Source organism: Mus pahari, chromosome 10 (assembly GCF_900095145.1).
Source record: "Mus pahari chromosome 10, PAHARI_EIJ_v1.1, whole genome shotgun sequence".
Classification (NCBI taxonomy): Eukaryota; Metazoa; Chordata; class Mammalia; order Rodentia; family Muridae; genus Mus; species Mus pahari.
The window spans coordinates 85,980,616-86,052,704 of record NC_034599.1 but is presented as its reverse complement, the minus strand read 5'-3'; the positions used below and the strand labels follow the sequence as shown (position 1 = coordinate 86,052,704).

The window sequence follows — 72,089 nt, the reverse complement described above, 5'->3', positions numbered from 1 at the left end:
TCTTCCTCGGTAGTTTAAATAGCCCATTCAGGGATGATAAAACTTAGTCTTCAGGAAGGAGGCTTTCTGGTCAGATCCAGCATGAATCCTCCAAGTCCTGTGTCCATAGTACATGATGTCTTTAGCAAAAAGAATTTACTGTTCATCTCTTGGAGGCCACCAAAGATCAAAAGCCTTCATTGATTGAAGAGTCTCTTGAATTCTTCTGACTAATAACACAAAAGGGAGTTTCTCATTTTATTTGATTTTTTTTAAAAAACAGATTTACATGTATGCATGTGTGTATGTATATACAAACAAAAATATAAGCTTTAAAGAAATGTCATCATGATTTTCTGAATTTTATTGGTATCTGTTATAATGTCTCTTTTTAATTCTCTAAAATATTATTTGGCTCTTTTGCCTGTTTAATATGAATAAAGGTATATTTCAGTCTTAATTATCTTAACATACTTTTAGATGCATCCTCTTTTATATGTATGAGTTCTTTGACACATATATGTATGTGCAACACATGCATACCTAGTACCTGAGATCAGAAGAGAGTGTCAGACACCCTGGACAACAGTTAAGGGTGGCTTTGAGCTACTGTTTGGGTGCTGAGAACCAAACCTCTGCAAACCAAAGAAGTGCTTATAAATTCTCAGAGAACTCTACAACCCCTTTTTACTTGTTCTAGAAAGTACTTATTAAAAGACTCTTCTTGTTGACTACTTTTCTTGCTTTTTTGTTTTGATTTCACTGATTTCTGCCCTAATTTTTTTCCTGTCTTCTACAGTTATAGTTTGTTTGATGTTGTCTCTTACAGTACATTAAGAAGCATCAACAGATTGTTCATTTGATATCTCTCTGAGAATGTAATGCTGGGATTTAGTGCTTGCCTTAGTTACTTTTTTATTGACGTTAAAATAACATCACCATACCTGAAAAAACTTAGAGAGAAAGAGCTTTATTGGGGACTTATACTTTAGAGGGTAAGTTTATGACCGTTATGCTGTAGGAACATGATGCTAGAACAGTAGTTGAAGACTTAGATCTGATCTATATACTAGAAAGAGAGCCTTAACAAGTAATGCCGTGGGCATTTTAAACCTCAAAAGCCACCCCCAGTGACACACCTCCTCCAACAAGGCTACATCTCCTAATCCTTCCCAAAGAGTTCCACTAATTTGGGACCAAACATTCAAACTTTTCTATCAGGATTTCCTTCCTTGCATCCCATAGATAGATTGTATTTTTTTATATTTAATTCCAGAACATTTTTTTTCAATTTCTTCAAAGACCTATTCTTTACTTAAGGAATATCAATAATCACAAAATTATTTCAATTGAAATATTCAAATAAAAGTATGAATTTCACGTTATCTCTCAGAGATAAAGTTTTTTTAATTTTAGAGAAATTTTGACTTTATTCTGCGAGATTATTAATAAACATCTAGGAAGCTGATGAGACTAAAAATAATCACTTCTTACTTAGCCCATAGTGTAGACAGAAGCAGGACAAAACCTTTGCACTCCTAATTTCATTTCTATCTTTACTTTGGGGTAAGCTTTTTGTTTCTGTACAAAAATATGCCAATAATTTATAGATATCTTCTACACTTGTGGAATCTAACACGTTTCTTTCTCCTTTAAAATTTATAGCATAAAAATAATAGTAGCTCTAGTGCTCTGCTTTTGGCTTTGGTATTACCTAGCTCTGGATTGTAGCGATGTCCCATAGAAGCAAACAGTCATTGTCCTAAACCTAGGATGAGGAATGCCTAGACACAATAGGAGCAATAATCTTCTATATCTAGCTTGTCTTATTAAAATACTTCATTAGGGGCATTTTACAGAAGCAAAACTGAGATAATCATCACCAGACCACAGGTTGATCAAGACTGCTTAACCATGTACACTTGTCACTGCCTGCCCAATTTGTTTTCCCTTTAATCATAAAGTTTGTAACTATCCCAAAGATGTGCACAGATATTTAACTTTCTCCCTTTCCAAAGTGTATGTTTTGCATAAAGTTCACTCTTGAGTCTTCATCATTATTTTCTATTTACTTTCTTTAGGACCAAAGCCTAGGCTTTTTATGTTGGAACTCCTGAATTGGGCCTCTGGCTTAGATTCTGGTTATATGATCACATACTTTTGAAGTATCTTATCTCTGAAAACATTCACTGTTGATTTAAAGTGAGAACGTCCAAATCATTTCCAGGTCAAGCATCACCCTAGTTTTGCAGATTAAAACAAGAGCCTTAGAAATATCTTTTCACTGAGACTGATAAATGAGACATCTATGAAATGAATCCACATGTTCCAAGAAAGAAGAAGGGGAGAACAGGAACACATGACTTAAATTTTGACATGAATATGAACAGTTTGGAAAGAGGGTCGGAAAACATAAGGCCTCTTGAGGGTCATGTCAGTTTCACATATATTTGTATGTCAGAAGCAAAATGAGTTTGGAGGCATTTCTTATAATCCAGCTAGAACATTTGACTCTTTTAATTCTATACAGAAGCATAAAAACCTGAATCCTAATAAAGACACTAAATCACAAAGCAGGAGCTCAAGAACTCAGAATATTAGTCAATATCTCCAAAAATGTCAAGATTTTCACCAATATCACACCAACACCGATGAAGCATCAACTCAAATTTGAAGTCTTTTGTCTCAAGAATAGTTTCTTTAGCTTAATGGCCTGCATATTTGTCTGCCAAATAGTAAGAAATGAAACTCATAAAGTGATTGATTTATGAAGAAAAAATATTAAGAAGTCAGACTATGAGGGAGCCAGGTTTCATCAGACGTCAAATCTCAGCCTCTAGACTGTGAAAAGTAGTTTTCTACTCTTATAGTCCACCAAGATATGGTCTTGTCATAATGGCCCAGATCACCCAATACACCTGATATGAGTTAGACAGGCAGATATAAATGGGATCCTAGGCAAAAATGTAGCTGTAGTCAGTTATGATCATCAAAATTCCAAAGGACAACAGTCTCTGAAAGATACTTATAAAATGGCTACCTTAGAGGTCATGGAGAGAGACTGGGCCTTCATCTGTCTTATACTCCAATAGTTCCACATTACTATTAGGGAAGGTCCAGAATGTGGAGATGTAAGCAGCTACAACAATTAACATTCCATTCAGAACCTAGAAGCTCACTAGTTCTATAGATACTTGGAGTATTTATAGAACTGTACATAGAGATGTACAGTTATTTTTTTCCATGATCTTAGAATCATTTACTTTCAAATAATTGCACAACTTTTTGTCATATCTTCCTGAGGTTTGTTATTGCTATAGGCATTACTGGTGGTAGTGGTGGTGGTGTGTGACAATCATCACCAAAATGAGATATTTATAACCCATGACGTGATTTGAGCAGACTGAGTAGGCAGAGTCAGGCTGACTCTGTGACAGGCAGCAAACTAGCAGTTTGGGAGATTAGGCCTGAAGGGTATGCCTTTGTTGTCTTCCATTTTAGTAATCACATATGAGGGGATATTATTGAAAATTATCCTTCTCAATCACATATGACAAAGACAGAGCTGAGTGTAAACAGAATAGGACATTATGGAAAGCAGAGAGTGGATTATGGAAGTGAATGCAAAACTTTCACATATTTTTTAAAAATGGAAAAATGATCAAATGTAGGAAAGTTGGAATAACATTGAAACATAGGGATTGGAGCATCCCTGGGAACAGTGTTGAGATAATGGAGTTAGGTATTTTCCTTATAGAGAATTTTCCTCTGCCAACCTCACCTACAGATAATGTGATACTCATGGGTTGTCATCTACTCTGGACAAGGAAAAATGGTCAGAATACCTCTGTAGTGAAGAGAGCATGAAGGGTAGCACCCATATTGCCCATAAGGACAGTGCTGTGCCCTTGGGGCATTCCATGTGGTTGGAGCAGAGGCTCAGCATCCCAGAGCATACAGAATCCGGTGAAAACAAATTAGTGGGCAGTAATAAAAAGAAGAGAGGCCAAAGCAAGCTCTCACTGTGAACAATGAGTGCAAGCTGTCCTAAAGGATTCATGTCCCTCAGGTACCTGACTTCTCCTTAGAGAAGAGAGGGCTGGCTACACATGTCGTATGCAATTAGCAGTCTTATAAAACTCCAGATCAACATATTGAACTCTTTTCCTGTGAGCATGAATGTAACAAATTAATACTGTAGAGTTGTGCCCTCTTGGTTCCCAATAACAGGGACTGCATGTTGCAAATAACTGACATAAATAAATAACTAAAATGAATATGGATGCATTGTGTCACTCCAAAGTGTAGCATATCTAGATATTTGCCTCTTCGCTTAGAACTTCCCTTAATTTCCTTTCATGAGAGTAAGTGAAAATAGGACACATTCTGCACTTTTACAGAAATATGAAGTTACACAAAAATAAAAAACCCTAGAATTATTTAGAAGAAATAGCATACAATGAGGTTTGACCTCCTTTTAGTAACAGTGAACATTCATTTTATTATCTATGTCTAAAGTTCAAGGATATATAGTAGTACATTTTTCTCAGCTTAAGAATTTTGGATTCTGAGCCGGGTGTGGTGGCACATGCCTTTAATCCCAGTACTCGGGAGGCAGAGGCAGGCATATTTCTGAGTTCGAGGCCAGCCTGGTCTACAAAGTGAGTTCCAGGACAGCCAGGGCTATACAGAGAAACCCTGTCTCGAAAAACCGAAAAGAAAAAAAGAATTTTGGATTCTGAATGAAGTATTTATGTTTAAATAAATAAATAAACAAACATAAATATCAAGCTGAATTAAAAAGTATTAGTTCACAATTTAAGACAAAATTTTACAACAAAAAATAGAAAAACTAAAGTTAGAGAACAAATCAGAAATATATGTTGTAAAGTAAATAAAATTATATGAAATATTAATTATTCTTACATTTTACACAACACACCAAAAACTAAAATGAGAAATTTCTACCTATAGTAGTGAGAGTGCTGTAAATCCATAAGAGAGAAGAGCATTGTATAGTCATAAGAAAGGAAAATACTTACTTCTTTAACAAAGAACACACTAGACTAGATGTATCCATTCAAGACTGAATAGATCATTATTTTTCTAAAGAAATAATCTCTGAAGAAACATACTACCTGTGTAAACAGAGAAATGTTTTTGAGATAATATTATCTTTTATTATTATCATTATTATTAGATCTTTGAGAGTTTCATACAGTGTTTAGGTCATATTTATCCCTCCTCCTGAAAGTATGTACAGATTCAATCCCTTTTTCTTATCCACCCAATTTTGTGGTTTGTTTGTTTGTAGTTATTTATTTACTCATTAATTTATCCTATAACAGCATGTCTTGTTACCCAAATATTCTTGGATGTATTGATTTTCACTAGAGCATGGTCGAATTACCAGGGGCTACACTCTCTGAAACAATTACCTTTTTCTCCCCAGAAGATAATAATTGCCAATATCTCCATGGCTATAAGCTATAATTGATCTTTTCTATTTTTCTACTCTTTTCTCCATGGTGGCATTTGGTCTGGTTTGTGCTTACAAAGGCCTTGTGTGTGTGGTCACAACTGCTGTGAGTTCATATGTGCAGCCGCCCTGCTGCATCTTGAAGACATTGTTCCCTTGTAGTCAGACATGCCTCTGGTCTTCACTCTTTCCACACATATTGTACTTGGGATTTAAAGGACTATGTTCCTCTTTCAATAATACTAAGATTCAAATTTCTAGCTTAATATACTTTAAATTCTCCTTTAAAAAAGGCTACTCTTTGAAAGGACTCCCAAATAATCTTTCCAAATACACAAAACAAACATCTGTAAGGGTGGAACATTTGCTTATTTTTTGATTTAAAGTTTTTATTTTACCAGAACATTACCCAAGGGAGAGGTGGTGAAGGTTGGCATCCTTGTGCTACCCAGGAAGAAGTTCTTTTATTATTATTATTATTATTATTATTATTATTATTATTATTATTATTATATTTTTTCTTTATTTATATTTCAAATATTATCCCCTTTCATGGTTTCTCCTCCGAAAACCCCTTATCTACTCCCCCCTGCTCACCAAGCCACCCATTCCTGCTTAGGAAGAAGTTCTTAAGAAATGAACTGTGGCTATATAAAGATTAGTAGAAGAATGGATCAACAAGTAGTTTGAACAAATTAAAAATCCCACATATACAAAATAAATCTTAGAAATTTACATTGAATGTGACATAAATGCTAAACATCCTAAGTAAGTTTATTATAGTAGGTGACAACAGCCCTGTGCAGGAAACAAAAAGTCCTCAAGGGTCAGTTTATAATTAGATACTCTGACAGTGGTATGGACATCTGACACCAGGCAACAGGGTTACTACTGGACATTCAGGGGACAATGCATCAGCTGAGTGCTAACAAGACTTACAACTTCAAAAGAGTAGTTTGTGGCAGCAGATTGAAGAAACAGCTGAGAGCCTGCATCTTGATCTACAAGTAGGAAGCAAAGGGGAGGGGAGAGAGAGAGAGAGAGAGAGAGAGAGAGAGAGAGAGAGAGAGAGAGAGAGAGAATAACATAGTTCTTTTGAAACCTCAAGGCTACCCCACCACCACCATCACCTTAGTGACACATGCCTTCTGCAGCAAGTTCATACCTCCCAATCTCTCTTTAATAGTTCTCACCTCCTGGAAGCAAGTATCCACATATATGAGGCTACATGACCTATTCTCACTTGAATTATCACAGCAGCTAACTTGGATATCTGGATATCTAACAGTAAAGGGTGATATAATATGTTAAATGACAATTCTTGGGAAAAAAATACTACATTGGGTGAATATAGCTTTAAGGTCAGAGGTGTGTGATTGGGGCTTCTGCCAGCCAGTGGCTGAAGGTCTATGTGTCCCTACCTGTTGTGTGCTGGCCTGCATATGTAGGTGTGTCGACTGGTGTGTGTCCATGTGCTGCCATCGTTTACTTGACTAGTGAATTGTGTGCTGGTGAATGAAGCATGTCTTATCTGCTAAGACTTCTTCCACTCCCTTCAACCTCTCTGACTCCCAAGACCCTATTCTGTACTTGGCATTGGAGAGTACTTCATACCTCGGCAGGTAGGTAGTGTTGATAACCTGTTAGTTAGGCAGTTAGCAGAGGAGAGGCTTGCCTTAGTCTGAGACACACCAGCATAAGCTGTCTGTGGCTCCTGCCTTCCTGACCTGGAGAACGGTGCTCTTGCACACTGGACATTTAACCCAACTGGCTGCCCGAATGGTAGCTGAGTCATGAGCCCTAATTAACTGGTTCAGAACACCAGCCAAAATGAGCTCCAGGAAAAGATGTTAAAGCATGAATAGCACAGGTAATCATTTTGCTGTATTGTTCTATGGGCTTTGTGCTTGCTTTGATTGGTTCTATCTGCAGGAGGACATTTTCTGTGGAAATTTCATCGGCTTTCCAAAGAAGTCCACATGTACAGTGGCGTGAGTAAATGTGATGAAGAAGGAAATAGCACTTGGCACAACTTGCTTTGAGAGACCGGACCAACTCCGTCTTGGGTTCAAGCTCCATCTTAGAGAAATAACCTCACCTAAGGTTGAACTTGTTCAACACCCAGCCTGGACCTACTAGCATTGGTCTCCAGGTCACTCCCTAACAACCACCAATCAGGAAGAAAGCATAAGTTACAGTTGTACCTCAAGTTATTTACTTATGTAAGTTTATGGTTTGGCTCCCAGCACCAGCTAATCATTTTAAAAGCCAACAAATTCCATGAATAGCTGCCCCCCAATCCAATGTGTGCCAGGCTGGAAATGCCCTTGCTCCCTTGCTTGCCTCTATAGATGCTTGCTTGAAACTGGACTTGGGGGGGGGGAAGCAGGCGGGGAGAGGGCTACCACCTCCTGTTCTGCTGCATCAGTGACAATGGTGTGGCCCAAACTCGAGTTTGAATAAAGACCCTAGTTGTGATTGCCTCAGAATCGGCTCCTTGGTGGTCTTTTGGGGCTCTCAACATGGGCAAAACAGCTTTTGAATTCAGGTCCTGAGGCATAAACTGTCAATCCGAGTCACGAGTCACGGCTGGAGCATGAGCCAGAGAACTCAGCTCATGCGGTCTCCCTGGGAAAATGGTTTGCTATTATTTGTATTTCTAAATGCTCTGTTTGTCTGTTACTTGTCCACCCAAAGCATAATTAGCCTGAGAATAGGCACAATGTTAAGAATAAAGTATATTTGAGGTCTGGTCATTGCGAGCCCGTTTACAGATGTCATGAGGAAATAGGCTTCATCATTCTCAGTTTTGTTTAAGGGGTGGAACTGTAACAGAATACTGGAGATTGTGAGGCCCGTAGTCACAAACACCAGTGAACTGTAACAGGAATTGAAACTTAAGCTGTTGAGTCAGCAATCTGGGAAGACAGGTTAACAGTCCTCAAGTTCCGCCTTCCTTCTTTTATCCCCTGGTAACACACTTTAGGGTGAATTGGAACACAGAGCCAATCATTACATTTATTCGCATCCTGAGTCAGATTAGCCTTGTTGCCGAGATCCATGGAGCTGCCCATCTTCTGCTGCACTCTCTCCCTCAGGGTGGTTTCTCTGAAGTGGGGTTCACACAGTCTGCCAATGCTACTGAGCCTCATATCACTATCAAGATCATGGAGAGTAAAGGTTCACTCAGAACAAACATGACATTATCATAGGGTGACTGTACTGAGATGTTTACAGTGCATATGTGCTTAATATAATATGAAGTCCAAATGTAGAATGTATAAGTTTCTCTACCCCTGGGAATAGTGTGTGTTTAATGTATATTAATCTTAAATTACTATGTAATATATACATTTAATTAACATCAATGAGCTGCATTAATTAAACCTTACTCTAATTTACCTGTGTATAAAACGGATAACCTACATTAATACTACAAGCATTGGTCTCATATCAATGCCATCTGTAACACATAACACTTTAGATTCCATTTACATTAAATAAGGGCTGTAAAATAAAATTTCCTTACAAATCATACAGAGCAGGCCTTCTTCAAGTCTACAAATCATGTACACATCACTCTCCCAATTTCATTTACACATCACTTTTCTCTTCACTTTATATTTCAAGTAAGATTTTAAAAGGTAGCGTAGGTAATTTATCTTAATAATAAAACAGATGACTCTAAGGATTGATGCTTTCTGTAGTTATTTCTTACTCTATTGTAATTTGCTTGTTTGTAGAACAAAAAAAAGCAAAAAAAAAATAAATGTTAGTATATAAATAGGCAATTTGGTACAGCCCTAAAAACAAGTCCTTCCTAGCAGGATATTTAATGACCTCTTCTGTTTTTCCCTTTTGTCTGTTATATCATCCATAGGTGATGGGGAGACTGACATTAAATAAAATCTCATGTAAAAAACTCAGCACTTATTTACAGATCTATTAGTCAAAACAAACAAAATAACGGGAGATGAAACCAACAAATTACCAATCTCCACACCACCCTGAGCATCTCCATACCTATGAGCATCCAGATATTGGCAGGAGCAGCATTACAGATCAATGACAAAGATGAACTTATGTTAAGATTGAGAAAACTCACCATTGTATAAAATGGAATCAATGTCTACTCACATCATATGAGAAGCAAATTCATGACCTACATAGGAAAAACAAACTTTTGAAGCAAAAGCAGGCAAATAAACTGTAAAACACTCAATAATAATTAGTAATTATAACTGTATTTCTGTACTAAAGGGCCATCACAAGTCTGTTAAAATAATAGACATAGCTAAGAAAATAATTGTAGTGTGTATTACTAATGAACAGTCTGCTAATCAGAAAAATATTCTACAAATTAGCAAGAATAAAGCAGACCAGTGGAAAAAATTACTGAATATGTGAAATGATTATTCTACTGGGACATTTAAGTTCATAACCTCAAACATCCAAATAAGAAGTGAAAGCATGCGATGTGTCGCTGGAAATGTCAAAAGTGGAATTAAAAGTCAAAGTGAAACTCCCATTATCATGTCAGGTGGCATAAAACAGGAATCTATCACGAGAATGGAAAGCCATAGGCTATTAAAGGACAGAGAGTAAATGTGTAAAATGCCCCCCTGCACTTCCTCTTCACATGGAAAACTTCCTTAGTTTAAGTTACCACCAATAAAAAAAAAAAAATCCTAATCAACTTCTTCCATGACTGTATATCTGTTAATATTGCCTAGGAAACAACCTTTCTTAGTCCCACAAATAGTGTTAAGTGTTGCAAACACTGGCCAGATGGTCAAACTTTTTATGGGACCATTTATCAGTGATTTCACCTCAGAAGTCAACTGACTTTTATTTTTTTATCTGTTATTTGAGTTATAATGAAGGGATAGGACAAATGTATTCATATAAATTAAGTGAATCTATTTTCTTTACAAATAATAAAAATGATCACCAAAGCAAATGAGACTGGGAAAATATCAGAAATTACTTAAGATAGAAATAGAATAAATATGCTTTGTAGGGTTTTTGTGTGTGTGTTTGTTTTTGTTTTGGAGGGGTATTTGTGTCCCACGAGACAAATATTTTTAATCTAGGACACAATTTGCCATTTTTAAGAGAGGCTATTTTGTGTGTTGTGGAACCGAGTCCTAATGGATACATCTACAAAATATCCCCACAGTGAAGCCTCAAGGGTTATGGCAGAAGTGGAGGTAGAAAGATTGTAAGAACCAGTGGGTCATAGACTTTTCGGTTTCTGTGTCTTCTAGTAATGTGTGAAACTACACCCATAATTCTCACTGACATGACTGCCTGAATGCCAGCTGAACAAAGATGGCACCAATGGATATGTCAAAGTGGGCTAGGAAAAGCCCATGGAGGCCTCAACATTATGTTAGAACTACAGGCAACTGAGCAAAGCGAGAGGTTGTCTTCCCCGGGGAAGAGCACACGAATAGGTTGTCTAGTGACACATTGTCACTATATATACAAATACATATATACAAGCAAGAATAATTAAAGAAGGAAGTCATGGATTTGAAGAAGAGCAGGGAACAGTATATGGGGAGGTTTGGAGGGAGGAAAGGAACGAGTGAAATGATAAAGTTATAATCTCAAAAATAGGAAAAGAAGAGAGAGAGGGGGAGGGGAGAGACAGAGAAAGGGGGGAAAAGAGAGAGACAGAGACAGAGACAGAGAACAATTAGGAAGTAATTAAGTCTTAGAGATTCTGCCTTTAAGAATGGGAGTTAGTGATACCCTATTCTATCATGTGAGATACAATATTTATCTGATATTAGTTCTTCTATCATATGAATACATATCACATAGACTTTTCTAGGTAGCCAAAGGTATAGGGGTGTCTCTCACAAAAGGAACTTTCATTTCCAAGTCTGCACAGATTTTGTTTTTCTGTATATAAATGACTTAATCTGTTGTATGTGTCTGCAGTGTCTCTAGTGGAACAGAAACAAACATTGGAGTCTTAGTAATTTAGGAGAGAAATAGGTTTTTCTGTTGGTTTGGTTTTGGGTTTTTGTTTGTTTTTTTCAGCTCACGGTTTCATGATATAGTCAATCCTTATGGGAAAGTTTCAGTGGCAGGAATTTGAAGCCTTGGTCACATTCGCAATCAAGAATAGAAAAAGAAAGAAAGAAAGAAAGAAAGAAAGAAAGAAAGAAAGAAAGAAAGAAAGAAAGAAAGAAAGAAAGAAAGAAAGAGAAAGAAATACATGCAAGCTCACTTGGTTGTTTGCTTGTGCTCAACTCAAACTTCTTACTCATAGAATTCACAATCCCTTACCTAGGGAATGGTACCACCCATGGTGGGCAAAAAAAACCCCTATTCTTTTGTGTGTGAGGGGTTGGGGTGGGGGAGGTTCCTCTGAGAGAGAAAGAACATAAAGTTGGGTGTGAACAATGGTGAGAAACATCTGGGAGGAATTGAATAAGGGGAAAGAATATAACCAAAATATGTTGTAAGGAATAAAAACATGGTATTAATAAGAATAAAAGCCCATCCCCTTCACAGACATACCCACAAACTAATGTAAGGTAGACAACTCTTTATTGAGAATCTTTTACCAGGTGGTTCTAGGCTCAATTGAGTTGACAATAATATCTGCCCTTCACAATTGCACTGGAGACAGTAGTACTGCTGTAAGCAAGGCTTAAAAGCCATAGGGTCACTGTGCAACTGTAGGTAAACGTTTGTCTGCATGGTTATCTGATAATGATTAAGAGAAGAGGGGAGCTGTAGTGGACTTTTCTTAATGGATAGAGTCACTATGTTGTTAGAAAATTGAACAGTGAAGGAAAAGTATGGTGAAAGACAAAAATATCTTAACAAAAATGATGAACTAGCTATTGGCACTGAGAGAAAAGTCCAACTTCTCACAAAGTAACAAACATTGACTTAAATGTGTTTGTGTTTGATAAAAGGCAGACCCTTCAAATAAAACCCTATTTAGTAGAAGAAAAACATTGAAGCAAAGCACTGGCTTTTGCGGGAGGATTATAGCAAAAGCATGTAAATAGAGAAACACATTAAAGGTAGGTGGTATAATCAAAAGGCACATGTAATGTGAAGGGCTGGACATTTAGAAGCTTGTAAAACAAACAAACAAACAAAACAAAAACAAAACCTAACACATGGCTGGAGAAAACACAACAGAGAGTGTGACACAGAGACTGTAGTATAATAAGTGCTGATAAAGCCACATGCTATTTATCAAGACAGGAGGAAAGTCTCAGTTTATGTACAGTTTATGGACTTCTAATGCTGCCACTTCCATCAGAGACTCAAGTGACATTGTCAAGAGAGGGGCCTGAGGGGCCTGAGGAGCCTATGGAAACTTGAGGTTTCACATCCAGTGCTGCTGCAGGTCTTGGCTTCTGCATTCTGGTGTATTTCTCTTTGAATGTCCCACATGTAGCTCAAATGGGGCTGCATGTCCTGGGATGGCACTCCTAATGGCATAGAAATAACTATGAGGGATGTTCATGCGGTGCTGATTCTGCTGTTGTGTCTTCTGCACAACTATGGAGTTATGGCTACCTTCCTCTGGACTCCAGGTGAAGCATGGGCAGACTAGGACGATGCCCTAGAGAGCCATGGAGTAGAAGCCCCTGTAATGGACTCTCACTTGAAGCTATAATATAGAAATGAGGTCCCAAGAGCTAGTATGCTCCCAGAACCCCAGAAGTATAGAGCCTGCAACTCTAACTGGAACGAACAATAAGTAGAAGATGCAACTGACAATCATATAAAAACTGCAGCCTGAGATGTTTCCAATAAATCCATGGGGCATGCTTTCCTGAAGCCTTGAGAACCTAGACCCTTCCAAGGGCATGCAGAAGGCAGAACAGATAAAAAATGTTTATTATCAAGTCTTAAACTTCAATGATCGGACTTACTGAGAACCATGTTAGCTCTTATTTTTCTTTTATTTGGGAGTATAGAACTTGTTTGACCTCTTGGGTTCACATAAGGGAATTTGCCCCCTAGAAGAATTACATCTAAAGTATTATCCTTGTTTGCTACAGACGACACTTACGTGACAGATGCAAACAGACTTTAGAGTTGATGTTGGTGAATGGTCTGAGAATTTAATAATTGTAAAGATGCAATGTATATATACATTATATATGAATTTTTGGATGGAATGGCAACCTGATGTAGATTCCATATGTCCCACGTAAGTTTCTTATGTTGAAGCCTGAAGGATGGAGAGGAGGACTATTTCGGGCGTGATTAAATAATGAAGGCATCACTCTTGTGAGTGTGATTAGGTGTCTCTATAAAAGTATTGCAGGGACTAATCAGGCCACTTTTGCTCCTCTATGCAGTTCAGCTTTGAATGATATAGCAATAAGGTGATGACAGAATCATTGAGGTGGGACTCTCAGGACATTGACTCAGCTGTGTCCTTCACACTATACTTCAGTCTTCAAAATTGTAAGAAATAAATTCTTGCAATTCATAAGTGACACAGTCTAGTATATTCTCTTATGAGTAGGGACTATAAAGGATATGAAATCAACTGACATCCAACTTGCCTGTAAGTTCAGGTAAGAAGGAATTTCACTGCATTATTCCTGCATGACTTGTTTCACTGGCAATGTGTAACTAACACTGAAATGTTTCCTAGAACTAATTCTCAAACATGTACATGCACCAGAACACAATAAAATTGTGCCTCAAAATATCCCACTGTGTGGTTCTCTAGCCCTGCCAGGTAGCAAACCTTTAAACTTCAGTCTCTTAGTGATATAAACTCAGCATCCACAGTTATAATCACATTTTCATTAGAAGAGAAACAGAATTAAGTGTTAGTTTTTCAGATCTTGGCTTTTAACTTGGGTAAATTTTTAAACTACATCTTGGCACAAATGGGGCCATTTAAAATCGTGTAAATATGGAAAGTAGGCTGAAAATGAACTTGGATATGTGACAAGAAGCAGAGTGGTGAATGAGTCCTAATGCTTCCCCCACCTCCCCCATTTTACATAATCAAGGATCTATGCAGAAGTCATAAGGCATGGTCCTTCCCTTAGTGCAGATTCTTTGGACATCAATTAACATAGTCAAGGAAATCTCCTGTAACCATGATAAAGGTCCACCTCACAAGAGATTCTAAATTCTGTGATATTGACAATTAACAGTAACCATAGAAACTCTTCCCCTATTCAACTTGACATTCAAACAAATATCATTTAACCCATTACCTACAGCTTCTTCCTCTATGAATTTATAACCATGTTATAATACCTTATGCATTCACTCTTTCATTGAAAGTCCCTGTAGTCATTAATAGTTCCGATACTTCAAAAGTCTAGACCATCTTAATTTCGAGCTACCATAAAATCAAAACCAAAGTTACAGATTTCTAGCATACAATGTTCAAGAGTATACATTTCTGCTCCAAATTGAAAGGACCAGGTCCTAGCTTAGGAAGAGTCACAACAAACAAAAACAAAATTCAGCAGAACAAAGTACCTACCCCAAAATGTTTAGGTCTGGCACCTGGAGCTTATGGTACAGTAAACAGGACTCCAAGGATGTTGGATGGTGTGCTTGCCTGGCTCTGCTGCCCACCACACATCTAGCGTGGAATGGGTTTATTTTATGCCTGCAGCTCTCATACACATCTCATTTTCCTGGAACCTTCACTATCCTGGGTTTTCCACTCGTAACTTAAGCTTGACATTTTCAGCTTCATGAAACAGCCCATCAAGCCCTCCTTCTGAGATACTCTGGCCCTGTCCCACATTGTTAGTCTGAGCTGTTTTCCATTATGCTTTCGATTTTTTTTTTCAATCTTCCATGCCTTCAACAATATTAGCACATGGATGACACTGCCAAGTTCTGCCGCAGGTTGACCATATAACCTTCCCTCCCCTTTCCTGGAGCCCATAATTCTATTAGCTTCTCTGTGTTGGCATTAGAAAAAAAAATTATTTTAGGCCGTGGCTTTAGAGAAGTAGAGACCCCCATCCCCCAAGCTACAGTCTCAGTTCAGGCTCTCTCCTTTTCTATGGTTTCATTTTTAGGAGTTGGAACCTTTGGTGGGTGGGATCTGCCTCTTGGGTCACCTTTGCCATTGCCCCAGTGCAGAGCAGGCCATTTATCTTTAAGAACTGTAGAGACTTTGTTCACTGCTGGTCCTGGCTCTATGCCTATTATACACCTTTCCGAGCCAAGCTTCATACTTCTTATGCCTTCTGACGTAACTTGCTGCTTTCTCACTGAAGATCTGAATGTTGGTGGTGATAACTCATATTTCACACTCATCCTGCTTTGAAATTTCTTCCTCCATACAAATTAGGTCATTACTTTTGAATTAGATGAACTCAAGTTCTCTGGATGTGGTCAACATAAAGTCCGACTTTTTGTCAGGATAGTCTTAGCCTTAGCCCTGTTTTTTGTTTGCTTGTTTGTTTTGTTTTGGTTTGTTTTTTTGTTTGTTTGTTTGTTTGGTTGGTTGGTTGGGATTTTTTTTCTTTTCTTTTATTAGCTATTTTATTTATTTACATTTCAAATGTTATTCTCTTTCCTGGTTTCCCCCCAACAAACACCTTATCCCATGCCCCCTCCCTCTGCTTCTGAGCGTGTGCCCCCACCCACCCACTCCCACCTCCCCCACCCTGGCATTCCCCTACATTGGGGCCTCAAGCCTTCATAGGACCAAGGGCCTCTCCTCCTATTGATGCCCGATAAAGCCATCCTTTGCTACATATGCAGCTGGAGTCATGTGTCCCTCCATGTTTTTGGTTTGTGGTTTAGTCCCTGGGAGCTCTGGGGGGATCTGGTTGGTTGATTAAGTGTCCATGTTCCCTTATGAACCCAGGCTTCAACAATCCAAATTTCACTGCCTTTTAGTTTTTCAAGATCCCACAGGTTAAGATCCAGCAAAGCATTTCAGAGATTTCCTAACCTGAAGTTCCTAACTTTTTCACATTTTCCCCACAATCCAGTTCCAAAGACGAAGGAAACACATGACAAAGTTATTATACTAACAGCCCAAAATCTTGTTATAAGTTTTGTATTTTTTTGTTTTGTTTTGTTTTCTGCTGCTGTGGGAATAAAAGCATCCTGATGTCATAGGTAGGCTTTATTGCAAAATTGACAGAAATCTAGAATCACCCAAGGACCTCAGTTGGAAAAATAGCAGAGATCAAATTGTTCTCTGGCCATATCCACGATAGGATCTTGATTAATAATTGAAAGTAAATAATGTCAAACATTATACCAATTGTAAAGATGGTAAGTCCTAAAAGTCACTGTTTCTTGGCAACAAAGCATGTCTTCATTCACCGAAAAACATTTCAAATTGGTAAGCTACGAACTTTTCAGTATAAAAATTTATAACAGTAGAAATTTTAATAAGATCATTTAATGTTATTTTTCTAAAGATGGAAGAAAACACACGCTATCTTTTCTTATTAGCATTTTATTGAATAGAATATCCCAGGCAATAGTATCTTTTAAAAAGCTTTCAAAATATATAATTTCAAAGTAATAGGAGGTTTTCTGTAAGAAATAAACTAAGTAGGTTTGATAGTCAAGTATAATTTTATAATAAGTCAGCAATAACAAGGTTTAAATTGAACAAAAGATGGAACATAAATCAGAAATTATGATTCAACTTACTTTTCCATAAAATGTTTTATTTTAAAAACATACACTTTTCTTCTTTTCTTAACTTGAATCTGATGAATACTTTTAGAAGTGTATAAAGATAATTATCTATGTCTATTTCAAATGTGTAAAAGATAAACTAGCATTTGAAAAGCAAAATAGTACATACTATGCTCCGTGTATAACAGCTTGATTCTGAGAAATTTCAATGAAGAAATTAAAAAGCCCCAGGTCTCCCAATTACATGATCTCCTTGTGTAGACGTCAAATCTTCTCCGTCCTCTTTCACTGGTCCCTACTGCAAGTCGATTTCTGTTCCTACTCACAGCCTTCAAAAAACATGTAATCCTAGACAGAAAGAAAGATATAGAAATAATTTTTCAGAGACAAAGAATGAGCTAGTCTCAGATACAGAAATCTAACGGCACCTAACACCCAAACTCTATGGATTATGGTCTTTTTCTAAACATGGGATCTTTCACCTGCCATGGGTTTGATTCAAATGTGTCCCCAAAATTACATCTAAATTCACTTTTTAAATGTAAAACCAAAACAAAACAAAAAAATAAACAAAAATGTACTTAACACTCCTCCCATTTCTCTCCATAAATTATTGGTTTTATTTAACCCTGTTACAAAAATCAATCAAGCATAATTCAAATAAAAATTGGTAGTGAAAAAAGTCTCAGAACCTGCTCATTTGGCTTCAAAAATGACTAATATGAGTAACCTGGGTCTACCAGTTAATTTACCATGTAGCCTTATTGTCCTACCTACATGGTTTAAAAGCAAAGATCTTTTATCAAACCAGTTTATAATGAAGGGACACAGATATGAACAATTGTTTTTAACTAAACACCCTAATAAATCTTCTATACTATAAAACAGCCAGTCATTGTTGTTATTTAATTGAACATCTTATAAATTACTTTTAATATAGTTTTCCTTGAATTGATGTCTAAACATGACCATAGTCAGTATTATATGACATCTTTTAAAGACTCCAATTTTCTTTTATCTTTATTTTACTTTGTACTTGTTTGCTGAAAGAACATATATTTTGGGGCTGCCTAAGCTCTTATAATTTTTCACTTGTATCTCCAAATCAATGTTTAAGATACCTCATGTTTCAAATTTTCAGCGGATCTAGCTGGGAACTATACACAGACTAAAATCTTGGACAAAACTTTAAAGAGTTTAACTTAGTAATTTAGGTGCAGTCTGGCCAGGGAGGGTTTGTATGTCCTAGATATTTCTGTTGTATAGTTGAGGCTGAAGACACTGTTTTCTTCCAGAACATTGCCTGCATATTAGAAACTTCTAGGGTACTATGAACATATCAATTATGGATTTCTTATTTATTTGAGAAATCAGAAATACTGCTAAGATACCTAGGCATATAAATGTTTATATTAATTTCTCTCTTTAATCCCTAAATACACTAGAGGTTGGAAAATAGAGGTAGGACTGGATGTATAACTTTATTGCAACTTATAGTTATACATTAGATGATAATTTAATGACTGAACAACATTTGCATTTTGACCACATTTTTTTCATATAAATATGGATTCAACACTTTCCCAAAATTTCTAATTTTATGTTTTATTTTAAAAAGAAAAAACCTTAAAGGCAAAAATAAATCTGAAAAGTAAAATCTGTGTTTTGACCCATAAAAGGATATTGGCTCATCAGAGTAAGGAGTCAGTGGTATCTGAATTTTAGGACTAAATGTAATTAAAGAGCTATGATAAAGTGGAATCTTGCATAAAACTCATGAGTGTCATCGGGTCATGTTGGGATGCATATTTGCCTAGTCATTATCAACTCTTGTTGCTCAAGAACACACTCACTATAAGGAAGCAAGCACCAAGCATAATGGCTTTCATCTTCACATCCAGGTCTAGTGGGAACTGGATCCCGAAGTTATCTGAATCCGTGAAGGTCTCTTTCACACAACCAGACCACTGCTTGGTGATCTTGCCAATTCTAGTCACTTCATCAAGAGATTTGATCTATGTATGAAAATAAAATCATACAGATTGGTAGAATACACGTGGAAAAACCTACTTTCATAGTTGAAGTAAAAATCAGATGAATATTTTATTACAATTATCTTCAAAGTATTTCTTTTATTAAATTTTTAGAAGCTATTGGGAAGACAATAGATGGGACTCCTATTAGGTTATCTGCTATGAGAATCTTAGCTTTCACGTAGGCTGACAGTTTAAACATGGCAGAGGCTCATTGTCATCCACAGAGTGGAGTGGTAGGGGAGCAGGGAATGAAATGCAACAGCCCAGAAAGACCTGACAACCATGTGGTGAGTGGAAGAATCTAACAAGTTTCCCCATGAGAGACAGCCAGGGCAGATAGATGTGAGTTAGGTATGGAGAACTAGTAGGGTGTAAATAATGCAAGAAGAAAGGTCTGTAAAGTCACTACTTCCAATATGAAAAGATTCTGATTTGGGGGTCCTGTAGGAGGAAAGACCAGGTCCCTAAAATATAGCAGAACAGATTGAGCCCAAACTAAATCTACTCCATTGAGGGCACATGGATGCTCACAAAGGAATGAACACAAAGGCTTGTGCCAAATGAGGAGGAAGAGGTATCCTGTCCAAACCTGCAAAGGTCACCAAAGATGGGAACAGACCCCTTTAAAGCTCTTGCCCCAGAAAGGATCCACCAAGTAAACGAGGGACAACAGAGGTAGTCACAGCTGATGTGGCTGGAGGAGGGTGGCACCTCGATGTGTTGAAGTCTATCTCTACAATGCATGAAAAGTCACAGGTTACTGCTCAGAGAGTAGCCCTTGCATTCCACTCCCAGGTTAGGCATAGCACACTTTCTGCTCCTTTAGAATTGGGTTTGCCTGGGTGTCTAATTTGATGACAGGGTGTGACAGAGGACTTGAGTGTTCACCATGGCCAACTGGCTTGGTCTGCATGTGCATCCAGAGAGTAGTATCCCATGACAAGATGCTGTGGTCTCAGTCCTAGGACACACTTTTCTTGAGCAGATGGGAGGTCACTGCATGGTCCAAGTTAGAGCCATGTACATGAGTTTCAGCCATGCCCAGAAATGGCCATAGTTTGAACAAAGTACTGTCTGTTTGAAGTCATGAACCATTACAGTTGTATCAGATTTGACATTGTGATAAGCTGCTCTATCACATTGTATATTGTGTGCAATAGCTGTCATTTAAACATTTATGATCAGTCATAAATCATCATATATATTTTTGAAGTATAAGTTATATGATGGAAGCAAAGTGGCAATTTGCCAGCATCATAAACCCAATACTCCACCGATAAACAGAAGCATATTTACCATATTTTACAAAGCAAAAATTTAAAACTAACTGAATTTTATTTCTAGTGTACATGTAATCTTATTGATAAGGATCAGAAATGTGAATTGTAAAGACACTGCAAAATAAGCAGAACATAAGTATTTGTACCTACATTTGAGAATGTGTGTGTGTGTGTGTGTGTGTGTGTGTGCGTGTGCGCGCGCGCGCGTGCGCGTGTGTTTCTAAACTTGTACACCTTGGTGTAGGTGCAGAAGTCTGAGAACAACTTCTTCATCCTCCATGTTTATCCTGTGGATAGAACGCAGATCCTCAGGCTTCATAGCCAGCACCTTTGGCTGTTAAGCCTCCTATTCAGACCCCAGACAGAATTTTAAACAGGACATCTGAACAAGGAAATTTCATCTCCAAATGAATGGCCTGGCATAACTCTGAGTTCTGTTGTTAGTGGCTCATACTACTATTTCCCATTTTCAAAAGACGAACATTACCATCACAGCTTCTATAGAAATGGAACAAATGGGAGTTTCTAAGGTCTGTCAAAGACAAGACCTAGATGTAGGTTGTATCCCATTTAAGGCATTGGGTATTTGAAGACATCCATGTACACAGATGGCACAATTAAACTTAAAATCCCCAAGCATATCACAAAACTCTAGAACTTTTATTAAATTAAGCACATGCCAACAAAATTTCACTGAATGTTGTTTCTTGATCTAAATGAAAAATCTATCATATCTTGAAACTAACTACAACTACCTTCTGGTTCTCAAAGAAGCATAATGTGCTGTATGAAGAATTATCATTACAAATATTCATAAGTATTTTTATTTGTACGTGTACATTATTGTCTATTATTATAATATACATTTCTCTGTCACTTGTATTTTCTTAAAACTTCTCAGCTCCTCCCTTAAGACCATGAATTTTGTAAGAAGAGAAAAGCCATCTTCACACACCCAGATTCTCACAGAGGAATGAGTCAGTATGAAAGGAGAAGGAGGAAGAGGCAGTAAAAGCAAAGTATATCTGGAAGACAGAAAGTTTGGTGAGGCCCGGGGACGAGGCTCCCACAAAGGGATAGCTCTGTCCATCCTTAGGGAGTATTTCTTCTGAGTGGAAGTTGAGTTGAGTTTCTCATTATTATGATTTTCCAAGAAAGTAAGACACGAATTATAAATTTGAAACAGTCTTCATCTTTAAATACTTTCCAGTAAAAACACAGCAATGAGGAGGGCTAGGCCATTTGTTATAGACATCTCATAATGTCAGACATATTCACATTCCAATTACTAAATTACCGCCAGGGCTTATCACAGCTCAGAGAAGCAGAACTGTGAATGTATATGCAGAGAAGTGTGTCTTATGCAAGGGTCACATAGGCCAAGACCCTGGTAGAGATTTACAAATGCAGACATTACTGAGATCTATGTATGTGAAATCATGTCCTACTAATGTCTTTCTGTTATAGTTTATTTTATAAATCTGGGGAACTGAACTGTTTAGAAAAAACTTATTAGTAAAAGAGAAAGGTATGATCACACTTTATGATGAAAGTTACAAGAATGGGTGTCTCTCTCAAAAGAGCTTAGCCTCTATTTCTCTTCCCTTTGGTGAAGTGAGTTGAACAGTGCTAGGCAGTGAGATGACCTGAGATAAAGGCTGCCCAGATCATGTGACTGCTTTAGGCTAAGGCTTGATCACCGAAGTGAGAGAACACAAGGTCACATGGACACTGAACACAAGGAACATGGACACTTTGGAGGATGTGCATGGAGATGACTCACACCCAGGCAGGTGGAACAGGACAGCCTGAGGTTTTAGCTCCCATTACTGGGACTAGGGTGTAATTTATAACTTAAGCCCTGTTTATTTCAGGGATCTTTTATTCCAGATATTAGAACCACAGTTCACTCTGGGTGATGGAAAATTTGGAAAATGGAACACCAGAGAAGAGAGAAGATGTGTCTTTGAAACTTCTCACATTGAAACTATCATTATACCAGTGGGCTTTTGATAGGAATTCCAAATAACAGAAGGTGTGCGCTTGCCCAAGAGCTTTTGAGGTTTATAATGCAGAATAAGTGCACAAAGAGTAAGGACTTGGGAATGAGGGTCTAAAAGTCTTGGTTACTCTCAGGTATAAAATGATTAATACTGTGTTAACAGAGCTTGCTCTCCCTCCCTCTCTCTCTTCCACCCTCTCTCCCCACCATGCGTGTGTGTGTGTGTGTGTGTGTGTGTGTGTGTGTGTGTGTGTGTGTGTGTGTGCATATGTGGGTAAGGAGGCCAAAGGACAAATTTAGGTATCTTCTATCACTTTCTAATGTATTATTTGAGACCAGGTCCCTCCTGCCTGAGGCTGACTAGTTCCTATTGAACTAGACTGGTTGGCCAACAAGCCTTAGGTAGCCTTATTTCCCCATGCCCCCAAATTGGGATTAGCGGTACAAACCTACACACTTTGGGTTTTCCTAGGGATGCTGGGATCCAGATTCAGGTTCTTATATTGTACAGCAAAGGGTAGAGCCACTCAGCCAAATCACAAGCAGAACCTATAAAATTTTAAATGCTGGACATTTTTTTCTTTTTCTTCTTATACATTTATTTGTTTGAATTGGCCTCTTTTTGCATGTCACTGAGGATACTCTGCACTAATCTTTAGTCAAAGTAATGACCTTGGCTCTGGATAATTAAATGAACATTTGCGAGATGGGTACACATCAAGTCACACTATTTAGGCAATGCATTAGTAATATCCTATAGGAATATATTCTTTTAATGTCAGGAAAGCACATCCTATGGACATTATATTTCTTACCTCAAAGTCAATGTCTGAACAGCAGGTGCATGCAACACATGGACCAACAACTTTTAGAACATTCTCCTTCTTGTCATTCTGAAGAGTGAGCTTTGGCAGGCATGGATGCCAGGTTTGAGTCACATAACCTATTGGCACCCCAGGAGGAGCTTGGATTTCTATCTACAAAAGCAAGAGTGCACATTTCATAGCCGTACCATCACACCATCTAGGTTTAGTCCATACTTCAAAACCCTTGCGGCTACGGTTACTTCACACTGACCTCCTGGAGGCAGCAGGGGAAGCAGCAGCTACTGCATCTCAGAGGTCTCTCCAGAGTCATGACTTCTTGGCCCAGATGATCCAGGATCCTCAAGGTGAAAGGTCTAGATGCTTCACAGCAGTTTCGGGTACAGCAGTCAGTATCTTCCACGGCAACATAAACCATCTGCCCGAGGCTGTTCTTGATTTCAAATTTGTTATTTGTTTCAAAGCCTGTTAAGACTGACAGCATACAGGAAAAATCACATTCACCACTTTGTGAGGAATAGTGACTCACTTGTGAGGTAACAGGGGGATGGTGTACCCGATCTTACATGGGACAGCAGAAAAGGAGGGACAGGCAGTGCGGAGAGGATCTGGACTCAGGAAACCGCAGTGGGAAAGGAGGAAGAACATTACGGTAAGAAGGAATGAAGTTCATTTGGGAGACCTCAAAAAACAGCAAGCTGCATCTTCAACTCCATGCACTCTGTCACAAGGGGGCTTTCCTGTCTATGGCCTTCCAGTGCTGAGGGGAAAGGAAAGGCTAGGTATGAGGATAAATGTCCAATAAACTCATTTAGGAAAGCATTCCTTTGGTGCTTACAGAGTGATTGTTCTATTTAAAGTCTGTGAAAGTTTTAATCAATAGTTGAAGAATATATATATATATATATATATATATATATATATATATATTTGACAAATATATACATACATACAAATATAAATATAAACATATAAACACACATATATACACACAAATACACACATATACACACATATACATTCTCTATGAGAGCTGAACCACTGCTCAAGGTTCTGGCAAGTCTCAAGCTGGTCACACACTGACAGAGAGTTGCTAAGAGGTAGAAGTCAAGGGAAAGACTAGGTTTGTTTAGTACACACAGCGTAAGAGAGAGCAAAAGTTGGCTGTTTCCTTTCTAACACATATCTCATGGGTACACATGGCCAGCCTAGGAAGTTTTGACTCCTACTTCTCAGAAGTTATAACATCTATAATTTCTTTTCATGTGAAGAGAGACATCTGTGATCTCCTAACTGAATCTTCCACCAAAGACTGCTGTAGAAGAGGCAGCTGTATGAACTGTTTCTATCTCTACAAACACCATTATCACAAAGGATACACACCTTCCAGAAGTTCAACTTGCTGATGAATCAGAACCTGATCTATCTGTTAAAGAAAAAGGAAAAGGCACATGGAATTGGTTATCAATCCTTAATATTATCAATATTTCACAATTTACATTACTTTTTGGGCAGCATTAACTTTTATATTCCAATGGCCAACATTTATTTTAAAATACATTTATTTTTTATGTATATGAATGTGTTGCCTACATGTATGTAAGTTTGCCACTTGTATGCAGTACTTACGGAGGCAGGAAGTGGGACCCAGGTTCACCAGATCTGGAGATAAAGATGGTTGGAAGTAGCCATGTGTGTGTTGGCAACCAAACCTGGGTCCTCTGCAAGCCTGGGAACTGCTCTTAATTCCTGAGCCATTTCTCCAGACCTGGCACCAGTGTGCTTAAATTGTTCATTTCAAAACGAGAATTTTTAGGTCATATAAAACTAATTTATAATGTAATTCCCATAAAATTACAAAACAATGGTTTTTCCAGAAGACAAGATTGATTGATCATGGATGTATATATTTAGATAATTTTTATAGGACGCTATCACTTATTGTAAGTGATAACGTTCCTTAATATTTCATTTGCCCATATTAAATTATACATATTCCAGGGTATTTTTTTTAAGATCAAAATCTTCTCATTTTTTCCTCTGTTTAAATATTCCACTAAGTCCAATTAATACAGCCCATGTGTGTGAAGGTGTTGGGGTATCTACAGGAGCATGGGAAGTCTATCTATGACCATACTCTCTAGGAAGAAATAGTCTCCTTCCGTCAGCAGGTAACAAAATTTAGGGATGAGGTCTCAGGAGCTGCTCCAGGTTCAGGGGAGGAATTGTGGCCAGCTTCTCCTTCTCTGAGCATTTACAGGCAATCAGAGTTGCTGTGTGTTTGTGCACAAACAGAAGACTGCTTTCCATAGCTCCCCCTCCTTATTCTTCTACTTCTCCCTTCTTTCTGCCTCCGTCTGTGCAGTTGACCCTGAGCCTTGGTGGTATGTGTATGTCAGTAAAGAAAGATGTCCTCTTTAGGGATGAGAATTCACGATGACTGACATTTCTGAGTCTGCTGTTTGAGTGCACATGGGACATGCTATTGCCATGTATGCCAGAGAAACTGGGAACAACTTGATCATCTGGGTGTGTTTCTGGATTGGAGGCACCCTACAGCCCTCATTACTTCACTGATTTATGTACTTCACCCTAAGTTATTATGAGTTCTTATTAAACTTCATGCTGTTAAAATTAATTTACAACAGGCTTTGGAGTAAAATGTGTTTGTGCTCAGTAATGAAGTCCACATTTAAAAATAAGTCACAATAACTCTTCCTTGGTTTTTGAGCCTGGACAGAGCAGAATTTTTCTTGACAGTAGCTTCCAATTCTGAAAAGAATGGTGATAATTATTATCTTGCCCACACATCACAGATTTTCTATAAGGATTAAGCTAGGAAAGATAACTAGAATGATGTTTAATTAATCCTGGCCATTGGCTGTTATCACAGGCTAAATTCACAGGAACAGAAAACACAATTATCTCACACATTGATATTCTTCTTTTTTAATTAGATATTTTCTTTATTTACATTTCAGATGCTATCCCGAAAGTTCCCTATATCCTCCCCCTGCCCCTGCTCCCCTACCCACCCACTCCCACTTCTTGGCCCTGGCAGTCCCCTGTACTGGGGCATATAAAGTTTGCAAGACCAAAGGGCCTCTCTTCCCAATGATGGCCAAATAGGCCATCTTCTGCTACATATGCAGCTAGAGACACAAGCTCTGGGGGTACTGGTTAGTTCATATTGTTCTTCTTAAAAAGTGAGACTCATCTAGGGGAATTATGAGTACCCAGAAGACATATAGGAATATGTCATGCTCTGGTGAATAAATCATTTGTTGTTCAAGTAAATTAGAAGTAGAAATACAGGTTCTTTTTCCTTTGTGAATTCTGAGTATAGACTTACCTGATTTAAGTATTCTAGCCCAGGTGGGCAGTTCAGAATAGGCGGTGGTGCTGGCATCCACGGGTTGTTTACAAGAACTTTAGTCTGGTTATGTTGAATAGGAAGCTGTGTAGAAGCATAACCTTCATGTCCAGATGTTGAGACTGTGTAGCCAGCCTGAGGCCCTGGATAACCAGACTGGGGACCTTGGTAGTTAGTCTGGAGTGTGGGGCATCCTGTATGCTCTGGAGGTCCTGAAATAGGAACAAGAAAAGTGATTTTCAACTTCATAGCTAAAAGGTATCAGCAGTTCATGTGGAATTACCTATCCCAGACACCTACCAAGTGATCTCTCCATCTAGAAGTTATGTGTCTATGAGGTTTAAGACTTTTCAATGCAGCCCTGTGGTTTATACCTGCTTCTAATTAGAAAGGATGAAGAATAAACACCCCATTGATTTTTATAATATTCACAATAACAAAGATGTGGAATCAGCCTAGATACCTATCAACCAGCAGATTAATGAAGAAAATTTTACACACACACATATAGACTTTATATATATGAATTTAGATACACTTATAATCAATATGGATATACATAGACATATATATGAATTATAGATATAAACAATGGATGTTTTTCAGTCATAAAGAAGCATAAAATTATCTGTAGGAAAATGTATGAAACTAGACACCACCACATGGGACATAAGCCAAGGGCACAAAAGTAAATACCTTTATTTTGTATAATAAAGAATCCTTTGTAGAATCTAAGTTTAAGAAACACATGTGTATGTATGTACCACATACACATATGTAATCTTCCTTAACATATACATGAATTGTACCACTATTGCTACACTTAAGTATTTCTAAGATGCCTGTTCTAAATGCTTAATTTGAGCACTCTATGTAACATGCTGTACTTCTATTGAGTAGTACAGCAAGCAATCCTGTGAAGTTTCTTTGTCACACACTCTCACTATAAGGTAAAAGCTTATTTGACTTCTACTCTGCCTCTCAGCTACAAAGTTTTTTTTTCCTCTAACTGATTTTACTTCTCCCTTTTAAAAAACAATCAAAAAGTCTTTTCCAAAGAACATATGGTGCTAAATTATAAAATTTAAATATATTGCATCCAATGAAATTGTTTATATTTTTTAAAGATTTATTTATTTTTATTTCATGTGCATTGGTGTTTTGACTTCATATATGTCTGCATGACAGTGTCAGATGCCCTGGAACTGAAGTTACAGACACTTCTGAGCAGACATGTGGGTGCTGGGAATGAATCCCAGGTTCTCTGGCAGAACAGCCAGTGGTCTTAACTGCTGAGTTATCTCTCCAGCCCTTGTTTAATTTTTTATTAAGAGAGGCCTAGAAATTCCTTGTGTGGAGTGTACAGTAAAATGTTTGGTTTTATTCGTCTACTGATTAGCCTCTAGGATGACTCCATATTTTGGTCATAACAAATAGTACAGTAATCACAATGAATAACTGTTGTGGTGTGCTGACTTAGATTCCGTTAGGAGGGGATCATGTGATAGTTCCATTTTTAATTTTTGGAAGGACTTACAATACTAATTTTCTTACTGACTACATTAATGTACCAGCAGAACATAAGTCTCCATCCCCAGCTCATCATTTATTGCTGTTTTCTTCAAGTGGACCACTTAGAATGGGATGACATGGGATTTTGTAGTGTTAATTTTCATTTCCCCAATGGCTAAGGCCTATCGAATTCAAATAACTAAGATAAATACAGTTTTAAATATAAGATATATAAGTGTTCAATAATGATATAATAATGCTTTTATGTATAACTTTAACAGTTGAAATTTATAACTTCCATATCAAGTAAGCTTTATAGAGGATAAATTAATGGCAGGTGCTGCTGTAGATCTGAGAGACTTTCACATAACTTCTAGTACACTTACACACAGAAAGGATTTCATATTTATGTGACAGGAAAAGTTTTAGGAGAGATGGTAGCATATGAGGTAGTTAGTTTACAGAGATTTTATTTATGCTGATATGTAAGACAGGAAAAATGGGAACACTTCATAAAATAGTGTGGTGAGAAATGTTCCATATGGAAAGAGAATGTCTAAACTATGACTGTACATGAATTTAGCCTTACTGTTACAGACAGGGGCATCTTTAACTAGGTGACATCAAGGAATGGTTAAACAACAGGAAGTAGTTCACCTGGTCCCTTACGGAGGAGTTTTGCGTGTTACTCCGGCACACACTGGCAGAAATGGAGCAGTCTAAGCAAAGAAAGCTCGAGAACACCTCCAGATAGCTATAAGTCCAAAATGCAGGACTGGAGGTCTCATCCAAACTCCCTGGACCTAATTTTCCAGATAATAATTAATTAATAATAATAATTAATTAATTTAACCAGAATAGTGCAGTGGTCCCTAAATCCCTACAGGATAAAGGTTCTAGAAAAGCCATTTGGGTGGAAATCCAATGAATAGTATTCCTGTGTGACCTGTGCACATCTCTCATAGGCACAAAATCACTACTGCATTGCCTGAAATTCTAATTTTATAAAACGTCATAAAAACTACCACATCTCACTGCATAGGGAGTAATGACAAGGGATTTGTTTATACAAGGTCAATACAAATACTGTTCTGTTTATATTTGGTTACTTGTTTGGGGGCTGAATGATTTTGATTGTATTTGGTTGACATGGGCGCAAAACACTGTTTCTTAGATCCTAAGAGAATCCTTAGATTAACCAGCCTAAATATGGCAATTCCTTGCTTAGAGCAATGCCTCTAACTCAGGAATCGTTAAATTTTAAGTCATCATCATTTTTACCCCATTATTATATGGAGACATAACCTATATGTGGTCTTGGAATTTAGAAACCATACAAAGCTACAGTTTCTAATACATTTCAACCCATATACTAACTGAATTTAACATGTATGCCTAGTTTAAATTAGCTGTAAGGTTAATTATTCTGCTCTATATGTGCCTGGGTTAAATGATGGACATGCTGGGAAATCTCCAAGCACTTTATCTATAAGAACTCAGAACAGACGTTCTCAACCCAGGGCTCACAATAGAATCACTTGCTATCTGGAAATCTCCAGTCATTGTTTAAAGGTGTGATTTAATTTCCCTAGGAAGATCCTCTGTATTAGTATTTTTAAATGAAAATTAATGACAGCTACGGATGAGAACTGCTGCCTTAGAGCACTGGAGCTTAGTCAGCTCATATTCCTTTAATTACAAACATCTGGATAAAGATCCCAGACCCACAGGGAGTTTTCTAACACAATTACACAGGCCATTCAACTCCCAAGCCAATCTGTTTACTCAGAACACAAATGCATGTACCACCGCCCCCAACCAGAACATCTTTGATATTCATCCCCAGGGAGCTCACTGAGGAGGTGCATAGCCTGCCACTGGTAAATCTGGTACACCATCAACATTGGCATTTACAAAGATCCCATGATGCTGACAATAACATCTGCCTAGATTTCTGAGAGTTTAGTGTTTGAAATGATAAGTGAACATCCTAGTATGTGTAATATGTGACTAACTCCCCCCCCCTGCTTTTTTTTAAAATCAGAAAACATGCAGGACCTATAGAGGAGCAAAGCCTTCATGTGCATTACACACTGAAAATGACAGTTACTTTGAGCTAGTGACCTTTCTGTAGTAGGCAGCTCCCAGTTTTAAGATTTTTATTATTTTTCACTGGGTACAATTAATTCCAAAGACTTTATGGCACAAAACCACCCACAGTTAGAGCTCTGAAAATACCATCACATGAAGCAATTTTCAGCACAGGGGAACAGCCAATAAAAGATTTTACTTGTTATCTATCAAGATTTAATTTATTTTCAATCTTATATTTCATGAGTAAATATAGACTCATTGATTCTATTAGTTTGTCATATCACTTATGCTCCTTTATAAATAAATATCAATTCATCAGAAAAAAAAATGTTTAGTCTAAAACAAAACAAAACCTAGCCCCCAATGTTTCTTTGATGCAATTTTAAGAAAAAAATTAATAAAAATGAAGACATGATCACTTCATCTTTCTTTCTCTCTCTTGGGTACATCAGTTTTGATTGGTGTTATTTTTCTTCTGCAATGACTGCATTACCTTGGAATGCTGCTGAAGGATACTGAGGGGCATACCCAGCTGGTAAGTATGATCCTGAGCGAGGAGCCTCCATTGGCAAGCCTGCAGTTCAGGGAAGGATACATACAGATTATCTTAAAGGATTAAACAAAACAAAACAAAACAAGACAAAACAAAACAAAACAAAACAGTGCACAGTGCCAAGATAATGTGCTTGAAACATGCAGAGTAAACACAACACATTAAGGTGTGCCTGTAAAAGAATCCTATTTGCAGCAACTTCTTTTCTAGATAGCTTAAGGCAACTCAGTTACTGGGAATGAATTCCCAAAGATTTCAAGTTTGCTTCTGGGTTGTCTTCCAGAACAAAGATAATTTTAAAAGCACATATGGATAGGCAGTGTCAAAAGTAATAAACCTACCTGTATGTGGGGATGATACTGGTAGAAATGTGGATGTTTTTTAAATAAATTGTTTTCATTAATTCTTTGAGAATTTCATACAATGTACTTTTGCTATATTCACTCCAATTCCTCTCTTAACTCCTCCCAGGAGAGTAACATTGGAGTTGATGGTTTATTAAACTATGAATTAAGCATCTGTAATATTTTTTAAGACTTATTTTTTTGGTTTTCTTAATTATGTGTGTATGAGAGAGGCATCGGATCCCCTGGAATTGTAGTTGGAGGTGGTTGTGAGCCACCATGTGGATGCTGGGAATCAAACTCAGGTCTTCTGCAAGAGTAGAAAGTGCTTTAAACCCCTGAGCCTTTTCTCCAGCCTTGAATTAAGCATCTGTAATCATTGCCTTGAGAATTAATTTTAGTCTTGCTGTATCAACTGTTAACAGCACTTGCTGCTTGGTCCAGGGCTGGAGTTTTGCTAGCAATATTCACATTGTGCAGTTTACGTCCGTCCGTCTGTAACTCCAGCTCCGGTGGATCTGATTGTTGGCCTCTCAAGGTACCTGAACACATGTGTAAATGCACATACAGTCACACAGACATACATGCACATAAATAAGAAATTGCCACTTTTAGGTTTACTCTGGACCTGCCCTACTGACACTAAATTGTACAAAGTTTCTAAATTGCAACTAATTTATTTCTAAAACTATACTCTTCAATCATAATCTAAATGTTATCTTCTATATATTTTGTCTTGAATCATCTTGATATATTCACAAATGTTTCAACCTATTGCTTCTTCATAGTCATGTCTCTCTACGGAGTCATTGACCCACCTCAAATATTCAATAAATATGAAGTGAGCATCTTTCTGTGCTACTCTCAGTTGACTCTGGGTGACTTTGCCATTACAAAAATTATGATACTGTAGACATTATATTTAGTTATAGAAACATGGCCTTAACATAGAAGTAAACAGGCTGGAGAGATGGTTCAGCAGTTAAGAACACTGACTGCTCTTTCAGAGAGCCTCGGTTCAATTCCCAGCATCCACATGGCAGCTCATAACTGTCTGTAAATCCAGTTCTACATGATCAGATACCCTCGCACGGACATACATGCAGGCAAAACAATAATGAATATGAAACAACTACTAGAGAAAATAAATGGAAGGAAACATTCTGGCTTTTTAACTGGTATTTTCAGCATGTAATGCCTTTGTGGATTTTTAAAGATCATTCAACTCATCTTTTATGTATGTTTATGAGAAAGGCTAGACTGAAGCCAATCTCTTCATTCAATTGTTTCATAACAATTTCAGCAGTATAGAGCTCACGGCAACCATAAACCCAGAAAATAAAGAATCTCTTGCCCAAATTGCTGTCACCTACCCTAAGTTATCAGGTATCTTGAAAAACCACCACCTCACTCCCATTAAAACAATTTTCTCCCACTTCTTTGTAGTAGGTGAATGGCCTGAATACTTAGTTCTCCTATCTGTTAGGCCTGCCTGCAGCCCTGACACTCATGTTGGTCTCAGATCATATCTAAAAAGGAAACACACTGCAGCTCTGATGGAAAGATCCATGCTAAACTGGCATGACACACTTTGGTGCCCCATAGCCATCCTCACTTTTTGCATAATATAAACTGCATAGATATAACCAGGACCAGATGGACTCAATATGTCAGGGGCTCATATAAGCACACACACACACACACACACACACACACACACACACACACACACACAAAACTATATATCTGTGAAACCAAAGAATTAAGTATGCCATACCCAAATGGATCTTTCTAAGCTGAAATGAACCATCCTGGAGTTGTAAAGGATAAGGTAACAAGTCTACATAAATTTTAAACATTTTAAAGCCTTTCATGAAAGTCAATGCTGACATCGTTAATAAAGATCTACTTGGGGAAAATATAAGGAGTATGGTCCTGGGTATGGTCTCATATACTCATCAAGGCTGAGTTGATGAGAGACACATCATTTTATTGCGATTTCTACATTGACCAAGGGAAGGAGAGGCAAGATCATTTTAGAAAAGCATTTTCTTTTCTCTTTTGATGAGAACCTTAAAACTCTAACATGGCAAAATTTTTTTAAACAATTGATAGATACACATTTTACTTTAAAAAATTATTTAGAGGAAAAGCACAAGGCATCATGTTTGGCACTCACTTTAATCAGTGCTATGGAAATATACAAAGGTACGCATTGGAGGGCCATTGCTTTTTGGATTGTGAAGATTCTATGGTTCTGGTTAGCTGCGGCTGAAGAATCAGCTGTGATTAACAAGATACCAGAACCACTAAAATGAAACCTTTGTATTACTGGGAGTATTGATGCTGGTTAGTTGAAGATAAGAAATTAGCGGTGATTAAGAAGAGACCAGCATCATTGAGGTGAAATCTTCTGGGAATTGTTTTCTGGGAGCACAAAGAAGTTGTGTTCCAGAGACAGCCAAGGTTGTACCTTGTGCTGTGGCTGGACTTAGTAATGAATATGTAAGAGTTACTCAGGTGGTACTGGTTTTGAAGGCATGAAGGGGTCACGAAGAGAAGCTGAGGCTTGGCACTGGGAGAGGCCATGGAAGGCCATTGGGGAAGGTGCAGCCTCAGTTGCAATTGATGGCCCAGGGCTGAAGGGGTCATGCAAAGGAGTTGAGGCTTGAAACCATGAAGAGAGCCTATGAGAGGCTATTGTTGAAGCCAAGTTACAGTGGAAGACAGCAGCATTCTGGAGATGCCAGTGTCATGAGATGACCACCAAGAACAGCAGCAGCAGTGGAGTACAGGCCGCTGGAGCCTAGAAGACAAAGCTGTGTGCTATAAAGAATAGGACTGGAGAAGTGACCCAAGTCCTTGGAGGAGCCCAGAAGATCGTGAGTTGGATCCCAGACATTGGACAATTGGAGTTTAATTTTTGCTTTTGATTGTGGCTGTGCCCTGATATTTTTCCCCCTTGAAGGAAGTTTTTTAGTGAAGCCCACAGTTAAGAGATACTGGATATTTTAAAAGGATTGAACTTTTAATATGTAAAGATTGTGGGACTTTTAAAGTTATTTAGATCTTGGGAATGAATAAGAAACTAAGGAATGAGGCTTACTAGTGATGTGTTTGTGTGTCAAGTTGACAAGGGGTCGATTGTACTGGATGATTTTGTGTGTCAACTTGACACAGGCTGGAGTTATCACAGAGAAAGGAGCTTCAGTTGGGGAAATGCCTCCACGAGACCCAACAGTAAGGCATTTTCTCAATTAGTGATCAAGGTGGGAGGGCCCCTTGTGGGTAGTGCCATCTCTGGGCTGGTAGTCTTGGATTGTATAAGAGAGCAGGCTGAGCAAGCCAGGGGAGGCAAGTCAGTAAAGAACACCCCTCCATGGCCTCTGCATCAGCTCCTGCTTCCTGACCTGCTTGAGTTCCAGTCCTGATTCTCTTTGATGATGGACGGCAGTGTGGAAATGTAATCTGAATAAACCCTTTCCTCCCCAATTTGCTTCTTGGTCATGATGTTTGTGCAGGAATAGAAACCCTGACTAAGACAATGCCCCAAAAGTACACATACTTCAGCTGTTGAACTGCGGCTTGGGCGGCTGGTTCTCTGGACCCAGAATAGTTGTATATGCACAAATGTGAGCTAGAGAACAAGATGCCAGTGAGCCCTTGGGGACACAGGGTAAGCCAGACATGCTGGAATAGAGAAACCTGCCTAAAGGAAATGTAGTCTTTGCAAGAAAGTAAGACTTTCTAGCAATATCTGAGCTTAAGGAGGAACAATAAACCAAACATGCTTAGAAGCAATTAGCAGCGACAGGATCTTAGAGTATTTTATTCATAAACTTTGAATGTAGATTATTCAGAAGCTAGGACAAATGGGCCTGTTAAGTTCCACAGAAACCATGAAAGCTCAAGTCATCGAAAGAGATGAGAGAAACAACCGACTCAGTCCTTTTCATGTGGTCCCTTCATTATTCCTGCAAACCCTTCCTGGACAAGCCAGTGCTTCCTCAGTGTTCCGGATTGCCTTGTTTCCTCCAAAAAACAGAAACTAAACCGATGAGGTGAAAGTAACTATGTGATAGCATGTAGCTCCCTAATCACATGAATTAAGATGATTAATTAATATCCTTTGTGCTTATTCGCTCAGTTCACCAGAACACACACACACACACACACACACACACAACAAAACAAATTCAATCCATCAAGTTTTAGGGAGATTTCTTAGCAACTTCAATCAAAGTGTCTTTCTTACGAAAGAAAGAACAGCCTTTTAATTCAATCTATTTTCCTGGCCATGTTACTTCTCCTAAGGTGAGAAACAGTTTTAAGTGTTTAATAAAACAAAATTTAGAATAATAAACAAATAGTAAATAATCAAATATAAATAAATAAATAAATAAATAAATAATAAAAACTTGGTTTTAAATAACTAACACCCAGGCATTCAAACTGAGTGATATTAATCATAAGTTGTAGAGAATGGGCATGCACACACTTATTTACACAAACATTTCTTATTTAAGTATTTAAATATTTGACATAATAAAAGCCAACTGTCACCCAGTTCTTTATGGTAGCAGCATCTACTCTAACCTATACTAATTGATGTAAAATCAATTTAACCCATTAGGTCTTGTACTAGACTTTAACTTGTATTCGTAAGTAGAATTTGTTGCACAATTTGTAAGAGTAGCTGAAGCAGCGTACATGGAGAAACTGGTCCAGGGTCTGCAGATGTGAAGGAGCCGAGAGGGTCATACTCAGACAGCCTGAGTGGGCAGTGTGAGCACACACAGTCTGCTCTGTCGTTTCTGAGCTCTTGGAACTATAAAATGCCAAGCCTAGTTTGGGTTCCAATTAATATTTATCCTTCAATAGCTAGCAGGCTTTATGATATCTTTCTCTAATCCCCCTCCTGGCTGGCCTTGATTAAGGATTACACTTAACTGTGAAATGGTGTTATTAAGTTGAACTGGGGCCTCATGTGATCTTTTCAGACAGGATGTGGTATGGGATGCTAGGTAGGAGAAAAATAAGTAGAAAAGAGCCATCTACTACCTCCCAGGTATTATTTATGACACATGAAAATCTGTTATCTTCTCATTCGGTATCATACGTGGCATAGCTCCTGGCTGAAAACACCCTGTACAAATGGTATAGACTCTGGTCAGGGGGATAACAAGCAGGGGCATAAGGTAAAACAGTCACTAGACCAGAAATGATATTCGTAAAAGGTTAATAAGATATGCTGAAAGAAATGCAAACTGACTCTCAAAACACCCTCTTAAAAGGGAATGCGTGTCTAAAACCGATAAGAACAATTACTGGCCGTAATGCTCCTGCTTTGTCGACAGATTTGTGGGCACTCCACTTGCTTGTTAAATAATATGGCTTATAGGGATAACTGTCCTTTTTGAGAGCTGCCCTTGGAGGTGAGATATCTGGGTCGTTAGAAGTTACTCTTTAACATTTGTGCGAGACCTCCAAGGTACTGGCTCCAGCTGCCAGATGTCAAGGTCTGATTACTCAGTTGTGAGGAGTGGGGGAGTTAAGGGGGTACTTTCAGCCCCTTTGTGTCTAAAGTTAATGGTTTTTTTGTTTGCTTGTTTGTTTGTTTGTTTTATAAAAGTAGACAGGAGGTGCCTCTGGCCTCCGATGAGTTAAGATCCTTCCCCTAATAGAACAGGAAATTTTGTTTACAACCAAGAGGCCTGGAATGGAAAGACACAGAACACATAAAGGCAAGATACACTGGACGAATAACTGGCTCCTTGTTACAAGATACAGGAAAATAACCCGAAACTCCTACCTGCCCACAGACAAACCTGACTGAACTACGGTTTACCTCTCCAGGTAGAAGTACTTCCCTTGCCCCTGTGCCCACCTCCCCTTCCCAGGCTTCTTGGTCACCTTTCCTAACTTCCAGCTCAAATCTCCACCCTCAGATTTCCTCTTTGCAGGGCTTATAAATGTTCTGGGTCTGGCGAAGGTCACGGATCTCTTGAGAGGGACCAGGGCATCTGGCTTACCTTTCTCATGCAGCTCCAAGTGAGGCGAGTTCCTAGAATCCTGGCACCAGCAGTGACTCAGTTCCCCAGACTCCTCTCAGAAAGGCATAGGTGCTACACTACGACACCAGACGAAAAGCGCCTTGACTTTGAGGCAGTTTAGGTTTTGTTTTCCTGAGTCTTTGGTTTCCTTTTCCTGACAGGAAAGGTACGCCCCAGCAACCAGATTGAAACCCTGTCTAACTGAGTTCTAAGTCCTTTGAGAATTTTTACCTGCTTCTGGCAGAGGCTCTCAGTAGAAATGATTTTCTGGTCTGTGCACAGTTGTGGAACGCCAAAGGAACACTTACTGGCATTTCCTTTATTCTGACCTCCACTGCATTCTTCAAATGCTGGCACTGATTCAAAAGGAGACTCAGGAATGCTTTCCCTTCCTTCTCTTTTTGTTTTGTTTTGTTTTGTTTTGTTTTGTTTGGGCTTAGGAGAGACAGAGCATATATCCCAATATACCTCAAATGCCTAACTTCTCATACAGAATACCAGCAGGAGCTGGCGTGACCACCAATATTATTTTTCCTTATTGTATTTTTGTGTCACAATCATGAGACAGCTGTTCACATTCAGGTGAATGAGCCTCTCTGAGACAGAGTCTCACCATGACCATTATGGGTCTGGGGTCACTTGGAGATTCACCACGACCACAGGTAAGTTTTAATAAGAGATTTTATTAAGTACTGCCACCTGATATTCATGGCATCAGAACGGCAACCGAGAGGGCCCCCCAGATGCAGCATCTAGACATATCAAGCCAAATCCACAAGACTGCATGTGTTTTGTCTACCTGGAGGCAGAGTCTAACATATATGTCTTGCAGATGTTCTAGTCATTGAGCAGAGTGCACAAGCTTGATTACAAAAGCTGGAAATAGTCTCCTTAGAGGGTCTCAAACCCGAGACAAAGTGCTGAGTTCCATAAACATATGAAAGTGAATGCTGGCTGCCAGGTTCTCCCTGTATCTCTCACTCCCTACCTGTTTCAGGGCCTGGCTGCCATATCCATCCAGTCCAGTACCCTAAATTCTCCTCCAGCCAATGGGCTAGGCTGCTCTTCCCTATATAATCCAGTCCTGTAAGTTACCTGGATGTTTTCTTGGTTTGCCTTGCTTTTTGTTTGGTTTGTGGTTGTTGTTTTTTAGGTGTTTTGCTTGTTTTGTTGTTGTTGTTGTTATTGTTGTTTTTTTTTTTTTTGGTCTATCCTTTACCCTCTTGGCCTGTCTCTTCTCCCAGGCTACCCCCTCCTTAGCAGACCATTTCTTATCTCCCTTCTACTGCCTTCCTCTTCTCCATCCCCTCTCCTCCCATGGCCCAGCTCAGGCTGTCTGTGCGGCGCAGTCTGGACTCTCCCTTTAGAATGCTTTTGTGATCTCTCAACCACAGAACGTCTAAACTTTAAGTATAATTATGAATCATCAGAGACCTTACTTCCTGAGCTCATTTTTCTTTCACACAAAGCTGGACTGTTTCTCCTGTCTCCCTTCACTGCTCCCCACAAAATGACTACAGAATTTTTTTTAAAAAAATTCTCAACAGATAAAAAAAAAAAATCTAGAGAGGGACTAGTAGAGTTCCTGATAGGCAGGCAAAGGGGGAGCAGGGGGGAGCCATGACTACCTAATGAAAGGCTTCTCCCTCACCCTGGATCAGAGGTGAAAACCAGTTAGTCTAAACCAAGGACCTCAAATTGGGTTTCTCCTCTCCTCAGCCCCTCATACCCTCACCCCTGCTGGTGGATTCTCTGGACAAGTTCACCAGGTCAGATCAGGCCATGTTTACACAACAGTTGTGGACCCATCAACCATCCTGTCTTTCTTCAAATAAGCCCTGAACTAGGGGACAAAGACTCTTCAGGGGAAAACAAACAGACAACAAAAACCAGCTCTTGAGAAAAGAGCAGGTTTTCAGCTTGCAGATCCCTTCCCCCTCCTGCTTTTGAGGGTCTTTCCTTTCCTTGGTGTGTCTGCTCCAAACCTATTTTCCTTACCCCCAACAAAAGCCTCTCTTCAAGGGCTGTGTCTGGCTGCTCTGCTGGAGATTTTTCCCTGTTCTACTTGTCAAGGTTGAGATTTTTTTTTTTTCCTGCTTTAACTGGCATAGAAAGTGGACCCCATCGAGACCCCTAGATAGAAAACGGTAGTCCGTAGTCACGGTACAGATGTTACTGCGGAAGGAAGGACTGAGTGTGCTCATAACTGACAGACTGAGAAGGCAGCATACACTCCATTTTAGAACCAGGCCTGACTTCAAAAGGAAAGTCATGCATTCCAAAAACAAGGCCATAAAAATCCCCCATCCAAAGAACATTGTGCAGATGACCACAAGGATGGAGAAATACCTGTGCTGGGCAGCCTTATATGGTTTGTGTATCTCGTCCTGTGGTTAAACATTCCTGACACAAGCATGCAGTCCACTGACCACCTGGACACAAGTCAGTCACAAACCAATCCATATAACCTCCCTGGCTCTCATCATTGAAGCTTTAGATGACCTAACTCTAGCGAAAATTCCCCTAGGAAAAAAAAAAAAAAAAGAAAGGCCTGCATACCTTTGTCTGGAGTCAACTTTTTTTTTTCTTTTTTCCTTTTTTTTTTCTTTCTTTTCTTTTCTTTTTTAATTTTTTGTAAGTAGCTGACCTCTGATTGCAGGCTTCTTGCTCTCTAGAAGTAAAACCACTCTTGCCAACGGCGTCTGTGAGTGGTGGTCTCCGTGTAACACTTTTGGACTTCACAAGACCATAGCCAAGGATGTAGCTGAATTGGTAGAGTGCCCATCTCTCCCAAAGGTCCTGGGTTCTACCGGCAACAACCAGAGGTGGGGAAAACTGTAGGCAAGGGCACAGTGAAAGCACAGAGCTCCATCACTTCGTAGGTAGAGGGGTTAACGGGGAATCAAACTGCCAGGTATGTCTTTGGAAAATTCCAACAGCAAACGGGAGAGTGAATCTTAGGAGTTTGGAGGACAAGGCTTGCGAGCCAGAATAACCTGGGAGTTAGAGCAGGACACAGGGTCAAAGGAGCCCTGGACTTCGGTCATCTACAGGTTTGTTTGGGTTAATTAGGAACTAGAGGACCAGTTAGTGCTTGAATGAGGGAAGGAATCCTCTTCCTGTCAAATACAATGCAGGCCCTTCCCAAGAATCTAGAACTCACGGCAATCTAAGGACTGCTGACTTGCGGATTTTTGTTTATCCACCAGCAATCCTGTGTTCTGGATTACTCGGGGGCAATTGCTCTAAGAAAGGAGAGATACTGCAGCATAAATTTTGGTTTCTCAAGAGGCAGGGAGATCAGCTTCTTAAGGACTGAACCCCAAACCCTGTTTCCATAGGCTCTTTATTGTGATACAAAAGGCACCTTTGACAGATCAATTTCCGCAAACTAAAACTTATCTGATCTAGGGGTTGTCTTGAAAGAAAAACTACCACTTTAAGCAATACTCAGCCAGAGGGAACTTCCCGGTTTGCCAGGCCTATCTCCAGACTAAGCTATAAAAAGGCTCTGAAAATCCTTCAGAAGAACAACTCCATAAAATCTCAGCTAACAATCACTGGCAAGATGCCTGACTGATTACTCTAGAAATATTAGAATACAGGAGCTAAACATTTCAGGAGAAAATAATTGTATATACTTATATAAAACACACATATGAAAATATGTACATGTATGGAATTGTATTATAATATATCAGGTTATATTATAACACATTATTATGTTATAAATACTGGTATGAACAGTATAGAAGTAGGTTTACATAACTATGTTGGATTTTCTAAAGAGAGAAAGAAATACATTTTCTGTTTCTTACTAATGACTATATTGAGTAATAGTTAATTCCAAGGTAAAGGAAACAGGAACGTTTTTAAAGGTTTTAAATGGGTAGTATTTGTAAAATAACATCAAGTCTTTTGTGTAAATTATAATTACATTTAATGTATAGTTTTATATTAAATTACAATAGCATTTAAATTTCCACAAAAAAATGGGAAGTGAAAGACAAAGTCAAAGCATTTTTTCATAGAGAAAATCATTTCTATGTGTATAAATTCATATAACTGTTTTCCCAAATTCACAGTGAAAACCTTCAGAATGTATAAAAAACAAATACATGACCGAATTCTAAAAAATAAGCTCTAATTTGAGAGCAAAGTCGTACAACAGGGCACACAGGCATCACAGCTGAGTTGATAGAAAGTGATTTCAGTAAAGGAAAAGAAGCCACGGGTGTGTGTGCCTTTTGATTCCTCAGTTTCCATCATCAGTAAGTAGTCCTTAAACCTCAAGAGGAATCTCAGGAGACTACTACCATACTCCTGATCTTTGGTCCTCGTTTCCAGTTCTTTCAAAAAACATGAAATCCTAAAAAACAAAAAAGAGAGAGAGAAAGAGAGAAGAGTTTTCGACAACAAAACAGAACAAATCCCAGATAAAAAGGGAACTTCTCAAAACTAAGCCCCTGCCTGCCTGCCGCAAGAACAATGGGAAGCTATGTAAGTAAGCTCTGCCTTTCTCTTTGCATTTTAAGGACAATCAGTTAAACCCTCCTCCCTTTCTTCTGTTCTGTACCAGTCTGATGACCCCTGACGAATTCTCCTGAGTTTACTTTTTCATATCCCCTGGAAATCTTCCCATCGAACTTCCTAAACTTTTGGTAGTCCTTCCTAGTAATTTCATGTTTCTAGTTACAGGTGTTCCAGACTCAGCTTTTGACTTGGCGCTGGTGGAGCCTTCGCAGTCGGAAACCTTGGCAGGGCGCCAGCTGACTTGCGGTTTGTTTTGAAAGTCAGTTATGTCCAATGGTTTTGCTGGGGCACACAGGTGAAGGGATGATTTGCTGAAGCAGACGCAGGTGGAGGGATGTTTTGATATAACAAACACTTGAAAGGACCCTTAATGAAGAAGTATAGATGACCCCACAGACAGTGGGAAACAGGCACTGAGCATTGGTTTGGTTTGCTCCGCCTCACTATTCTTCCGGCATGTGTTGGTTCACCTTACATAGCCTTGTTGAGCTCAACTTTCTTGGTAATGACACCACTGTGAGAAATTTGCCCAAGAACTGCTCGTGAGGTTCCTGCAGCAGCTTGCTGCCTCTGTGGCCTCACCTCAGGCAGTTTCTCTAGGATTGAACTACTGCTGCTGTTTTGTGCCTGGTGTCTGCCTTTCTAGAGGACTGATCTGCAGCTGCTGAGTGGTATTTGGTGTTTGCTATGGGACGGAACTGCTGCCAACGAAGAACGAGCTCGCCCCCGAAGAACTATTGCTGAACAAGTACACTTCCTCCAAATCCTAATAACTTTTTCTCCCCCACTACCACGGCTGGGTGGTGGGCTAGAGGAGAGGTTGAACTCTTATTAAAAGTAGGTTGCAAAAAATTTATGCCTGCAGGGAGCTCCTGGGCTCTGGGTCAGCAATTCTCTTCTGAACAGGCTTACTGTCTGTTAAATCTTATACATTTGATTTTTTTTCATCTCTTGTTTTCCTTTTTCCCTTCTATCCCATTTGCTAATCACTTGGTTTGAACCATCACAAGTGATGCTTCCTTTCAACCCAATTATCACAGAGTCACCAAGATTTATCTCTATAAACTTGGATTTCCAACAGTTCTGCCAAATTTTAAATGGACAAGTTAAGTAAAGTCCTAATGACCTAGTCTGTGGCTTTAAAAGTTGCCAACTTCCCCAAAACAACAATTTCCCGACTTAGTGATCACTCTAAGCCCCAAGACCTTTGTCTTCTGGGCATACACAATCTCTGTAATCAAGTGTTCTATACTGTGTCTGGAGTCTCATGTTGAATGGTCTTTCAGACACTCAGACACGGTTGAATGGTGAGTACTGATATAAGCAGCTACTCCCTTCATAGGACATCTTGGCACATACAATTTGGTGAATGGTTTCACAATGACTCTAGACAGCCACTGATAAGGGAAGTTAGCAGGGACAGACTCACTATGAGGAAACAAGCACCAAGCATTACAGCTTTCATCTTCACATCCAGGTCTAGCGGGAACTGGATCCCGAAGTTGTCTGCATCCGTGAAGGCCTCTCTCACAAAGCCAGACCACTGCTTGGAAATTTTGCCAACTACTGATTCTTCATCTAGAGATTTGAGCTGCGCAGCAAAAAATAAAGTCATAAGCATTTCCCAAAACTAAAATTGCAAACGTAACTTTCAAAGTCATAATTCAAGAAAACAAATTGTTGCCTTAAATTATATAAAGTGATAAGCACTAAGAGATTGAACTAGGGGGGCTGGAGAGATGGCTCAGCAGTTAAGAACACTGACTGCTTTTCCAAAGGTCCTGAGTTCAAATCCCAGCAATCATGTGGTGGCTCAAAACCATCTTTACTGAGATCTGATACCCTCTTCTGGTGTATCTGATGATAGTTACAGTGTACTTACATGTAATAAATAAATAAATCTTTTTAAAAAGAGAGAGAGAGATTGAACTATTCATTGCATGCTGGCAAAACTAACATTCTCTAGTTTCTGCTAAGATAGATAATACAAATGTTCTTTTAAATGTTTTACTGACACATTGTCTAGAACCACTGGGAAGATTATAAATGTAACTACTGTTCAAATTCTGCTTCAAGAATCTTAGCAGAGGTTTACTGCCACCCATGGGGTAGTGGATGGTATGGGCTCCAGAAATGCAAAAGCCCAGAAAGACCTAAAGGCCAGCTGGTTAGGGGAAGGGTACAACAAGAATCTCCACAGAAGACTGCCAGGGCAGAGATGGAGAAGGGATGGAAAACCGTAGGGTATAAAGAATCCAAAAAGGAAAGGAGGAATGGGAAGTCAAGACTTCCAACATGAAAAGATTCTGATTTAGGTAGCCCTGTGGGAGGAAAGGTCAGGCAGTAGAACAGAACGGGCCCAAACTAAAGCCACTCCCTAGAGAGCACATGGATGCTTCCTGAAGTATCAACACAGGCTTGTGTTCGAGAAGGTATATCCTGTCCAAACTTGCAAAGGTCACCAAAGGTGAGAACAGCCTTCTTTAAAGCCCTTGTCCCAGACAGGATCCTCCATGTAAACAAGGGACATTAGAGGTAGTCACAGCTGATGTGACTGGAGGAGGGTGGCACCTCAGTGTGTTGAAGTCTACCTCTACCAGGCACGAAAACTCACAGGTTACTGCTCAGAGAGTAGCCCTTGCATTCCACTCCCAGGCTAGGCATAGCACACTTTCTGCTCCTTTAGAATTGGGTTTGCTTGGGTGTCTAGGGTGTGACAGAGGACTTGAGTGTTCACCATGGCCAACTGGCTTGGCCTACATGTGCATCCAGTGAGCAGCATCACACAACAAGATGCTGTGGTCACAGTCCTAAGACACACTCTTCTTGAGAGCAGATGGGAGGTCACTGCATGGTCCAAACTGCATGGTCCAAGTTAGAGCCAGCTATAGGAGCTTTATCAATGCCCAGAAACTCAGATGACCTAATGGCCATAATGTGAACCCAGTGCTGTCTGTTTGAAGTCATGAACCATCATAGTTGTTTCAGATATGACTTTATGATAAGCTTCTCTACAACAAATCCTCTTTTGTAATATCCTAATATTTTATGTGCAATACCTACCATTTAAGCTCTTATGTCATCAAGAGCCAAGACTCATAGAGGATAGGAGCTGTAAACAGTACTGGGCAAAGGGCAAAGTGCTTACACATTCTTACATTCCGGATGTGGCGCTTATTTCCTAAATCAGGAAACTAAAAATGTTTTTAAACAGACATTGATAGAAAACTATGGTAATCCTCTATGAGGAAAGTTCCAGGAATGGGTGTCTCTCTCAAAAGATCTTAGTCTTTATTTATCCTTCCCTTGGTGAAATGAGTTGAACAGTAACCAGGTTCTGAGATGAAATGAGATCAAGGCTGCCCAGGTCATGTGACTGCCTTAGGCTCTGGTGTAAAAGCTGTTTGACCACTGCAGTGAGAGAGCTCACGGTCACGCGGCCGTGACTGACCCCTAAGAGTGGGCTTCTGTGATGGACATTGCGGAGGGTGTGCAGGAAGAGGACTCACATCCAGGCAAGATGGAGCAGCAGTTCAGCCTGAGGTTAGCTCCCATTACTGAACATTTACATCCATAAAGTGTTGTCTGGAACCTTCTACTATCTATTTTCAAGCCATTGTTTACTGTGGGTAATAGAAGCTTCGAAAAGTAAATCCTTGACTTAGAAATTAATCATATTGCAATTGTCATTAATAAGGCATAATAATCTGCACTTGGATTCTCAGCGTTCACATAAAAAGATGTCATCTATAAATTCACATAAATAAATGTCTAGGTTCCACCACCTCGAGGGAAAGTCTACACTGGGGTTTTGGGCAAAACTTTAAAAACCGAAAGTGCACCCTTTCCTCTGCTTAGCTGGAACTTGTAATGCAGAATGAGGGAAAAGAGAAGAAAGAGCTAAGGAAGCCCTCTTCCATGGCTTGGTAACTCCTCTATGGAAAACGTCCAATACAAAGTAGAAACATACAGAAGTTAGTCTGTTTGTGTGTGTATCACATGTGTGTAGGTGTGTATGGATGTGCATGTCAGCATGCCTGAGGGTGGGATGCAAGTCCTTAGAGTGGTTGACTGCTGAGGCCTTATTTTTGAGACAGGGTCTCTCACTTGCTGATGCAGCAAGGCTGCACAAGCTGCAGGTGGCCTTTTATCCCCATTCCCCAGTACTGGAAGACAGATGGGCATTTGCATGTATGCCATGCTTCTCATGGATGCTGGGGATGCAAAGGCCATAAGTACAGAGAGCACTTTGTCAACCGAGCCAGCTCCTCACCCAAATACACAAAGGTTGTAAGTACTCCATTTTCATAAAATGTTTCTTTCTTTCTCCTTTTTCCCCCATTACAGACCTCTGCTTTTTATCTACACTGACCTTTAATCAGAGTAAACATTAAGCATTAACCAGATGAGCAGACATCCGTTCACACTATTTAGCTAATGCAATAATAACATCCTATCGGGATACGTTCTTTTCATGTCAGGAAAACGCATCCTGTAGACATTATGATACTTCTTACCTCAAAGTCAATGTCTGAACAGCAGCTACACACAACACATGGACCAACAACTTTCAGAACATCCTGCTTCTTCTCATTTTGGAGAGTGAACTTTGGCAGGCATGGATGCCAGGTCTGAGTCACATAACCTACTGGCACCCCAGGAGGAGCCTGGATTTCTATCTACAAAAGCAAAAGTAGACATTTCATAGGTATACCATCACACCATCCAGGTTTAGTCCATACTTCAAAACCCTTGCTGCTACGGTTACTTCACACCGACCTCCTGGAGGCAGCAGGGGAAGCAGCAGCTACTGCATCTCAGAGGTCTCTCCAGAGTCATGACTTCTTGGCCCAGATTATCCAGGATCCTCAAGGTGAAAGGTCTCGATGCTCCACAGCAGTTTCGGGTACAGCAGTCAGTATCTTCCACTGCAAAGTAGACTCTCTGCCCGAGGCTGTTCTTGATTTCATATTTGTTATTTGTTTCAAAGCCTGTTAAGACTGGGAACATACAGGAAAAAAAATCACACACTCACCACTTGCTGAGGAATAGTGACTCTCTCCTAAGGGAGCAGAGGGATGGTGTGCCTGAGCTTACGAGGAACAGGAGAAAAGGGGAAACAGGGGGTGTGGAGAGGATCTGGACTCAGGAAACCACAGTGGGACAGGAGGAAGAACATTCAGGTAAGAAGGAATGAAGTCCATGTGGGAGACCTCGAAAGAGAGCAAGCTGCCTGCGTCTTCAACTCCATGCACTCTGTCACAAGGGGGCTTCAGTGTCTGGGGTAATGCACACACATACACACCCTTTCTTCACCACTTGAGCAAAGGGAATGGGTGTGCTTGTTTTAAAAGTATGGGTGTAAAAAAGGAGAGTGGAAGGTGAAAGTGAAAGTGAATCTGAACAGGGCTTTGGGTCCAGGGACCCGTGTTTATTATCTAATTATCTATCAAAAGTAGCTAATTCAAAGTGGAAGGGAGGTTTTAGACAAGAGGCTCTTAGCAGCTGTGTCTTCAAATCACAGAGCCTCTAAGGGCTATGACGTCATGGGCCTACAGTGTGGTACTGAGTCCTCTCACCCAGAGAGTTTCCAAAGAAGAGCCTCGCTGTGTTGACTTCCACACTGCTATCTTCTCTTTTTGTTCAGCCAGGAAGACAGAATAAAATTCCTTCCTAGGCCATAGCTCTCTGATACTAGAATTGCGGTTCATCAGAGCCTGCCCCCCAAAATTATTTAAACTTTGCAGAAGCTCACAGTACCCGATGCCATCTGTACTCAAGGCCCTCTGCTCATCTGTGGATGCTCTTTGTCATGATGAATGCAATGAAGAGCCTTTGGTGGGGCTGAAACAGTTTCAGCTCTGCTTTCATGGGAACTTCCTTTCTTTCAATACTTGGCTATCATTCAACTGATTTTTACAGAACAATCTGTTGCTGTTTTAATATCTTAACCTCAGAAATTTTGACCTTATTTATGAAAATTAAAAATATTTTACAGTCTCTAATTTTCTTTGTGATTACTAAATGAATAAATAAAATCTGAAACAACCAACACAATTTTATGTGTATATCTTTCTTATATATTGAGATTTAAATATAGGAAACTCAATAAGGACTGGTGCACAATCAAAATGTAAAACCTGAATGATTTCATTATCTTTGTACTACATATAATATTAAAAAAGTAAATAAAATCATTTTTGTAAAATAATATTTAAGACATTCTGTTTTTTATTTTTTATTTTTTTATTTTTTTAAAGATTTATTTATTATTATATCTAAGTACACTGTAGCTGTCTTCAAATGCACCAGAAGAGGACATCAGATCTCATTACGGATGGTTGTAAGTCACCATGTGGTTGCTGGGATTTGAACTCAGGACCTTCAGAAGAGCAATCGGTGCTCATAACCACCGAGCCATCTCTCCAGCCCACATTCTGTTTTTAAAAAGAACTAAATATTGAAAAATGCTTTAGAATTATTTATATTTCATGATTTATATGTAGAGTTACAGTATCTTAAAGCCTATAGATCTAAGAGGAGCTGTATTAAAGGGTTGCAGCATTAGGAAGGTTGAGAACCACTGTAGGAAAGGCATCTGTGACCTCCTAGCTGGACCTTCCATAGAAGACTGCTGTAGAAAGGTAACTGTCAGGCCTTTATTTGGACAAATTGCTTCTATTCCTATAAATACCATCAACACTACAGATACACACCTTCCAGAAGTTCAATTTGCTGATGAACCAGAATCTGATCAATCTGTTAAAGACAACAAGAAAACACGTGCTTGAAATCAGTTATCAACGTCTCATATTTGATTTGCTTTTCGTTTAAAAGATAATATTTTTAAAAATTACAAAAACATTTGTGGAAAGTATCTACTCCAAGATAACATCTTGGTCAAATAAGATTGATTGGTAACAAATTCATGCCTGTATAAAGCAGCATTCTTTCTAAAAGAAAAGTTTCTCAGGTAATACTCACAATACTTCACTTGAGTTATTAAAACTTTTGTGCTACTAGATTGAAAGATATCATGAGTGATTGAAAAATATCACAAGTGACTGATATCACTTGTAGTACAGATACATTCTTTTCTGGTATCTAAAGGATACTAATTTTATTAACACCTATTTTGAAGTTATTTCATGATCAAATAATTTCTAAAACTTTCTTTGTCCTACAATTTTGAGTACGCTATGGAAAATTAAGTTTGCACAGAGTGTCCACCAGGATGCTCGATTGATTGACAACTGGATGTCTATCATAGCCTATTTGTACGTTCATTGGTTGACTATACTTCCTGCTCCTAGTTCACCTAATGTTCTTCATCAAATAAATGTTAAAGTCATTATCACGTAGTGCAGCTTACTCTTGGCCTTCTTTCTTTATTTGGAGGATTTTAGAAAACTACATCATTCAAAGGACATAAGGAGCAGCATAAATATGAGCTTTATTGGTGCTAAAAATATGATATATTTTGAGGGAGTGAATTGGGGTCAACATGAAAAAACACTGAGTTCAGTACCAAAGTTCAGATTAGAAAGCCAGGTCCACCACTGTGAAAAGTATGTAGCAATTTTTTTTTGGGGGGGGGAGGTACAGTTTTCTCCCAAGAAGTACAATAATTATAACACCTGTGTATCACTGATTTTTCTACAATGATTAAGTGAGGTAATAGATTAACCGATTAGGAACCTGAATTGAAAACAGTGCTAACAGCTATCATTGCCTAGGTAAATTCAAAATTACAGAAAACACAATTACTTTGCACATTAATATTTTTCTTAAAAGGTGAACCTGCGCCGGGCAGTGGTGGCTCACACCTTTAATCCCAGCATTCGGGAGACAGAGATAGGCGGATTTCTGAGTTTGAGGCCAGCCTGGTCTACAGAGTGAATTCCAGGACAGCCAGGGCTACACAGAGAAACCTTGTCTGGGGAGGGGTGGGGGAGGCGAATCTGATGTAGAAGAGTTAGAAGTATTCGTAGAAAATATTAGAAAATATTATTTTATTTCAGATTTTTGTAACTTTTTTTTTTTTTTTTTGGTCTGATCCTCCACCCTAAAAACGTGAAACACATATTTGGTTTTTGCTTTTGTGTTTGCTTTCATGAGTGGTCCATGCATTTGTACTTGCCTGAGTTAAGTATTCCAGCCCCGGTGGACAGTTCAGAGGAGGAGGGGGGGCTGGCATCCATGGGGTCCCTCCAGTCCCACCTGGATGATTATACGCTGGCTGATTTTGGACAGGAAAGCCACTAGGGCCACCACCTGCATAACTTCCTGGTGGGACTGGGTAGCCAGGTTGGGGCCCCGGATAGGGACCCTGAGGCCCTTGGTAGCCAGCCTGAGGTATGGGGTAGGCAGCATGGTCTGAAGGTCCTGGAATAAAAGTGAAATAAGTCATCGTCAGACAGAAAGATCAGTTCATTCGCTGTATCCCAACTCTCTACAAACTGAGCTCTCATCTCAGAAATCCTATAAGATCTATCTGATACGCCAGAAAGATAGGTTCTAATAATTGAGTGTGGGAAAGAAAACAAGCTGTGTCCTAGAGGCAAGACATAAACCTCCTGACGTTTGGTGATAGAACACTCAAAATGAAGACTCTGAGCAAAGCACCCTGAATAGAGACCACCATTCTAGAATTTCAGAAAGACCTGGGAAAGAGTTTTCTTTGTCTCCCTGAGGAAGAGCTGGGACTATATGGACCATTGTTTATCTGCTGGAGCTGAGAAGGATGGTGCTGTGGGCCCTTGGGTACAAGGGGTGTAATTATACATTACCCAGCAAGGGCAGTAGTTCCAGGAAAGGATTGTTTAAGGTAAATATTATCAGGCCACTGCTGAGGGATCCTGGGGTATAATTAAAGATGAATTATTCTTTCTAGTACACTGCAGATCTTGTTTGCCAAGAGTTGTAATCCAGTATATTCCCTGCAGTTTTGCCCATTTAAAAAAAATAATAACAGATATTACCTCCATTTTCTTAAGGTTACAGATTTAAATTTTACAATTTAGCTCCATAGAAGCTCTAGAAAATAGAGTTGATTAACCAAAAAGAATGTAAAAGTTATGAGACAAATTATTTTTGCGTTATCATTTTGTAGTATTAAAATAATTAAATAAGATCCAGTGGCGAGTTCCTGTTACCCACCCCAAAGTTTTGGGTTCCCAAATGAAAGATATATATATATATATATATATATATATATATATATATATATACATACACACACACACACACACACACACACACACACACATACACACATATCTTGCCATGCTCTGGGCCCCATTCCCTGGCTCCTTCATTTTATGTCATTTTATGTGTATGATGTTGTTTGCATATGTGTGTGTGTTTGTGTGTGTGTGTGTGTGTTTGTGTCACCATGTGCATGCATGGTGCCTCTGACATTCAGAAGAGGGCATCGGATCCCCTGAGTTGGCCTTATAGACCATTGTGAGCCACAATGTGGAGGCTGCGAGTCAAACCCCAGTCCTCTGTGAGGGCAGCAAGTGCTTTTCACCACTAAGTCAACTCTCCAGCCCCGTGGAAACTTTTATTGGGGAGGGGGTGGAGGAGAGGAAATGGTTTATTCAGCGTACACCTCCAAATTGCTGTTCATCACTAAAGTAAGTCAGGACTGGAACTCAAGCAGAGCAGGAAGCAGGAGCTGATGCAGAGGCCATGGAGGGATGTTTCTTACTGGCTTGCTTCCCCTGGCTTGCTCAGCCTGCTCTCTTATAGAACCCAAGACCACCAGCCCAGAAAACTCTTAAACAACTAACAGCTAGAGAACAGGAGGTCAAGTTATACCTGTGTGTTTCATATACTCTATGAAGGAATGATTACAGTGAGCTTCACTCACTGTATCTATCAACAGAGTAGGTACTACATAGAAATGGAATATTCAATTTATTGATATTGCGCTATGTGCATCAATGTTTTCACACTGAGACATGCAAAGGTTAATACTTAGCACCCACAATTGATAAATAGAAAACTTCTGACAAAATTCACGTCTCTAAGCCTCAACAAGGTTTAGAAAAAGTACTACAGCTCAGAAAGCTCTATAATTGCCTTTGTAATTTCTGTCATCACAAAGGGTTATTAAGCATAAATATAAGAAGTCTTTCATATAGAATTCAGGGGTAGAAGCAGGAGAACTGACTCAAGAGAGCTACAGTCTAACAAACATTTGCACTGACATGAAGGAGAAGATCTATGAGCAAGATAGCCGCAAAGAAGGTGGGTGCTTTACGTGGATTACCTCATGCGGATGTCTAAAGCATGAGAAAGGAAGCACTCAATATGAAAGCCTGATGAGAGGTGTTTCAGGTGGAAGGAAATGGAATGTCAAAACCCTCTTCATGGCAAAAGTCTACCAAGCTACCTACTTCAAGTTAACTATGAGTCGGAGTGAAACATTCTTTAACTCTCTTCCTTACATTTTTTATCTCTGTGGGAACTGACCTAACACCAGTTCCTTATCAAGGCAGAGGGTTTCAAACCTTGTCTTCGTATTGGAAGCACCTGATAAATGCTCCCGAGCTCACAGGCCTGCTAGTGTGCTTGTCCTGATATGTCTAAGTTACTCTAAAGTGAATGTGGCCGATACTTACAAGATAAGAGTCTTAGGGTTTAGCCAGAACATACTCTTTTATTTTAAACATCTAGATAAGATCTAGGATCCACAGAACAGTTTCCAAGACAATTTGTTTGCTCAGCAAAGAGAACAGAATGCATACCACTCTTCTGCCCAATGAGAATTCCTTGATGCTAATCTCCAGGCTGCTCCCTGAAGATGTGGGTAGCCTGCTACTAGAAAATCTGGGTAAACCATCTATCTGGCCATTTGCAAAGATCAGGTAATGCTGACAACTGCATTTGCTAAACGAAAAATCTTTCAATTACTTTATGCATTGGCTCAAAATAAGACAAAATTTGTATCCCTTGTATATAACGATATGATGTGTCTATTTTTCTGAGACACAAAAAACAATAATCATGATTACAACATAAAGGTTATTATTTTTTACATTTTTATGAGTTGTGGGGATGGGATTTATGTTCTCACACATGTAAGGCAAGCATTCTACAAATTTGCTCCTCCCAAGTCTTACCTGTGTTTCTTATGTTAAGTTGGACTTTGGCTAAATGTTTGGCCTTGATCCTACCATCTCCTTGCTACGGCTTACTATGCCCTGGGTTTATAGACTCACATCTTTAGGCTTGGCTAAGAATAAAGCTGTCTATCATATATGTCATAAAGTGGAAACAAGAACCCTAGTTTGCTTCCAGTGATAAGCAATCTTGTCATTTGTCTGTTACTTTTCAATTAATTCCCAGTTCTCTATGACTCAAAACACTCATGGAAAACTTTTCAAATTCTCAAGACTTGATCTCAGTCTTCACAGCAAATGATCAGTTGACAAAATTAATTCTTAATTGTGTATTTTAAGTGACACATTGTTGCTCGATATAAACATACTGTTGATTTTACAGTTCTTTACAACCTCTCCTGCCCTCTATAAAAAATACTTCTATGGGTTCAGCAGTTAAGAGCACTGACTGCCCTTCCAGAGAACCCAGGTTCAATTCCCAGAATCCACATGGCAGCTCACAACTGTCTATAACTCCAAGACTGGTACTCTCACACAGACATGCAAGCAAGACACCAATGCATACAAAATAAAAATAAATGCATTTAAAAAATATTCCTATAGAAAACATGGAACAAAAGGATATCAAAAAGAATAAAGTTGTCAAAATTCCTTTAATGCAATTTCATGTAAAAGAATTACTAAAATAAAGACAAGTGTGCCCTGACCCCCATTTCTTTCTCTCCCGTCCAACTGTCAATTGGTTAGTATTATGTTTCTTCTGCAACAGTATTTTACCTGGTGGATATGGAGGGGCATACCCAGCTGGCATATATGTTCCTGGGTGGGGAGCCTCAGTTTGCTTGCCTGGAATTCAGGAAGAGACACGTGCATGTCAGCTTAAATGAGATGTTTCAGGAAGAGAAGGACACAGAACCGAGGACATGTGTGATGCTGAACTGAGCCAGGAAAAGTAGATTCAACACATGAGTTCTGCTCGTAGAGGAGCTAATATGGAGACCTTTGTTCTAAACATACTGTGAAAACTGATTCATACAGTTGAAAGAATTGTATGTATTTTATGTTTTTTGAAATATAGCATACATAACTTAGAAAAAGCATTGACCTATCAGAAAGCTATCACTCGAAGATATTTTATTTTACTTTTATGTATTTATATGTATATATATATAACTATATGAATATAATGAGAAAAAAAGTGATTTTTGTCCCAGTGGTCAAATGAATTTCTCTAAGCTGAATAAATTACTAGCATGTAAAATAGCTTAAGTCTACACAAAATTTCATTTCAATGGCTTTTATTTTGTTTTATGAAAATTTAGGTTGCTATGAAAGTCATTAAGAAATAAGTAGTCTGGCCTGAAGGTTGTAGAATATGTAGATTGTGGTGAGATATGTGTATTTTTATCAACAAAGAAGAAAGAGAAAGGAAAAAAAAAAACATTTCAGAGAAAATGATTTGACTAGTATTATTTCCAAAGATATATAATTCTTTTACTCTCAGAATGTAAAATTTAACAAGGCAAAATATTTTACTGTAGACTTCACAAATGTTATTTTAGAATTTTACTGAGAGGAAATAAAGATTAAGAGCAATATGATCAATATCATTAAATCCTATAGGATGTATATGTTGTAAAACACATCATCAAAGTAAACATCTGAACATCTTTCAGAATGAACTGATATAGGAAATGTTATTCTTTAATTAGTGTGTCAAGAATAATCACTATACATATAAAAGGTGCCAAAAAGCCCAGAAAAGTTCTTTGGATACAATATAGTATGATCTGCACAGTGCATGTCACTGTAAGCCTAACATATATCTCTTTCTCTGTGGCTTCCTTGTTATTAAGTAAATGGTACCATGGATATTTCTGTCTATCTTCTCTGTGCTGGAATACTAAATAAAATACTGAAGACAATAACATAACAATGAATCAGAAAAGTAATTTCAGGAACTGAATGAAGCATTACAACCAAGTGTTACCTTAACAGATGATATTATAAAGAAGAAAAAGTATATATTTGTCATAAACTACTTACTGTGGTTTTCCATGATTTGAACAGTTTCTGAAAAAAGAATAACTGGTGTTAGTTCATTATCTACAATTTATAGGAGAGATGTGACTGTTCCAATGTGTTCACAAACTATTCAGGCACAGGGCTGGTTCATACTCCTGATTCATCTAGGCCGATCACACATTTGTGTTTCATCCTTTCCCTACACTCTTGTTCCCAGTAGGACTGCAGAAGTGTTTTTACCGGTCCTGATTGGTGGTCACATTCCTAAGAGTCTTTGGAAAGTGTATCCAAGGAGGAACACTGTGAAAGACCCTGCATCTGGCAGCAGAACTTAAATGGTCAGTCTTCACAACCTGTACTTTTTTTTTCAAAATTTTATTAGATATTTTCTTCGTTTACATTTTAAATGCTATTCCAAAATCCCCTATACCCTCCCCCAACCCTGCTCCCTTACCCACCCACTCCCACTTCTTGGCTGGCATTCCCCTGTACTGGGGCATATAAACTTTGCAAGACCAAGGGGCCTCTCTTCCCAATGATGGCCGATTAGGCCATCTTCTGAACATATGCAGCTAGAGACACGAGCTCTGGGGGTACTGGTTAGTTCATATTGTTGTTACACCTATAGGGTTGCAGACCCTTTCAGCTCCTTGGGTACTTTCTCTAGCTCCTCCGTTGGGGGCCTGTGTTCCATCCAATAGACGACAGTGAGCATCCACTTCTGTATTTGCCAGGCACTGGCATAGCCTCACAAGAGACAGCTTTATCAGGGTCCTTTCGGCAAAATCTTGCTGGCATATGCAATAATGTCTGCAGTTGGTGACTGATTATGGGATGGATCCCCGGGTGGGGCAGTCTCTGGATGGTCCATCACAACCTGCACTTCTTAAAAGAAGCATGTGGCCCACATAGGAGCCTCTGAGCTTGGCTGCAGGAATGGTCCCCCAGGAGAGCAGAAGTTTCCAGGGTACAGAGTTGGAATCTAGAATCCAAGTTCTATGTGGACTGTGCTGCCTAACCCAAGCCACAAATCTGAGAAAATCTGGTATTCTGCTCTGTAAATTAAAAGTTGCTTTTTAATAAAGGAGTCTGGTTAAGGTTCTAAGAAGCCCAGACAGCTGACAATCCAAGCGACTCCGTGTGTCTATTTCTGCAGCAGCATGCAAAATATCTACTTGATACTGTTCCATTCCCAGTAGCTGGATCCCATCTTAGCTTTCTCTGCTCTATCTAGTCACCATATTCTGGACTCTAAATGGCAACTCATTCCATGTCTACTGGTTACATCTGTAATGAGGCAAAAATTCTGAGACTCAAAACTTTTTTCCTGGACTCTCATGAACGTAGTTGGCAGCCCCTTTTCTCTGGCACACCCCAGCGTTGACTGTCCTTTTACTAACTCCCTCTACTCTGCAATTCCAAGTGACAAAACATTCAATCAATGTGACAATCAATTAATTACATAAGTAATTAATGCCAGTGTTCTCAAGAAACAAATGCCACCTTCTATACCGTTTCAAAATTTTCTTTTAGCACAGACAATTTTAAGTTTAAAATTTCATATCTTGGTGAAATACCTAAGATTTCTAAGTATTAATACCACAGTTATATGTACTTTATATGCAAGAAGTTCGGCACCGGTTTAGTAAATCTCCAATAGATTTACTCTACTCTATAATAAATCTAAAAAAAAAAAAAATTGTGTTAATCACTCAAATTTCTGTATTTACTTCGAACAATAGGTACATTAGTTTGCATCAACTGGCCAGTATCCAGCTCCAATGGCTTTCATCAACCCTTAAATGCAGAAATACAAATATTCGTGTTTTTCTCCAACTAATCCATAGGGCTAATAATGAATTAATAGGCTTATGTAATCACAGTAGACTAAAATGCAATATAGGGATATGTTAATCCCTCAGAAATCATCATATACATATACAAATATATGTGTGTATATATATATATATATATATATATATATATATATATTCACACACACATTTTCTCAACATCACATTTTTATTATAAAAGCTTATGTACTGAAAGGAATATCGGTTTTCATAAAACATGCCAACAATACCTTAACTGATGCATCAGACTGAAAGACAAACAAATCTTGGTCTAGAGATAGATGCTATCTCTTATTTAATATGTATGCTAAACGACCCTCAGGTTTTTAGCTGCACCACTTATATTTTTAAGACATTTATTTTTGTACACGTTTGAGTGGTTTTACTTGCATATATATATATAGAATGAGCCTGCTTTATGAGAAGGCCAGGAGAAGGCTCTCCATGCTCTGGAACTGAAGTTACCAGTGGTTGGAAGACATGATGTGCATGCTGGAACCCAGAGGTTGTGCAAGATCCACAAACTCCCTTAACCACTGAGCCATCTCTCCAGCCCCATGTTCCTTATATCTTGTGTCATTGTTTAATACACTTAGCTTACAAAGGTCTATGGCCTCAACTAAACAAGAACTTTAAGGGACTGTAGTTTTGTGTTATTTTCATCTTGTATCAGTCAAACAAATTTATGTTTCTCACAGTTGTTAAACAAAGCCCAAAACTAGAAAAGAAAATCCTTTCATAGTTACTGAATTCCAATTATAAAATAAGACCAGAGCTCTTTCCCTAACTCAGCCAATGTTCGAGATAAACCAGCTCAACAGTTCAAACTTTTAATTAATTTTTTAATTAAAACTTTTTTGCAAAACACAAGAAAACCAAGAAGGAAGACCATCATGTGGATACTTCATTCCTCCTTAGAATAAGGAACAAAATACCCATGGAAGGATATAGGTACAGAGACAAAATTTAGAGCTAAGATGAAAGGATGGACTATCCAGAGACTACCCCATCAGGGAATCCATNCCATCATCAGCCACCAAACCTAGATACTAATGCACATGCCAGCAAGATTCTGCTGAAGGTACCCTGATATTGCAGCCTCTTGTGAGGCTATGCCAGTGCCTGGCAAACACCGAAGTGGATGCTCACAGCCAGCTATTAGATGGAACACAGGGTCCCTAATGGAGGAGCTAGAGAAAGTACCCAAGGAGCTGAAGGGGAGTGCAACCCTGTAGGTGAAACAACAATATGAACTAACCAGTACCTCCTGAGCTTGTGTCTCTAGCTGCATATGTAGCAGAAGATGGCCTAATGGGCCATAACTGGGAAGAGAGGCCCCTTGGTCTTGCAAACTTTATATGACCCAGCACAAGGGAAGGCNAGGGCCAAGTAGTGGGAGTGGGTGGGTAGGGGAGCAGGGGCAGGGGGGGGGGATAGGGAACTTTCGGGATAGCATTTGAAATGTAAATAAAGAAAATAATAATAAAAAAAACCTTTTTTTTCTTTTCACTGTGGTATACATGCAAACATATAATACCTACATGTAAACATAGATGTACACATGCATGCATACCACACACAGTGAAAAGAAAAATGTGTATATATGTTTATATGTGAATACTGTATGTTTGCATGTATACACATGGGCTATAGTTTAGAGAGCTGAAATGGACCCTGGTATGTTCCTCTATTATATTTTAACTTAAGTATTGAGGTAGGTATTCTACTGAACCTAGAACTTGCCAATCCATGATAGTCTATCTAGCCAGCTTGACTATGAAAATCTTTGTTGACAAATATTTCTTCCTAGGATGTGGAAAGAGGGTAATTCCTAAGCCATGTCAGGTGGACTTAAGAATGTGGTGGGGTAAGATTCTGTTTGCATAATGTGACCAACTAAGAAGACACTGGGTTTGTTTGTCTTGGGGCTAAAGAACATTTCCTCCTTGCACAAAAATCCCCAAAGTATGGTCACTTGTCTCTCCTTGATGTTCTCTCATTACTCTGGTCCATAATTTTGAGGCTTTATCTATGTTCGTGAGAAGCACCCATGAGAAAAACTGCTGCAGAGTAAAATGTTGGGATCTCCTCCTCGTGAAGTGTTTACATCCCAAGCTTTAAAATGCTATATGTGGGCTCTAGAGAAAAACATTAGGTTGCCACTAAGCCTGTGCATGTGCCGCTTAAAATAGAGACCTATGTGTGCAATGGATGACGGCATTTACCACATGGCTGCCTACCCAGACTGCTCTCCTTAGCTGGAGAAGCAGTGCTCTGCCTTCTTCAACCTTAGTGGAGCTATGTCAGCTCACATGTCACCCGGCTTTAAAAATAACCTGGAATTGTGTTCTCATTTGAAGCAGGACACTCATTATTTTAACCTGATAACTTTTAGATAATGTTTTCTGCTCTTGCTTTTTTTTTTTTTTTAGGTGATTTTTCTGACAAAGAAAATGATATTTATGATATACCCAAAGGGAGAAACGTTTCTAATAAATAGATATAAACTGCACCAATGATTTGCAATTACCCAGAACAAATGAGAACCTTCAAGAAATATGCTGATTACTACTTTCTTCTTTGTAGCCATATTACGTGTTACATTTATGAAAAACTATGGCACTCTATACATATTAATGAAAGTATATATAAATAGAATTATTTGTAATTTCTGTTTTATTATTATTATTATTAGAACCACAAATTCCCATTTCCTTTCTAGCTTTTTCAGTTAACAATTTTAATTAAGTAATGCTCATTTTTAAGTGTGTATGAGGCAGGCAAGCATTTGTCTACGTATGCTTGCATGTGCACAGACATGGACTGAGGTTTAGAGAGCCAAAGCTGACCTCTGGCATCTTCCTCAATTGTACTTCACTTTCTTTCCTGAGGCTGGGACTGCCACTAAACCTGACGCTGGCCAATTCTACCTAGTCCATCTAGTGAGCTTGACTATTACGGGGGCCATGGTCTTTGCTTCTGCAAGCTGGGACTGCAGGCATTGGCCACAACTGTTGGGCTTCTATGTGGAATTCTGGTAACTCCCATCTCCAACCTTCATGTTTGCACAGTATGCACTTTATCCACTGAGCCATCTCCTCAGTTCTTTTCTGGGTTTTCTCTTAAGTGTAAAGCATCCCCACCTGGGACAAGGGAAACACCACAAGGGACTATGATCATGTCTTCAAGACTCAGACATGATTCAGTGAACACCTATCTCATGAGATCTTGAAATCTCTATTGATTTTAAAAAGTATTTTTTAAAAATGGACAGAAGTAGCTGACCCCTGTTGTTGCATTAGGGAAGACTGAAAGACGCTGAGGAGAAGGGTGATCCTGTAGGAGGATCAGCAATCTCATTTAATCTAGACCCTTGAGATCTCTCAAACACTGGACCACCAAACAGACAGCATCCACCAGCTGATAGGAGGCCCCCAACACACATACAGTAGAGGACTTCCGGGTTTGTGTTCATTCAGCGATGATGCACCTATCCATCAAAATACTGGAGGCCCCAGGGAGTTTAGAGGTCAGGTAGTGTCCAGGATGGGGACATCCACGTGGAGACAGTGTGGGGTGGGGAACAGTCGGAAGGTGGATGGGGAGGGGCGGGGAATTATATGGAGTATTAAAAATAATTTTTTAAAAAGCATTTTGGAGTATTATAACATCACCTGTGCCTAAAAATAAGTAGGTTGAGGCTCTTTAACCAGAATTTTCCTGTTGGTGCATACATAAGAACAAATGCCTTCCTGTAAATCACCCAATGTACAAGTTAATCCAGACCATCTTTCTCTTCACAGACCAAATGTCAACATGTGCCTCTACACAACTCAGTAATGCTCTACTGTTTTAAAACCATTATTAGAATCTCGAAGAGCTGAACAATTGAGTGAGAGATTTCATGGTGGGCAGAGGAAAAAAAAAATGTGATAGGAAAAGTGGTAAGGCAAAATTGTGACAATAAGTTACATAGCAAATAATTTCCAGGTACTTTTGTTTGTGGTTTAGCTACAAATCAAATAATTTTAAGGTACTTTTCAGTTACAGTTTTAGGTAGGTTTTGTACTTTTGGAAAGGTTTAGTAAATACTTACAAGGAAACACATTCCATCTGTCAAATTGTGGGTTCCATGATTGCCAAACTGAGGCAGATGAATATGCAAATATATTTCCACAAATGGTTCAATGCATTTCCACAATGCTGCAAGGCATTGGTGAGCATTTGGGGAAACAGAACCCGTGACTGTGCACTTGTACCAGAAGTACATTGCTTACAAATGCAATGTCCTTTGAAATAGAAAGCTTCCTTCTCAAAATCCACATCACTATTTCATGACCACAAAAAGCAAACAAGCTTTGAATGAAACATGGGCAAAGCTTTGAATGAAAATAGATTATACACCAGCTAGAAGTGATTGAAAACATAGCTGTCAAGTGTTCTACAAAAATAAGAAGTAAATTTAAAGAAGTAAAGAATACATCTCAAAACCCAGTTACTCTTACTGGAGTTCCGGCATGATGTCAACATAGCCTTCTAGGAAGCCCATTGATTTTACATTAATTTGAGATTTTTTTTTTCTTTTCTTTTCTTTTTTTTTTTTTCTTTTTGCTTACTTAGACATGAAACCCCTGAGTCCACTGAGCCAAGGTTGTGATGAATTAACACAGCTCATTTCCATAGCTTCATATTACTATATCTGGTTCAATGAAAACAAACAAACAAACAAATGGCTTCCAACTTTCTAACAAATGAAATTTGTTGGCAAGTATTTTAAAGGGCACCCCGTTATGTAACACAGCAAAGCCTAGGGTTCCAGTTTATTCTTGGGGTCAATCGTTTAGTAACTAGGTCAGTTTTTTCCCCCAAAAAAAATTTAATTTGAAAAATACAAAGAACACTTGTTAACACACATTAACTAAATAGATGGTTTCACTGAGTTCTATTTATTTAATACTGTACTACAATAGTGTGTTGTGTACACACAAGCAAATATACTTATATAAATATTTCCTGAAGAAATATGCACTTTATGAACACCCTGTGTTTTCAAGGGGGTATTCATGGATACCACAGAGTCTATTCTGTCTACACTGTGTACATAGTACAAACACTGTTTACAGTGTACATATAGACAGCAAAAAGTCTTTAAGTCTATACTATAGACCATGCAAACTTCTATACAAACACTTCAACCAGTAAACCTGTAGACCCAGGACTAATAAGAAAACTAAGTATAGTGCACATATACTGAAAGTACTGTGCGTAAAAATGATGATGTTAGAAAGGTTTATAGGGGCACAGGTTTATATAGCAGTGGCTGCGGTGCCATTAAGACAGGTAAAAATCACAAAGAAAAGTATCTATCATAAGCCAGGCCACGGAGCTAAGGCTGCTGGTGTGTCCACTGACACTACAAACAGGTGATGTTGCTCAACTTGAGGCCCTGAAGCTAGAATTTCACGTTATTCAGGGGAAATGAGCAATCTCTGAGTTACACAGCTGAGGAGATGGAGGTCATGCTGCTCTGTCCGGAAGCAGGGAATCTATCTGGCTTACCAACAGTCTTTTTTTATTTTAATGTTTGTTCATTATTCAAAGCGGCACAATTGTTGTAAGTATCCAGGTAGAAAGCTCTGATGTTAGGAAAAGTCAAGAAGGAACCGCCCCCCCCCCCAACCAGGTGCCTGCGGTGCTTTTTATTAAGTTTCACTGGTTCGCTGGTACCCAGTATTTAGTTCCAACTGCTCAGCCTCTAAGCCGGAAGAAGAGAGTGTAATTGTTTGGGAAGAAAGTGTAATTGTTTGTCTTGGAACAGAGAAGTGGCCCCGGACCCAACTTCCAGGAATAAAATTACAGAAATCAAGCCACACAGGAACCAGGGGGAGAGTTGCAGGCATGGGGGCTGTGTCAAGTATTTCATATAATAAAAGCTCGTTTCCACCTTTCCACTTGGTTCTTTATCAAGCTTATATTAACTGATTCAAAAGTGAGAACTCTTTTTGTTGTTGTTTTGGTTGGCTTTCCTGTTTTGTTTCCTTTGTTTTTCACCAGACAGAGTTTTTCTTGTGTAGCCCTGGCTGTCTGAGAACTTGCTCTATAGACAATCTGTAAGTCTTTTACTGTAAACATTTTCAGGGAAGAGATGACTGTACAAGAAAAAGAACTGTCAGAGTCCAAGGTATGTAACAGAAGACTGAATGTACACCTAGTGGTCTTACCCATTCTGACCTTTACCCCCTTACATTCCCTACTTTTGTATTCTAGAATGCTATGTATAGTTTTTCTACCCACAATCCCAAAGAGCACCTGGGTTAAAGAGCTAGCAGGCTCTTCGAACGGTTTCTCTTTTATTTCCCCTTCCCTTTCCTGCAACGGGAATCCAACTTGGGCTCGGCTCATTTGAAAAGAGCGCTACCACAGACCTACAAGTGAGCCCAGCTTTTTGCTTTCGCTCTGTGAAGCAGTGTGCTAAACTGGAAACGATCCCGTGGGAACTAGCGAAGAAGGGTCACGAGTGTGGATCGCCTAGCGGCGGCGGGGACAACAGAGCTTCTGGCTGAGTTCCCTCCCCACTTCCGGGGTCACAAGCCCAGGTCTTTCGGCCATTGCTCCCAGTCTCCAGACGCAACCTCGGCCGCCCGAGCAAACCGCCTCCAGCCCTTGCTCCTGCTCGCCCTCCACCCACCCCGCGCCCCATCACCGTACCCCGCTCCCGTGCGCGCACGGACCGCGAGCTCTGTCCGAGACCGCACAGAATGCGGGACTCACCTGAGGTTCCTTCTGCTCTGAAGTCCGTGAGTCCCAACCCCTTGCTAGTGGCGCAGCAGTAGCCCAGCTTTCCCTAAAGCCTTGCAGAGGGACTCACTCTGGATGAGGCGAGCTCTGACAGCACTCCAGAATCCTCCAGCTGCGCCCAAAGGCCAGGCAGGACCTTGCCCGCCCCGCCCACGAGCAAGACAAAAGGAAGTGGGATTTTGATGGCCTTGGAAAGGAAGGCTATTCATCACCTGGGGAGTGGCCTCTTCTCGGAACTTTCTTTACACTGCCTGATCTCAACCACCCAACCTATTTGGGTACTGTGCGGATAATCGGGCTTCCTCAAAATTACTTTCCTGCGGTGCACACTTTCCTAAGTGTGCATCAATTACCACATCTGTTCCATCAGCCCTGTTTGCACTTTCAAGTTTGTTGATCTCTTTCCTAGCAGATTTCTCTCCTCTTTATAAAAATCGTATGAGTTTTATAAAACCGTTTAATGCCGTTTGCTGTTAGCAATCTTTGCTTTCTTTTTACTACAGTCTGTGGAAAAGTACCATCCTTAACTAGAAAACATTCAGGTTTGGCTTGAACTCTGTGGTTCACTCACCAGAAAAATCAGCATCTGTTTTGTTTAGTAAAATGGTGCTTCTTAAATTACAGTCGAGAAGAATCACCCAGCTGAAACTCCATTAGAAGGTCATGCCTTCAAAGATTCAGACTTAGTATGCCTCGTGTGGACATTTCTAAGAAATTTCCCTATGACACGGAAGGTATTTCCCCCCCCCCCGCCTGCATTTTATGCATCATTTGGTAGTCTTGGGGGAGGGGGGATTATGAAAGGATGATGAAAGGGTTACAGGTGAATTTTGAGTCGTGAGCTCACTCTTCTCTCCCCGTGATTGGTGCATTTCTAAGTATATTCAACTAAAAATCTGGGGAGCATTTTGGAAGGGCCCCACTACTTGCATATGTGTAGATTTCTGGATGTACATAAATACCAGTATGCATAGAATATATTGTTCTCCCATTGAAAGCCACGATGCATGGAAAAATAGACCTCACCTAAAAAGAGTCTGAGACCGTGGCACTCCAATGCTGGAGAAACGAACCCGGAACTTAACATCGCTCAAGGTGATTTGTAACTTCTACTGGCTTGCTGTTAGGCACTCAGGATGTTTATCTTTATTCTTTACCTGATTTCATACTCGGACCAAACAAGGATTTTCACTGTCCTCTCTTTGCATAAATGGGATCATTTCATTTGAATTTTAATTTAAGCAGTTGAAGTTTTTGTTTGTTTGTTTGTTTATTTTTTATAGGTAAAACCTTGTAGAACGGAGACATTAGGGCGTTCTGTCTAAGTAAGAGTCTTCCTACTGTCTTCACCTCTGCTGTGTTTCCTAGCTAACTGCTGTTACCAGTAGCTCCAAGACTCTGTGGCCACAGGGGAATTGGTGAGCTAGGGTTTCATGGGCAGCCGCTGCTGGGTAGTGGCTCACTTTGTGTTTATTTCCTCTCCTAATGTCTTCATACCTCAAGCCCACCTAAGTTTTCTACTTAAAAAAAAAAAAAAAAAAAAAAAAAACTAATCTCAGCCAACAGTTTAAATGTTAAATCATTAACACTAATTCCTTATTAATATCAAGAGGTCAAGTTATTTCAGGTAGTGTGTTTTCCTACCTTCCAAACTTGAATAGCGTAATGAAGATACAGCAGGTAACAACTGAATAGCCATGTTCCTGTTTGGTTGTGGTGGTGGTGGTGTGAGTGTATGTGTGTCATGATGCTTCCTAGATGTATATTAAACTCCAGGCCCTGTAATCTTTAGTACCCATCTTTCCAGGTTGCTTGAGGCTTTAATGTATTGTCCATATACAAAGGAAGAGAAAGGGCTTAGCCTCAAAGAGAGGTCTGGGGATCCACAGAATGAGCTGACAACACCTATCAATTCTGTTGGCCTCCTGTAGTCTGAATTAGGTTAGAGACACATAACTCACAGGAGAAGCTTGGAAATGCAGGGTGGAGCCTTCCCAGAAAGAGAAAGAACGGAATTTCCTATTGAGGAAAAAAAGAGTAGTCTCACTAGGGAATTTCCACTAAAAGTAAAATGAAAGCTCCTCTTAAATAAATGAGCAACCAACTATTTCAGCATATCGATTTATAAATCTTGAGTCTTTTAACTTAACAGAACTATTTCCTGATGTTTGTAATTTAAAAAATCCAAATAAGCCATATACTTAATCCAAAGTTTTTTCAGGTCCCTTTGCAAAATGGAAAATTGGCATTTTAAAATAATAATGTATAGAAATACATCAAGATTATTCAGACATTTATTACTACAAAAGCATATAGATTGCACAAACAATTTATTCATGAAGATAGAACAGTGATGATAGTTTTCTATAATAGGTGGTCCAACTTCCTGACAAACAGGAGCAGTATAGGTAGACAACTTGTCTCAGTTCTGGATGCTGTGTTAGGCTTCCTATATTTTCAGATAATGTTGGTAGTTCTTGAACTTCTGTCGAGATTGAAGACTATGTATAGTCTCATAGCCTACCCAAGCTATTTAGCATTGAGAAAACATTTTTGAGAAGATAGTTTTCAGATAGTATACTAGCTAAACCAGGACATAACACATGTGGAATTATAAGCCTTTTTAAAGTTAGAATGGATAACAGTGTTCTAGTTAATTGACAAAATTGATGGACTGGGTGATAGGTGTGTCTTATACCTTATAATTACAAAATGGTAATAGTTGTGCTCAATTTATATTTAAGAGAAAAGTTGTTTATTTTTTTGTTTTGATTTTTTTTTTTTTTTTTTTTTTTTTTTTTTTTGGAGACAGGGTTGGTTTCTCTGTGTAGTCCTGGCTGTCCTGGAACTCACTCTGTAGACCAGGCTGGCCTTGAACTCAGAAATCTGCCTGCCTCTGCCTCCCAAGTCATAGGCATGTACCACCACTGCCCAGCCGAGACAGAAATGGTGAAATGTAGCAGAAATTTTCCCCAATTAATTTGAATATTAATACAACAAGAAGCCTGCGAATAAATAGGGAGAAGAAAGGCGGAGCTAAGAGTTTCAGAGATAGAAAGAGAGGAGGAGGAGGAGAAGGAGGAGGAGGAGGAGGAGGAGGAGGAGAGAAGATGGATAGAGAAGAGGATGAGGCTTATCCACGTGGCTCTCATAGCCACAGGTAGCTATGAATATCATAAAAAGATAGAATAATTGGGATAACTTGTCTAATCTAGGTTGGCAGCTTGTATCATTATCAATCAGCTCTGAATTTATTGTGTGGGCATCTTGTGAACTGAGAATGTATTTATATATACAACTGACTGATAATTGTAAGCTTTTAGAGTTTTGAGTTACTGGGCTATGTGGATTTGTAACAACTAGCCGCCAAGCCAAGGGTAAATAGCTGGGAAACTACAAGCAGCTGTGAGGCAGGAGAACAACCTGAGCTGGGAAGACTGCCACCTGGGGCTAGCCATAGAGGTGGCAAGACCACCAGGGCCAAAGAGTAGCTAGCCGGTGCTAGCGTGAGATGGTGCCTTTTTAAATATTTCCTGCAACAGAAACAGCCATGAGTAGAAGGCAGAACTAATGCAAAGAGAGGCAGTTGTGTACTTCAAGAATACAAATATGCATAGTTTTAGCAGAAAGATATGGATGGAATCAACAGACTCCTCACTTTCAGACAGAGACCTAATGTTGCAGGATATTTGATCACACTGTGAACTCTGTGATTGTGTTAACCAGAAAAGCCCGTGTCTAGTTGTGGTAGGGCTCAGCTTCAGCACACACCTTTAATCACTCTGGAATACAGACACACCCTTAGCATACACCTTTATTCTCAAACAATAAAGGTAAAATTAGTTTGTAGAAGGAACCGCCCAAGTTTGAAAGTGATGTCTAATTGAGTGGCTGGAAAAGTGATGAATCAGAGAAATCTGACAAAATAGGATATGCCCAACTTTCACCAAGAGTAAGAAAGGGGAAGGTACTTGAGGGGCAGTGAGGAGAGGGAGAAGGAGGCAGTATTACTGGGAGAGTTTTACAGAAACAGGTTAAAGATGAAATCATCTAGACACAGAGGAAGACAGATCCAGCCAGAAAATGAGAGGGAACCAGAAGATTTGAACAGATGGTCAAAGTTAGTAGAGGCCAAGCAGAGCCTTTCAGTCTGAAATTGAGAGAAGCCAGCTTGAATCAGTCAGCTTGGAGAGGAGTTTGAGCCAGAACAACTGAATTGAACTAACCAGCTAGAATTCAGAAAGAACTAGAAAAGGTGTTTATTCAGCAGTAAGTCTCGGAGGCTGAAAATATCCTAGACCAAGATAAGACTGTACAGAGGCTAGAACCTTCCAGGCCTAGGCCTAGGTTAGCTGACATAGGCAAAGGGCCTTCAAGGTGACAATTACAGGAGACCAAAAGTTACTTTTAAAACCAAGACTTGTGTCCCTTTTTCTAATGGAAGCAATTGTTACTGAGCAGTGGTTGTTTGCCATACAAATATATTTCCTTATCTCCAGGTGTGATTGAAATCATACCAGTGTCATCTAAGAACCAGAAACAAGGCTGTGACTACCAAGACCGAAATCTAAATATTAGGTGATGTGCTTTCGTTGTCCCATTGTCCTTCCAGTATTTTATGGTAGATAGTAAGATCTCATGTTATAGTAAAGCAGAAAGGTCTCGCTATTCTGAAATACCATCTCAAACTCTCTTCTATTCAGTGATAAGATCTGTTCTTCAATCAGAAAAAAGCTCACCTTGATAAGCAAGTAGTGGGAAAATATGTTACAGCTACCAGAATTATGTAATCAAACCTGGAGAGGTTGAAATGGAGTTATTGGGTCCAAGGGCTAGTAAAGGAGACATTCCATTTTACTGTGGAAGGTAGAAGAAGGTGCTATCTAATTTTAAATGCAGAAAAGACACTATTAGGTTCTTGTTTATAAACACTAGGTTAGTTGAAGAGTGATTTGTAGGACCAGAGAAACAAGCACGGAGATTACTTTATTGACATTTTAAGATCTAAACAGCTCGATGGAAGACTGAGATACTGAGACAAAAAGAGGAGTGGGCAAACATGAATATAATCAAAGCACATTATGTGTGTATATGAAAATATCACAATGAAAAGTCACCTTGCAATATTAGTAGACCCTGACAAAGAGGAATAAGCAGTTTTTAGTAACTAAATAGATTCAGAGAGGAAAAAGAGAACTGTCACAGGATGTTCCTACCTTGAACAGTGGACCATGCTCTAATGCAAAGGTGACTTGGAAAAGAGCTAAACTGACCTAATCTGCAATCTTGTAAGATGTCAAAGTGAGGACAACTTTATTCTTAAGATACTCCTGGCTACCTTTTTTTTGAGAGAGGAGCTTCATTACATAGGGCACAGAGTTGGTTTTGAGCAGAATAGTGGTGGCACAGGACTTTAATTCCAGCACTTGGGAGGTAGAAACAGTTGAATCTCTGAGTTGCCAGCCTATTCAACAGAGTGAGTTCCACAACAGCCAGGGTGTACACACACAGAGGGGGTGGACATGGTGGGAGAGAACCCTGTGGCAACTTTTGGACAGGTGCCTAGCCTAACTCATCTGAGAGGCTTCACCCAGCAATTGATGGAAACAGATATAGAGACCCACAGCCAAACTTAGGCGAAGCTTGGCGATCCTGTGGAAGAGTTCGAGGAAGGATTGAAGGAGCCAGAGAAGTCAAGGATACTACAAGAAATCCTACAGTATCAACTAACCGGAAGAAAGTGAACTGCCAAACAGAGAGCATGCATGGGACAAACCTTGGTCCTTTTGCACCTATGTAATAATTGTGCATCTTGTTCTTCATGTGGGCCACCTAACAGCAGGAGCAGGGGCTGTGTGTTTGATTCTGAGTTACCTGCCTTTAGATTCCTTTCCCCAACTGGGCAGTTTTATCAAACCATAGTAGGAGAAGATGTGCCTAGTCTTAGTGCAACTTGATATGCCAAGGCAGGTTGATATCCATGGGAGGCCTCCCTTTTCTGAGGAGAAAAGGAGGATTATAGAATGGGGGAAGGGGTACAGGAGGAACTGGGAGGAGAGAGGAGAAGAGAAAGCTTCCATCTGGATGTAAATTATGTTAATTAGAGAGGGGAGGGAGAAAGAAGAGGGGAGAGGATTCTTGTTTAAGAATGCCTTGTCCTCAATTACATTTATCATACAGTAGGGAACACAAATGTAAATATTAAATAAACAACTTACGTGGGAAAAAACAAAACAAAAACAAAAACAAAAAACAAAAAACAACAACAAAAAAGAATGATGTGTCCTGAGGACCTAGAATTTGACATAGACACTGAGAATGTCTAACAGATTAATCACTACTCTTAAACTGTTACAACAGGACACCTGGTCAGGACAGGTGTTGGAACAAGGGACACAGTCATGTTTAAAGACCATGGATCCTTTACTTCTTCCTGCAAGAGGGAAGGTGTGAACAAAGAGGTGTGGAAAGGAGAAAAACTTGTTTTTATGAGACTCCTAATGAGGAAGGGATCTATGATGATGACGACATTTCACATTTGAGGTGATCAAAAGGAGTGTGGCTGACCTGAGGTGACCCAGCCTTACTCCTAAGGTAATATAGTACCTAGTTACTCAAGCGACACCTAATAACAATGAAAGAGCCCACCCATAGCCCATTGTTGACCATAATGTCTAGTTTATTTTGACCTCTCCCTTCTCTAGTTGCATAGGGAGAAGAGGAACAATCAGAAGTCGCACTATGTAATTGTAGAGCCATAACCAAACCCTTGGGACTGGCTATCACAGAGTGCAAAGAAGGTAGAACCTCCCCACCCCACGGGGTTTCTACCCCAAGCCCTCAGAGCTCGTTCTCTTTTTTCTTTTTCTTTCATGCAGAGCATTCCCTTCTGGTCATCAGAGGTGGTGGGAATGGTGAGTTGCTTCAGATGCCTGCTTGCTGTAAGGGAGACAGGGGCTGCATTTTTTGAGCCTGTTGCGATTTAAACACACACCACCTGAGAGCTGAGCTTGTTTAAGTTTTTATTTTGCACCTGTCCTTTGGCATTCACTCAGAAATGCCAATCAGGAACACCAAACGCAGTGAATTCAGGGCCTAAAGTTTCCTATATAATTACAAAAGAAAATGGCCAAGTGGTATAAAATATAATTATCATTAGCTTTGGAGGAAGGTCAGAAGTTCTAAAAATGAACAAGAGGTTTTTGTTTGTTTGTTTGTTTGTTTTGTTTTAAAAACAGATTTCCTCAACATTCTATTTGTGATTTAACAACAGCCAGAGATTCTAAATCTGAAAAGGCCGAAATCTTACTGGACTGCTGAGACTATCTCAGTCATTTAGAGAATAGAAGGAGGAAGTGCATTGTAGACAATGGCTTCAGAGAATGCAAACACTGTTGCTGCTAATCAAGTCTACTTAAAGGCAATGATAAACATTTGTCAGGTCACTAACCAGAATTATATCGCAAACCTTCTCAAAGGAGGAGTACTTCGATATGTCCATAGAACTGAACATTTTAAAAATATTTATTAATTTTATGTATGATTTGTGTGTGTATGTATGAGAGAGAGAGACAGAGAGACACACACACAGAGACAGACAGCAAAAGAGAAACAGAGACACAGAGAGAAATGGAGTAGGCGAGTTGACATCCAGCAAATGAATCCCATGGAACTGGAATGACCTATGAATGTAAGCTGCTTCATGTGGGTGCCAGGAATCAAGCTTGGGTCATCTACAAGGATAGTACATGCTCCTAATCGCTTAGCCATCTCTCTTAAGCCCACATTTTAGACAACTCATTAAAAGTTCATGGGCAATTTGAGGTCTTTTAGCTACAGAATGCAATATTGCATATATATATATATATATATATATATATATATATATATATATATATATATATATCAGGATTCTTCAGGAAGTTCTACTCACTAGGATATTTGTATGCCTTTCTATACAATTGGGAGGATCCAATGCAAGTGATTGTAACATGTGATTATTTTAACCATGGGACAATGAGAAGTTTCCTACTTTGCTCAATATAGTCAGGAAGCCCCAGGAAAACCAATTAAAGACATACGTCTAAGCCAACAACATGGGCACTAGTTGGAGTCCAAAAGCTGCAGAACCCAGCAGTGGGGGTAGGGTGGGGTAGAAGCCACAGTTAATCAGGATAGTGGCTCTGTATGTGTGTGTGTGTGTGTGTGTGTGTGTGTGTTCTGTTCAGGTCAACATTCACTTTTGCTCCACTTTGGTAAGCAAGATCTTTAAATCTTGAGCTGGGTACAATTCTCCCTCTTTTGTTAAAGAGTTCACCAAACTAATATAGGTTGAATTGAGATGGCCTAAATGCAGTCTCATTCCTCACTTATTGGACTTGGAAATGAGCAGCTCTGTGAAGTGACTCCTCAGCTCCTCCAGTGTCTTGAACACCCCAGAATTTAGCGAGGGAAAATGCTCCCATCTGAGGAATTCCAAGCAAAGAAATTGATGGAGCATAAGGGTAACCTTTAAGAAGGTTAGAGGCCCCATATCTGTCAGGTATAATAAATAGCACCAGAACTCAGAATTAATCAAACCACAG

The 72,089-nt window shown here is 39.3% G+C and overlaps 3 protein-coding genes across 5 annotated transcripts in view; all 3 read right to left on the bottom strand.

Moving 5' to 3' along the window:
• The window catches only part of LOC110328056 (phospholipid scramblase 1-like), a 42,313-nt gene extending 39,240 nt beyond the window's left edge, over positions 1-3,073 (bottom strand). The window contains exon 1 of the mRNA XM_021207412.1: positions 3,020-3,073. The gene's annotated coding sequence lies outside the window, so the exon portion shown is untranslated. The remainder of the gene's footprint in view (positions 1-3,019) is intronic.
• Positions 3,074-16,891: 13,818 nt separating this feature from the next.
• On the bottom strand, positions 16,892-40,233 carry LOC110327925 (phospholipid scramblase 2). 3 transcript variants are annotated; one of them, XM_021207213.2, is made up of 8 exons: positions 37,146-37,549; positions 30,710-30,790; positions 26,590-26,822; positions 24,621-24,663; positions 23,491-23,711; positions 23,229-23,390; positions 18,949-19,110; positions 16,892-17,443 (listed from the first exon to the last, which is right to left on the bottom strand). In XM_021207213.2, the coding sequence occupies exons 2-8, from the start codon at positions 30,780-30,782 to the stop codon at positions 17,414-17,416; spliced, it is 924 nt and encodes a 307-aa protein (XP_021062872.1). In that variant the 5' UTR covers positions 30,783-30,790; positions 37,146-37,549; the 3' UTR covers positions 16,892-17,413. The 3 variants fall into 3 exon arrangements, with proteins under 3 accessions (XP_021062872.1, XP_029399032.1, XP_029399031.1); XM_029543172.1 differs by lacking the exon at positions 37,146-37,549 and adding an exon at positions 39,726-40,233 and having other exon boundaries at positions 17,156-17,443; XM_029543171.1 differs by having other exon boundaries at positions 17,156-17,443; positions 37,398-37,500.
• A 971-nt stretch (positions 40,234-41,204) lies between these two features.
• On the bottom strand, positions 41,205-63,657 carry LOC110328027 (phospholipid scramblase 1). Its single transcript, XM_021207378.2, has 9 exons — positions 63,478-63,657; positions 54,875-54,901; positions 53,606-53,674; positions 49,840-50,084; positions 48,416-48,458; positions 46,479-46,699; positions 46,217-46,378; positions 43,129-43,290; positions 41,205-41,535 (listed from the first exon to the last, which is right to left on the bottom strand). The coding sequence occupies exons 2-9, from the start codon at positions 54,885-54,887 to the stop codon at positions 41,479-41,481; spliced, it is 972 nt and encodes a 323-aa protein (XP_021063037.1). The 5' UTR covers positions 54,888-54,901; positions 63,478-63,657; the 3' UTR covers positions 41,205-41,478.
• Positions 63,658-72,089: the final 8,432 nt, after the last annotated feature.

Bases quoted from the DNA above. Each gene is read 5' to 3' on its own strand.
- LOC110327925 (XM_029543172.1), bottom strand. From the start codon at position 30,782: ATGGAGGCTCCTCGCTCAGGATCATACTTACCAGCTGGGTATGCCCCT. The intron at 24,664-26,589 runs GTAAGTCTATAC...TTTCTTTAACAG, and splicing joins GGCTAGAATACTTAAATCAG to ATAGATCAGGTTCTGATTCA. The intron at 23,391-23,490 runs GTCAGTGTGAAG...TTGCTTTTGTAG, and splicing joins TCCCCTGCTGCCTCCAGGAG to ATAGAAATCCAAGCTCCTCC.
- LOC110328027 (XM_021207378.2), bottom strand. The intron at 50,085-53,605 runs GTAAAATACTGT...CTTTTATTCCAG, and splicing joins TGCCCCTCCATATCCACCAG to GACCTTCAGACCATGCTGCC. The intron at 48,459-49,839 runs GCAAGTACAAAT...TGTCTTTAACAG, and splicing joins GGCTGGAATACTTAACTCAG to ATTGATCAGATTCTGGTTCA.